The sequence below is a fragment of the Seriola dumerili genome, unplaced genomic scaffold (assembly GCF_002260705.1).
Source record: "Seriola dumerili isolate Sdu_G_001 unplaced genomic scaffold, Sdu_1.0 BDQW01000169.1, whole genome shotgun sequence".
Classification (NCBI taxonomy): domain Eukaryota; kingdom Metazoa; phylum Chordata; class Actinopteri; order Carangiformes; family Carangidae; genus Seriola; species Seriola dumerili.
This window is the reverse complement of record NW_019174424.1, coordinates 616,561-678,534: the sequence shown is the minus strand read 5'-3', so window position 1 is coordinate 678,534 and position 61,974 is coordinate 616,561. Positions and strand designations below refer to the sequence as shown.

General features: G+C 40.6%; 3 protein-coding genes across 3 annotated transcripts; all 3 read left to right on the top strand.

Annotated features, from left to right (window-relative positions):
- Nucleotides 1-2,175: 2,175 nt before the first annotated feature.
- Nucleotides 2,176-3,919, top strand: LOC111227257 (interferon-induced protein 44-like). Its single transcript, XM_022752692.1, has 4 exons — nt 2,176-2,208; nt 3,225-3,393; nt 3,507-3,607; nt 3,758-3,919. Exons 1-4 carry the CDS (start codon nt 2,176-2,178, stop codon nt 3,917-3,919), a joined length of 465 nt encoding a protein of 154 aa, XP_022608413.1.
- Nucleotides 3,920-7,102: 3,183 nt separating this feature from the next.
- On the top strand, nt 7,103-9,814 carry LOC111227165 (interferon-induced protein 44-like). The gene is made up of 8 exons (XM_022752585.1): nt 7,103-7,207; nt 7,739-7,786; nt 7,893-7,926; nt 8,185-8,383; nt 8,501-8,653; nt 8,800-8,971; nt 9,067-9,167; nt 9,279-9,814. Exons 2-8 carry the CDS (start codon nt 7,741-7,743, stop codon nt 9,438-9,440), a joined length of 867 nt encoding a protein of 288 aa, XP_022608306.1. The 5' UTR covers nt 7,103-7,207; nt 7,739-7,740; the 3' UTR covers nt 9,441-9,814.
- Nucleotides 9,815-10,548: 734 nt separating this feature from the next.
- Nucleotides 10,549-36,082, top strand: LOC111227059 (C-Jun-amino-terminal kinase-interacting protein 4-like). The gene is made up of 31 exons (XM_022752437.1): nt 10,549-11,007; nt 14,647-14,767; nt 17,084-17,154; nt 17,276-17,364; nt 17,604-17,754; nt 20,192-20,278; nt 21,540-21,675; nt 21,951-22,044; nt 22,126-22,247; nt 22,922-22,933; nt 23,741-23,798; nt 23,935-24,087; nt 24,201-24,252; nt 24,399-24,529; nt 24,641-24,697; nt 25,980-26,144; nt 26,359-26,488; nt 26,957-27,046; nt 27,164-27,271; nt 27,424-27,616; nt 27,705-27,920; nt 28,098-28,308; nt 28,796-28,912; nt 29,261-29,341; nt 29,438-29,505; nt 29,609-29,757; nt 29,997-30,168; nt 30,450-30,563; nt 32,499-32,675; nt 33,299-33,436; nt 33,602-36,082. The coding sequence occupies exons 1-31, from the start codon at nt 10,708-10,710 to the stop codon at nt 33,718-33,720; spliced, it is 3,882 nt and encodes a 1,293-aa protein (XP_022608158.1). The 5' UTR covers nt 10,549-10,707; the 3' UTR covers nt 33,721-36,082.
- The last annotated feature ends 25,892 nt before the right edge of the window (nt 36,083-61,974 follow it).

Sequence of the window (61,974 nt, the reverse complement as noted above, 5' to 3'; positions counted from 1 at the left end):
TCACCATATATCCTTTACATTGAACTCCCTGGATAGGAGTAGGGAGTAGTTGATATGAAGTGAGTGATTCGGACACAACCTATGTCTGTTAGGGAAGCCGATTGGTATATCTGGAGCACCTGTGGTGGCCAGTTAATTCCAGATCTTAAAGTTGAGGCTGAAAACTAGCTATTCTCTCTCTGCTCCTCCCCCAGGCACAGCACACCCTAACACTGCTGTCCGGAAGAGAGAGACAGCTCTAAGAAAATACTGAAACAATATGAAAGGTCCAAGGGAGAGTTAAAGTGAAAGTGAAAGAAAGAATGAGAATGACTGGCAACCCATATAGTTAAACGCAGCTAGAAATAGGAGAAGAGGAGAAGAGAGCTGAACATTCCATTATTGCTTGTAACACCACTTTGTTTTCAGAGGTGCAGCTTTGACGGTAAGAATCATTTTATGTCAGCTATACTAAAATGTTGTAGTAGTGAATTTTGGCATTGTAAAACTGAAATGTTTATTTTACTGCACTGTTAAAAGCAATAATAACAGATGAACAATGTAAGAATTTAGTAACACTTGACATGTTAGTAGTCTACTGTAGTTTATGGTTTGCCTCAATTTATTTTGCTTAAATTAAGTTTTAGTCAATTTAGTTTTGCTTTTCCAACATGGATGTAGCTGTAAGATTTTTTCTCTTCTATGCAGAAGGCATCAGGAATAGAGTGTGGTGTTTACTACTGTGCATAAATCTCAGTCTCTCCTCCCCCAGTTTAACAGATTCATTTAAGTATTCAAATTGAAGTATTCATTCACTTTGCCATAAGTACTTGCCAGTTCTCTGTTTTGAAAAATTTAATTTACTGAATATTCTACATTAATTTAATTGACTGGTGAGACAATGTGTTTTGGTTTGTTAATGAAGTCCACATATAGAGAGTGTTTTTTCTTTACATGTTACCTCAATATTGTATATGCAGCCATGGAAAAAAGCTCTTCCAAACCTGAGCCCCCCACATCTTCTCCAAGTAAGATACTTTAAGTTTACAGAACATTGTTTAAAACTAAATAACAGATAATGACACATTTTCCGATTTTGCTGATGTTTTCTTACCATGTGAAACTTTATTTGACAGCTTTTGATGAAACCATGGAGGAAAATACTATGGGGTGAGTGATGTGTTCAATATGTGGTGCTGTATTGTTTAATTTTTTTTTTGCTAAATATTTTTTAATACCAAAACTTCCCTAATTCATGTGTTGAGACTGTCTTTTGTTGTTATCTTCTTATCCATTGAATATCTCAGTGACACTGTGATTTAACATCATGGATGACACAGGCAACCAATTGTGCATGCTATGCAAAATGGTTAAAACAAATACATTTTCATCTACAACCTACTCTAAACTTTCTTTACTGAACAGCAACAAAGAGAGATATCTGCTGGAAGTGAAGAATTATCAATCCCATAACAAATGAGCTCCAACATCTGAGAATTCTTTCTTCATGGACGCAGCTGGTGCTTGGAAAGTCCAGTTTTCATTTAACTCAGTCGACAGTGTTTACAAGGCAGAGAATGTCTGCGAGCTTTGACAGACGCAACCCAAGGAGAGCTTCACAAAACAGTATGACCATTAGGTTAGCAACTATTTTGTGATGAAAAACTATGTGAGCAACATACAAACTGCCTTAGCAAGCATCATTCAGTATGGTTGGCACTGTTTTCATAAACCTGTTCTGATTTACAGTACAGAACTTACAAGATCCAAAAAGAAGAACACAGGAGCCGTCTTACCCTATTGTGTCCTTCACTGACATCATGGGCCTTAGAAGGACTCCAAACCAAAGGGGTTGGGTACAGGAACATCATACTGGCTATGAAGGACACGAAAAGATGGTTACAAAGTACAATTATTGAATTCATTTTCAACTTTGTTGTACATATTTCATGATAAAATACAGCATTTGTGTTTTCGTATATCCATTTCATTTACATACATATAAGCAACTATTACATACAAAAGTCATCTTTAATTTTACTTTTTTCAGTTATCAATCCTGTTACTCAATTATCTGAGGGACGATCAAAACTTACAACGCTCCCCCAGTCTAAGTGACAATCAAGTTCTGTTTCTGATTTGTGTGATTGCTGCTGACAAATTTAATATACTGGATGATGAAACAATTGAAAATAGATGAGGAGTCAGGACTTGCAAGCCAGTGACATGGTAAGGTTAGAGTTTGTTATTGTGTGTTTGAGTTTGAATAGTAATCTAATCTGACAACATTGTCTTCGGACTGACTTGGATTCTGCCTCTGTATCGACAGGGATTTACCCAATGGCTATTCTCACCAAAATTGATGAAAGCCTGGTCCTGAAGTCAAAAAAATTATAAGGAACGTGTATTAATGAGCAAGTACCTGAATCAACTGGTAATTTCTATGGGTTTATTTTCTAAACTTGTGATTTGCTTTTTAAAATTGGGATATAATTTAGCTTTACATATTTAATATTCTAACACAGAAATCTCCTTTGTTCAAATTCAGATGGAGAATGAATGTGAAGTTGGGTGTTTCACATGAATGCATCTTTCCTTGATCACTAAGACACGCAGCAAGGCAATCACACACTTCCGGACTCGATGACATGATGCACTGATTCTGAGTACCACTGAACAGCATGATTGAAACTATGGGGAAGACTTTTCAACAAACCTGAGATCTACAGTTGCTAAAGCAAATCTTGTTTATCCAGAAAAGAAAAATGGCATTTCTATAATTTTCAAGTCTTTCATTTCATTGTTGGGAAATGTACTTTCAAACCAGTCATGTGCATGATAATGACACAAAATTGCGGCAACATTTGTCTTTTGTTTTTCATATCACAAGATGTTAAATGAAAGTAGCCGTATTGTATCTACTACAAGTATCTAGAACCGTTACCTTGCTGAATGTAGGCAGCAAGTACCACTTTATGCATTTGAGCTTTTGCAGTATTATGTTTTTGCCCATTCTTTCTTGATTCAGGTGTTCATTTGTGATGTTGTAGTTTCCCGTATTCATGAATCAATTCTTCATTGCCAAATGTGGAAATCGTGTGCTTTTTGCAAAAAGCACTTTACTTGACGGGAACTTAAAGTTTCCTTACTTGGATATTTGTCTGTGCATTGCAGCCTGAAAATTTTCAGTGAGAGTTTGTGTTACATGTCAGTACAATATTACTGTGCAAATATCTACGCTTTAGATCTCTCTCGTCCCACTGAAAGAGGGTGACCTAGACTACAACTCATCTCCCACACTGGATGACAGAGTTCACGTTCTGGTTTGTGCTATTCCTGCCGCCTCAGTGTCTATAATAAGTGACGATGTTGTGAAGAAGATGAGAGAAGTCAGACTGGCAGCCAGTGACGCGGGTAAGAGCAGGCATCACAATAGTTGTTGCACTGTGTGGACTAATGGCGTCATATTGGATTTTATGAATCAAAAGAAAATTCTTAAAATACTGATAAGTTGTCTGTATTAACAGGGATTCCCCAACTGGTTATTATCACCAAAGTTGATGAAGCCTGTGATGAGGTCAGAAAAGATATAAAGAATGTCTATAAGAGCATATACCTGAAGGAACAGGTAGGTTTCTATTGGTGATTTTTTAGAAAAGGTTGTTTGATTTGATCTTGTTCAAATCTTGTCCAAGTTCAGTATTCCAGCATGACAATCTCCTTTGATAATCACTGTACAATTACTAATCTACAGAAATGTTGTTAATTCAAAACTTAGGTCGACAAGATCCACAATTTGCTGGGCATTCCACTGAACTCCATCTTTCTTGTGAAGAACTACTGTTCAGAAATCAATGTAAATGATGACGTTAGTGCTCTGACGCTGTGCGCGCTGAGACAGATGCTTTCCTTTGGAGAAGACTTCATCGACAACCTGTAGACCTTCAAACTGCTGAGGCAAATGTTTTTCATTGTGGAAGTCTTACGAATGTGAAAGTAATATGCACCAATTTTAATTCTGATTTTCAAGCATGCTATATTTAAAATATTCATTGTATGTGTTAAATTTGTGTCATGTCAAGATGAGAGGATTGTTCAGAATTTTAACATATCGGTGTATATCAAATCATAAATGTATCACATTATTAATCAATTAACAATATGTACTGTAAACTATTTTTGAGGTACATACTCTGGTAATGAGTTGTCTTGTTTGTCCAGTGGTGGAAGGACATGGATATGGGTAGAGTGTTGATTGCTAAGTTTTGTCTCTCCTCTTCCAGTGGAATATTTTGTTTCAACCTTTCTTACATTTTAATTTATGAAACTGGTCAATCCATTTTGTCTTTGTGGCATGGCCTTTTTCTTCAGTTTGTTGGTTTATCTTCTGAAAGAGAGTAAAAGAGAGACAATATATGGGTGAGGCTATGTCAGTTGATGGAGAAAATATGCAATGTCACCTGCAGAGTTCAGGTAGGCAATGTCCTACCATGGAACTGCAGCAGGTGAAACCAAAATAAACACCTTCTCAATGTAAAGTTGCCTCAATGTCTCCATTGCCTAGAAGTACGGAGACCTTTGGGTGAAGGCTGGATATCTTCAAAGGATTTTCCAGCATACTACGAAATTTTATAGTTGTGTGGCTTGGGCTATGAAAAGCTGTAATAAACTAGAGACCAGCATGTTGACTTTCCCGCCATGAGTTCTCAGTATTCATTACTACATTATTGTATGAGTATTCAGTGTTCATGGGTTGGATCACAGCCATCTTCAAACTCTGCCTTCACTTGAACTCAACAATTTGTGACACTATTGCATTGATCAAATCTGTCCACAGACATATAAGCACTGGCTAAACTACTCAAATCCACCCCTGATGTTGTGGCTATAAGGGTGTGACTGGGCTGAGATACAGTGTAGAGGCAAACCATTCATGCTCACATTCACACCTACAGGCCTTTTAGAGTTGCTAATTAATCATCGCTTGAACCTGATTATACCAGCAGGCTTTGTGCTGGTGGCATGTAACCTAAACTCAGCTACTGCATAGGGCTGTGTCAGATGATAGGTATAAAAAGATATGAAAAATCTGTAGAGTTCAGACATCTGATGGACATTATGCCAGCTTTGTACTGCACCAGCTACTGCAACAATTGTAAGCAAACCAAAGAGATTGCTACAAGACAGACCATCTCCTAAGCAGTTCCTTACCATTGTAGTGGGCCCGTATTGGCCAAGAACCACCAAACGTTCAGCTGGGGAGCTGGGTAGCAGAGGGATTTCCAAACATGATACGGGAATGACCATGAATTTCATTTTATTTGTGTGCTATTTGACAGTTCTGAGTTTGGACATGAGCAACCCCTACTTTTAGAAACTGTATTTTATCGCTCAGCAGTATAATTACAGAACGGAATTTAGGGTGTGGGTTGTTTTTGCGTCATATCTGACTGCAGCTTTATCTCCAGTGTCTCCTTGACCAGATTGTCATCAGTGTACAAATTATTTTAAAGAAGAAAAACATGATGGACATGAAAGTGAAAGAATCTATGTCTGAAGATGTTCTACGAGCTCAACTGTAGAGGTAAGGATTTTTTGACATCTATCCTTAAGGGTGGTTGTACAATGTGCTTGGAACTGGAGCTGATTTAATTTCAGCAATGAGTGCTTGTTAACTTTTTCTCCTTCTTTGATGCTTTACCTTTGTACATTTGTTAATTTCAATTTAATTTGATTAAAAATATTTCTGAAGAGTAATAAGTTTTCAGTTGTTGCATATTTTGTTGACAATTGTGGTGGTTTAGGTAATAAATTCAGTTTATATATGGAGTGTGTTTTTATCTTTACATGTTACCTCGATATTTTATTGTAGCCATGGGACGAATCTTGTCCAAACCTGAGCCCTGCCCACCTTCTCCTAAGAGTAAGATACTTTAAGACTACTGAACATTGAAGTATAACAGATCATGACATATTATCCATTTGTGCTCTTGTTATTTCCTTTTAATGTGACTCATATATACATCAACATGTGAACTTTACTTATCAGCTCTAGGTGAACCATGGAGGAACATACCATGGGGGTGAGTGATCCGTTCAGTATGTGATGGCTGTGTTGAAATATATTTGTTCTCCAACTAAATATTTTTAAAACCAAAACTTAACAAATTCATGTGGTGAGAATTCCTTTTTTTATCTTATTTATATTTGAGCTCTTGGTAGCCTCATGTTGGTAGCCAACATTCTGGAAAGTCTCGCCACTGTGCTGCACTGTGCTGCAACAACAAAATAAATTCTTCTTCATGGACCAGCTGGTGCGGGAAAGTCCAGTTTCATCAACTCAATCGACAGTGTTTTACAATGCAGAATGGCTGGTTGATCCATTCTGAATTCAATTCAATTCAATTCAGTTCAGTGCAATGGTGTTTTATTGGCATGACAGTTTGAGAAAAACAATATTGCCAAAGCATCAAAATACATTTTCCAAAAATACTAAATACAAAATTCAACAAACAACACCAGGATCGCTATACATGTATATAATAATTTGGTATTTACAGGTATATTATTTTGTCCAATATATAGGGAGTTTGCCATTTTTTTGTGCTGTCTGAATGTAAAGCAAGAATTATGATACCCTATATAGCAGACTCATTGTATCCCACAATGCAATCCAAATCATAAAAAGTAGTGTACAACTGATGGTCACTAACCAATATAGACCATCACCACTCAGGCTGAAAGACAGAAAAACGGTGCCAGAGTAGTGTCTCAAAGTGTTTTTCATTTTACTGATGAGCTCACCATATAATCCTTTACATTGAACTCCCTGGATAGTGAGTAGGGAGTAGTGAATGAGTGAGTGATTTCGGACACAACCTATGTCTGTTAGGGAAGCCGATTGGTATATCTGGAGCACCTGTGGTGGCCAGTATATTCCAGGATCTTAAAGTTGAGGCTGAAAACTAGCTATTCTCTCTCTGCTCCTCCCCCCAGGCACAGCACACCCTAACACTGCTGTCCGGGAAGAGAGAGACAGCTCTAAGAAAATACTGAAACAATATGAAAGGTCAAAGGGAGAGTGAAAGTGAAAGTGAAAGAAAGAATGAGAATGACTGGGCAACCCATATAGTTAAACGCAGCTAGAAATAGGAGAAGAGGAGAAGAGAGCTGAACATCACCATCATTGCTTGTAACACCACTTTGTTTTCAGAGGTGCAGCTTTGAGGTAAGAATCATTTATGTCAGCTATACTAAAATGTTGTAGTAGTGAATTTTGGCATTGTAAAACTGAAATGTTTATTTTACTGCACTGTTAAAAGCAATTAATAACAGATGAACAATGTAAGAATTTAGTAACACTTGACATGTTAGTAGTCTACTGTAGTTTATGGTTTGCCTCAATTTATTTTGCTTAAATTAAGTTTTGAGTCAATTTAGTTTTGCTTTTCAACATGGATGTAGCTGTAAGATTTTTCTCTTCTGTGCAGAAGGCATCAGGAATAGAGTGGGTGTTTTACTACTGTGCATAAATCTCAGTCTCTCCTCCCCCAGTTTAACAGATTCATTTAAGTATTCAAATTGAAGTATTCATTCACTTTGCCATAAGTACTTGCAGTCTCTGTTTTTGAAAATATTTAATTTACTGATTATTCTACATTAATTTAATTGACTGGTGACAATTGTTTTGGTTTGGTTAATGAAGTCCACATATAGAGAGTGTTTTTTCTTTACATGTTACCTCAATATTGTATTGCAGCCATGGGAAAAAGCTCGTCCAAACCTGAGCCCCCCACATCTTCTCCGAGTAAGATACTTTAAGTTTACAGAACATTGTTTAAACTAAATAACAGATAATGACACATTTTCCGATTTTGCTGATGTTTTCTTACCATGTGAACTTTACTTGTCAGCTTTTGATGAACCATGGAGGAAAATACTATGGGGGTGAGTGATGTGTTCAATATGTGGTGGCTGTATTGTTTAATTTTTTTCTTTAGCTAAATATTTTTAATACCAAAACTTCCCAAATTCATGTGTTGAGACTGTCTTTTGTTGTTATCTTTCTTATCCGTTGATATCTCAGTGACACTGTGATTTAACATCATGGATGACACAGCAACCAATTTGTGCATGCTATGCAAAATTGGTTAAAACAAATACATTTTCATCTACAACCTACTCTAAACTTTCTTTACTGAACAGCAACAAAGAGAGATATCTGCTGGAAGTGAAGAATTATCAATCCCATAACAATGAGCTCCAACATCTGAGAATTCTTCTTCATGGACCAGCTGGTGCTGGAAAGTCCAGTTTCATTAACTCAGTCGACAGTGTTTTACAAGGCAGAATGGCTGGTCGAGCTTTGACAGACGCAACCTCTAAGGAGAGCTTCACCAAAACAGTATGACCATTAGTTTAGCAACTATTTGTGATGAAACTATGTGAGCAACATACAAACTGCCTTACAAGCATCATTCAGTAGGTGGCACTGTTTTCATAAACCTGTTCTGATTTACAGTACAGAACTTACAAGATCCAAAAAGAAGAACCAGGGACCGTTTACCCTTTTGTCTTCACTGACATCATGGGCCTTGAGAAGGACTCAAACAAAGGGGTTGGAGTACAGGACATCATACTGGCTATGAAGGGACACGTAAAAGATGGTTACAAAGTACAATTATTGAATTCATTCAACTTTGTTGGACATATTTCAGTGATAAAATACAGCTTTGTGTTTTCTATATCCCATTTCATTTACATACATATAAGCAACTATTTACATACAAAAGTCATTCTTTAATTTTACTTTTTTTCCAGTTCAATCCTGTTACTCAATTATCTGAGGACGATCAAAACTACAACGGCTCCCCCAGTCTAAGTGACAAAGTTCATGTTCTGGTTTGTGTGATTGCTGCTGACACATTTAATATACTGGATGATGAAACAATGAAAAAGATGAGGGAGGTCAGACTTACAGCCAGTGACATGGGTAAGGGTTAGAGTTTGTTATTGTGTTTTTGAGTTTGAATAAAATAATCTGACAACATTGTCTTGACTGACTTGGATTCTGCTCTGTATCGACAGGGATTCCCCAAGTGGCTATTCTCACCAAAATTGATGAAGCCTGTCCTGAAGTCAAAAAAATTATAAGGAACGTGTATAAGAGCAAGTACCTGAATCAACTGGTAATTTCTATTGGTTATTTTCTAAACTTGTGATTTGCTTTTAAAATTGGAATATAATTTAGCTTTACATATTAATATTCTAACACAGAAATCTCCTTTGTTCAAATTCAGATGGAGGAATTGAATGTGAAGTTGGGTGTTCCACTGAACTGCATCTTTCCTGTGAAGAACTACCACAAGGAAATCAACATTGATGATGACATTGATGCACTGATTCTGAGTACACTGAGACAGATGATTAACTATGGGGAAGACTTTGTCAACAACCTGTAGATCTACAGTGCTAAAGCAAATCTTGTTTATCACAGAAAGAAAAATGGCATTTCATAATTTTCAAGTCGTTTCATTTCATGATTTGAAATGTACTTTCAAACAGTCATGTGCATGATAATGACACAAAATGGGCAATTTGTCCTTTTGTTTTTCATATACAAGCATGTAATGTAAAGTAGCCAGTATTGTATCTACTACAAGTTATCATAGAACCACGTTACCTTGCTGAATTAGAGCAGCAGTACCACTCTATGCATTTTGAGCTTTTGCAGTATTATGTTGTTTGCCATTCTTTCTTGATTCAGGTGGTCATTTGTGATGTTGTAGTTTCCCAGTATTCATGAATCATTTTCATTGACCAAATGTGGAAATCTTTGCTTTTTGCAAAAAGCACTTTACTTGCGGGAACTTAAAGTTTCCTTTTTGAGATATTTGTCTGTCATTGAGCCTGGAAATATTTCAGTGAGAGTTTGTGTACAATGTCAGTACAATATACTGTGCAAATAATCTTACGCTGTTAGCTTGTTGTGACGTCATCACGTGATCTGGTCAACAACTCAGCTGTTGTGATGGTGCCTTCAAAACCATCAGAAATTTTGGAATTCCAGGGCAACCTGGATCAGAAAAAGAACAGCTCAGAAGCTCTTGGTTGTTTATTACCTCCTAGCTGAGGGGATTTGCATGTCATTGTCACACTATGTATAATTATTGATATATTCCTAAATCTACAAATTACATAAATAAATTCTGTATCCATGGCATATTCTCTGCTTGATTGTGTTGGTGTAGCACTCAGAAACTAAAGTGGGCTGGACAGTCAAGACACAGCCACCAAACAAATTGTTCCGGGGACCACACTCACTAGCTTTTAAAATTTTATGAATGAATAATGAATAACACCGACGACTGTGAAACTCTCCGTATAGATGTTTTAGTGTGTGTGAACAAAATGTTATGGTGTTTATCGACGTTATTATCTTATTTTTGATTGACTACTAAACCGTGTGGTTTCGGTCAAACAGTGAAACTGGGAAGTCGAAGCTTTGAAAGAGCATTTGAAGGTAGCATGGGACAAGTAAGGAAAAAAGAGGAAGAAATCCACGTAGCCTATCTTGCATCGTAATAGTGCAGCCGTGTAATGTCTTCAATGTGTACGTACATATAAAGAAACGCTGCTCTCAATTACCCGGATAACGGTGTTCATAGTGGCGGGGTAACGCGGGATAACCCACATTGGTCCTGTTTGCTGAAAGGGAGAGGACTAAAAATGGAGCTGGAAGACGGAGTTGTGTACCAGGACGACCCGGGGACATCAGCGATGATGTCTGAGCGGGTGTCGGGCCTGGCCAACTCCATCTACCGCGAGTTCGAGAGGCTCATCGGTAAATACGACGAGGATGTGGTGAAGGAGCTAATGCCGCTGGTCGTAGCCGTGCTGGAGAACCTGGACTCGGTGTTCGCAGAGAACCAGGAGCACGAAGTGGAGCTGGAGCTGCTGAAGGAGGACAACGAGCAGCTCATCACCCAGTACGAGCGGGAGAAAGCGCTGAGGAAACATGCAGAGGAGGTGAGTTCAATTGAGCTTATTAATAAACCACACTTTGACGGCTAGTATATTTTAGTTTTAGAGGGGGAGGTGAAGGCTGCTTCAGGTGCTTTCTCCTCCCAGCATCCCTGAGCGATGTATTAACCTATACACGTGGCCGGGCAGCATCCATGGTGTTCATTGGAGATGTAAACAAGGCAGTGTCATGGCTAACGTCAGGCTGAAAGGGCCATCTCTTTGTATGAGCTGTGTGTTTCTTGCAGGACGGCCAGTGACATAACACACTGACTGCATCTCTGCTCCAAGGGTGAGAGGTCTTCACCACTGCCTCAACAAAAGGCATCTTCCTAACGAGCAAATCATCAGATATAGCTACACCTATAATCTATCAGCTGGCCTATTGCGTCAGATAGTGAAGTCACGTCTGAGCCTCTGTGAGACCCTGACTGAAGAAACAGCAGGTGAAGTGACTCAGCATTTTGAACCATCACTGTAAACTAAGTGTAAAACAAAACTGGGCAGAGAAGATGGAGACAGGCAGGCGGAAAGAGGGATGGCAGATTTGCTTGTTAAATAGCTGCTCTAGGCATAAATGTCACAAAAACATCCCACCACAGCTTTACCCAAACCATCCATTATGATGATCATATCATGTATATAGTCCACCACCGTGCACTGCCTGTTATGAGTAAAACTCATTCATTCAAATTTCTGCTTAAGTAAAAGTATTATCAAGAAAATGCGCTCAAAGTATGTAAGTATGCAAGTAAGTTGTTAGTACTGATGCACCAGTGTGTAAGCAGAATTTTACTGTTGAATCTGGTTGAGGTCAAGCTAGTTTTAACTACTGCATATACTGTTGGTTTGTTTAGTCTTTGGTCAGGCTTCCTTCTCAGTGTTACAAGTTAAATCTGAGGGGTCATGATATAATTAATGGGAGGAAGGAAAATAAAAATAAATCACACAGATCTACTTTTTTTTGTACCTTGACGTCTTTGGGCCTACAACAGTTATTTAAATGGAACCATCTGAGAACTTTAGAGGGAAGATGGCGCTTTGGTGGAACTGATAACTTGAACCACTGATTTAATCTTAATGTGTGTTGTATTTTCTAAGCTTATTGTATGTTTCATCTGAATTCTTAATCTGAAAACTAGAAACTACAGTTGTCAAATAAATGGAATAGAGTAAAGAGTGCCAGACATTGCCAAAAAAAAAAACACCCAGATGTGTGTTTGTGTGTGTCTGTGTGTATGTGTGTTTTATGGATCTTATATTTTTGGCTGGGATAATGCATAAGATGTGCTTGGTTTTTATGGGTGAATCTTCTGCCTCCTGGCCGGGAGCCTCTGTATGAAGGGCGATGTGATGTGACTCAGGCCGTCTGTCCCAGCTTGCCTTTTTGACTCAGGGCATCGGGACGCCCAATATGATGTGGACATGTAGACCCTTCCATGCACACAGTGACACTGAAGCAGAGTGACAACCAGACACACAAACACTCATGCACACAAACCCACTGACATGGTTCATCCTGCACTGTTAGAGTAGAGAAATGCACATGGTATGGTTAAACCGGATTGTCTTGACTGAGGAGGAGTGAGCAGTGGTACACTGAGTCTGTTGGAGAGGCTCAGTATTACTTCCAGGTCATGTGCTCCTTTGTCAGAAACTAGCAGAAAGAGAGCGTTCCCCAGCTTGCATTTTTTTTTTCCTTTTCTTTTTTTTTGGGGGATTTTAGTGTCAAAATTCTGGCATCTCAGACTGACCCCCCCCCCCCACATTGTATCATATGACACAAAGGGTGTCATGTTTCTGGTTGGGAGGCTGGTTCCAGATGAGATGATCAGTTCAAGCCTTCACATGTATTGACTTTTTTCTTTTAAAGACCCCCCTTTTGTTTTTTAGACCTTTTACTCCCTGGGTTGCCCATTCATATCGTTTCAGATTATAGATTTTACAGCAGGTCATTCTGTGGCTGGGTACAGGTGTAAAACCCATATTTTTACTAATAATTTGAAGACATAGGCATAAAATTAAACAGCACAAATTCCATCCATCCATTTTCTACCACTTATCCTCTAGTAGGGTCGCAGGGGGGCTGGAGCCTATCCCAGCATCCTTTCGGGCGAGAGGCAGGGTACACCCTGGACAGGTCGCCAGTCCATCGCAGGGCACACAGAGACAAACAACCATTCACTCTCACATTCATACCTATGGTCAATTTGGAGTAACCAATTAGCCTAGTCCCCATTTGCATGTCTTTGGACTGTGGGAGGAAGCCGGAGTACCCGGAGAGAACCCACACAAGCAAGGGGAGAACATGCAAACTCCACACAGAAAGACCCCGCGTCCGAGCCGGGACAAACACACGCACCCTTCTTGCTGTGAGGCGACAGGGCTAACCACTGCACCACCGTGCCGCCTAACAGCACAAATTACTTATGATATTGATGACTGTGTGGAAATCATTGATTTTGATTAAACCTGAGGCATCTAGCCAGCTGTTCAGTCCATTAAAAGTAATCTGTGTTTTTTTTCTCCAGTTTCTCTGCAAAAATGCCCATCAAAACTTCCAAGAGACCAACACTGTAAAACCCAATACCCAAAACAATACTCAGTGTTCTGTCATAAAAGACCAAGAAAACCAGAAAATATTCACTTTTAAGAAGCTGAAAGTTGTAAATCTGTGATATTTAATTTGATTTTACACAAAGTTTGATCATTTCTACACAAAAGTTGCTGATAATATAAATTTGGTAAACCTGAATGAAAACTCTGCAGTGGCCCCTTCATATCTGCAATAAACATAATTCTATAGGTGCAAAAAAGAAAAATGACTGTGATCTTGTGATCATTTGTCATTGGGTCTGGACATTTAGTGCCAGGCAGTCTGTAACGTGTTTATATGTTAAAATACAGTGGGATTCATGTGTTCAGAGGAAGCAGGGCAGCCACAATGGGGCCTTGGCTTGCTCAGCTGGACAGGATGTGGACGCTGACACACACACACACACACACACACACAAACACAAACACACATATACACATACACTCTCCCTCTTAGAGGTCTGGCTAGAAGAAAACTAGGAAGAACCGGAATTTCCATATGAATCAATAAGATTAAGATCTTGCCCCTCTTGCACTGATTCAGACATATTTATATATCCATTGTCATGGTTGTGGAAAGTTATGTTGTCACAGTGATTCATGTGGCTTATGCTATTATATTAAACATTGCCAAAAAAAGTTTTGTCCATCCAACAGCTGTTGTTAGACTAAATGTTTTAGCTCAGTGTAATATAAAATACATTATACCAATGCTGCCTGTTTCTTGAATATAAGTATAGTAAAAAAAATGTTCGGAGATGCATTAATGGTTTCATTAATTTAGTGACATCAGTAGCACACTCATGTTTAGATGCATCTTGGTGAGAGATTAGCTGCTGTAGATCAATGTTCTATTTTTTCAGTTAACAATATAAGAAAAAAAAAACTCAAATGATAGGTTATAGATTGATTGCTAAAAAGTCTGACCAAGCTCTTTGTGTGTGTGTGTGTGTGTGTGTGTGTGTGTGTGTGTGTGTGTGTGTGTGTGTGTGTGTGGTGTGTGTGTGTGTGTGTGTGTGTGTGTGTGTGTGTGTGTGTGTGTGTGAGTAGAAGTTCATTGAGTTTGAGGACACTCATGAACAGGAGAAGAAGGACCTGCAGAACCATGTGGACCGAATGGAGTCTCACTCCCGGCAACTGGAGCTCAAGATCAAGAACTACGCAGACCAGAGTAAGCACACACACACACAGACACACACTATCATTGACATAATGCGTTCCCAAGCCCCTTACCCTAACTCAACCATCGCATCTAAATGCCTAAGCTAAACCCAATTCTAACCTTAACAGCCATTTAAACTTGTGGGTCCTGCAAAGCTGTAGGGACCCAAAAGTATAGCGGGCTCCCGGTTTTTAGACCCCATGAATCTGGTAAAGCAATTAAAAAAAACAAAAAAAAAACACATACACACATGCACCCATGTAAGCAAAATTTGATAATTTATTACATCTTGTCATTCCTCTCACAGTCACTGTGTTATGGACTCATTTCTCCCTCTGCTTTTGCCATTTTTTTATTCTCGTCATGCCACCTTCCTCACTACTTTGATGTCTCTGTCATGGCTCGTTATGTGCGCACACACACACACACACACACGCACACACACACACACACACAAAACCATACACACCCACACACTCTTTTTTTCACTATTCGCGGGGGTAACAGTAATGGGATTATAGGATTTCTGTTATTCCCGTACTCCTAATGCGGCAGTGCATTACCGCCCATCGTATTGGTGGATTAAGGAATGGAGGCAAAGCAATTGGCTCAAATGCTCTGTTGTGCTGGATATAGTGGATTCACACAGTGACTGGTCCAGTATAAAAATGGCAAAGCAAGACAGCAATATCATTAATTCACACAAAACTGTGATGGGGAAGAAAACATGAAATTCTTACATATTTTAATTTTTGGCCCAGGTTTTAACAAAGCAAACAGAAGAAGCTCAATGTTTGGTTTATTCTGGAAAATCAAATGTAAATTATTTCGTGATTTTGTTCCATTGTCAGTCATAATTAACTTAAAATTTGTGTACACCCTCCGTGTTACTAGTCAGTGGGTCTAATCATCCCTCTGCCGCTCCCACTGAATGGTAAATCATTTATTCATTACTGTATGTGGCAGCACCTGAGCTGGCTGTGTCCCGAGGCCTCTAGGACAGAGTCCACAGCTACTGCAAAGTTAACAAGGCTGCAGCCAGTGGCAGCTAATAGGCGATGACGGCACATCTTAGATTTTTGAAGCTATTCTCATGGCTTTAATTTAACTTGCGTGGCACTGAATACAACAATAATCTTGTCAGTTTTACTTTATAGTTGTCTAGTTTTATTCGTCACTGTCTTGAACTCTCATTAGGGACACTTGAAACTCTCATCTGCACCATCACGCTGAGATCCAGGCTGAATTTGATGAGTGATTATGAGATACGCTGCTATTTTTATGTATTGTATTAATGTAAGGCCTCAGCCCATTGAACTTGCATTGGTCAAGCGAAAGGCATCCGACAATCTCATGAAGATTTCTCCATAGACACACATCTCACTCTCTAGGCTTCTCAGCAGAAATATGTTATGATATTAAATGGACCTCGGTGGACGATTACACTCCCACAGAGATCAGGTGAAATGACAGTGTTTTCATTTCTGTTGTGTTGTTTCTAACATCCTGTTAGAACGAATAATACAGAAAGAAAGTAATTTTATTGACCCGTGCTAACCAGATTTCCTGAGCAGTAAATTGTAAATTCAATCAGTGTTACAGCCTTAATGTTCAGCCTCACATTCCACACTCAGTGATTTGTCATTCTCGCACATCACTAATACGAACACACAGGAGCAGGAGGGATTACTTCACACTTCAACTATCTCCCCTGTGTATAGCCTGTTAGGCCTTGACTTCATTACATGTTTCTCTGAATTTGATGACTCACGATAGTAGAATGAAATCCCTCGGCAGTGTCAAAATACACACATAGGCAAGACATGCTCACACAACATGTAGAAGCTTTAGCTGCCGTAATTGATAGTATCCATGCTTTATACATCTGTCTGCCACAGCAGCTCTCGGTGTTGCTTAGGCTAAACCTGACACACTAATAGGGGATTAGGTGTTTTTGTCACTTCTTAAATTGGCCCAACATTGAAACCCATTTGAGTGAGATTACCCCCTTTGCCTGCCTGGTAGAGCAAAATTATGCACACACTTTTACATATATGACTGTGCTACAGTTTGCACCTGAACAGTCAAAAATGAAAAAAAAATTGTAATGGTGCTGTTCTTTTCTTGTCAGGTGCAATGAAGGATCTTAAAGGGTTAATAATATATGATCTATGATCTATAGCCTTTCTATGGAAGTATTGTGTTGCTGGTCACTGTATTATGGTCCAGATTCTAGTTGCAATATTTAGAATTTTTCATTTCCATTTTGTCTTGCACCTCGTAAAGTGACTGCCTTCAACTGAGCACTGTTGTCGTCTGTTTCAGTCGGCAGGTTAGAAGAACGAGAGCTGGAGCTCAAGAAGGAATACAACTCCCTCCATCAGAGACACACAGAGGTAAGTGGGCGAGGAAGGACGGAAGGAAGGAAGGAAGAAAGGAAGGAAATGTTGTGCAGTTGTAATCGTTAATGACATACATGACTGGTTTCCTCTGGGTATTTTGCTTTGACTTTTGCAGATGATCCATAATTATATGGAGCATGTAGAGAGGATCAAAATGCAGCAGATTAGTGAGACTTCAGAGTCGAGCACGGGCGGCCGAGTCAGGTAAGATCACACAGGATAAATTTGTGTTAAGAAACTAATGTGAAGAACAATATCTTTCATGGCAAAATAACACTCTTGCACCAAACTTGTGAACATGTTTATGTGAACTTGACTGATCTTTTACCTACAAATTAAACACTTAGCGGTTAACAAGGGCTCAACTGAGACAATATATTGAGATTGAGCCATTGAGAAAACATGACCAGCAATCTATTTTCTTATCGCTCTTACCAATGCAGGAGAGAGCGGCCTCTTTCTTTGGGGATTTTCCCCTCATCTGGTGGGGCGTCTCTGCTAATCCCAGACCCCCAGGCCAAAGCAGAGACACCGGGCACAGAGGGCTGGAGGTTCACCGACCCAGCACAGCCACGGTCCAACACTAGCCTCAAGGTGTGTGTGTGTGTGTGTGTCTGTGTAGATGCCATCTCCTCCATATGATCACAGCTGGTGCAAAATAAAGACTTATTCCAGTGTGATATTTCCTTTCTGCAGAGAATGAACTCAGGTCAGGGTCAGACTACATGATATCAGCTTGATGACTCTTATGGGGAGTTTGGAAATCAGCGTCAGTTAGTGCAGCATAGTGAAAGACAAACAACGCTATGTTTGTGACTCAAAGACCGACATGCAAGAATATTTTTGGATTTTTATGACTGTGTCCTCCTCTTCATTATTTCCTCATTATATTTGGTCCAGAGTCTCAGTTGTGCGTCTTATTTTGCGACGTGTAAGATGCTGATTGTTCGATCTGAATTCTGATGATCATAAAATGATGAAAAAACATTTTTTAGTCTGATCCGATTATTACTCGGTTCAATAAACTGTTAAGAGCAAGTCGTCAAAATGACAACACTTGTTTCAAATGGTGATTTTAAAAATAGGTGTCGATAGTTAACAAACATAAAATATGATCACCGTTAATCACATTTCCTACTGCTAGAGGACTTTTGCACTTTTGGCTTCGGGTCCATTTAAAAATAGAGGGCCTTTGATAGGGCTGGGGCGTGCTTAAGCGTATTTTAGTAGGCATCTGACAAGGCGATCTCTGTTTTCCGACATCCTCCTTAACCTCCTCTTTAGCCACTGATGAATATGCAAACTTCCCCTAGTGCAGCAGTCAGAGGAGGTCATTAGATATATCTCATGAATATTCATAAGTGCAACAATCTCCTTTTTGATGCAGGCACAAATTATGATATTTAGCTTTGTCATGTGATGTGTATTTGCAGTGATTTCAGCTCATGTTAAACTCAGTCCTCTCGCACATTATAATGGTTGTGCTCTGTCAGCTGCAGTTAAGCTGTTCTCTATGCAAAACAATAATTTGCATTCTCCAAAACAGTTTTGCACTGTGGACTATGTTTGTATCTGTGGCAGTTAGGACCTGGAGGGTGACAGTGTTATTTCATCCCACTGCTGCGTTTTTTTGTTTAAACTGGGACATCAGCTCTGCGGCGCGGTGCATGATGGGAGTGATGCCGCTGTATGGCTCGCAGCCAGTCGCTGAGGGAGAAAAAGGCTAGCTGGAATGTGATTGGTTCTTATGTAATCGGTGCTACAGGACGGTTATTGTTGAGCCATGGCCTTTTGAACGTGAGTGGCTTTGATATGCAGAAAGGCTCTGAGAGTTGAAGAGAAACGTCATATTTATTTATGGGAGCGGTAGGTGTTACCTTGGCGAGTGAAAAGGAACGACAGGTTAATGACATGCACATGCCCGCATGCTAGCCATGATCTAATCTCCATCCACAATATGATCATAAAAGCAAAACCATCCCATTGCCTTTTAAAAATGGCAAAATTATATTTAGTATTTTAATAACATTACATTTAGTTTCATTTGAAGGGACCTTAACAAGACAGTGCCACATAAAGGATGAGTTCACATTTTTCAAAAAATATTTTTAAACCAGTACTGACATGCCCATGTGCACTGTCTGTATAAAATGCTTTCTAAAGTTAGACTGAAGCTTGAGGCTTCAGCCTGAGTCAGTCAAATCAAGTGGAGAGCTACCAAAGTTACAATCTGTTTAGTACCAGATTCCCTCTTGGTGTTTCTGTCCCTCTGCCATATTTCAGCAGGAAAACACTATCTCAACAAAAAGAAAGAGGACTGTGGATTTTATTACCCATCATTTTCACTGAAGTAATAGTTTTACTTATTTATGAAGTGAAAACATCCAATATTTGTTTGTCATGCAAAAACCTGCTTGGATTTCTCCATTTCATATCAGTATGCAAATTGCAAAGTATTTTGGCTGTAGGTTAGATGAAAGAAGCAATTTGGTTTGGGCGGGAAGTGAACTACTGATTACTATCAGGAAAATAGTGATAAATTTCTTCCAGCACAAGATGACGTCAATTAATGTCTTGTTTCGTCTGGCCAACAGTCCAAAATCCAAACATGGTCACTTTACTATCACATAAGCCAAAAAGCAACAAATATTCACAACTGAGAAGCTGGAACTGGGGAGTTTTTTTTCTTAATAATAATAGCAGATTATTTTCTTTCGATTGACAAATCAATCAATTAACTAATTGTTTCAGCTCTACAGTTGGTAGCATTAGTCAGATTTAGATTCAGATTTATTATTTTCTAGATATAGTAAGATGAGTAACGAAAACGATTAATTAATGTGATTTAAAGAAGTATCTATTGCTTGTAGTGTGGACCAGACAGTTGACACTCACGCGCAGCTGTAAATTTTGCCACACACAGTAGTACTTTTCCATTCACTTCACAGACATGCACATTTGGAGGTGTATGCATTTCTCCTAATCTGCTTCTGCACATATGAGCTTCATTCTTACTCTCCCCCCCAAGCAGTTGGACTTTGCTGACCCCCCAAAGGAAAGGGAGGGTAAGAGTGCGCAGGACTCTACTTGGGGGAATTCACTGGCAGACGACTGCAAGGTAGTTGGATGAGTGGCGGCTAGCGGAAGTGCCAGCAGCAGCAGCACGCCTGCATTGGCTGTGGACAGCACAGTGTTTGTGTGTGTGTGTGTGTGTGTGTGTGTGTGTGCGTGCGAGCTTCAGTAGTCTCCTCCACTCTGCTGTTTCATCTTTTCAAAACCGTCGCCTCTCGCTTTGTGCATTTATAGACCCTCACTTCACAGACCACCTGTGCTAGATTGAGCTACATGCAACCATATCCTGTCTGTAGGCTACACTGGGGTCTTTCAAAATAAGTGCACGCACCAATCAGCTGTGTCACAGATGGGATCGGTTAATTATTAATCTGTCATATTCAATAACAGTGTGGTTGCATCTGGCCTCTGATTTGCTTTTCATTTCAGTAAAAAATGCATGAGTTTTATATTTCACGTTTTTTTTGTATTTTTGCTTCATTCATGTTCTTTACTGATCACTCATCGTAAAACAACATAACATTATACATTTAAACAGTATGCTGTCTCTTATTGCTGTAGTTGTGTAACATTAGTTTTAGTCCAGTAGATTTATCATTTTAGTCTAAACCGTTTTTTGTTTTTGAGCCCTGTGTCAGTTGTGTTGTGTATTAGAGGTAGAATGGCAGCTCTCATTGTGCCCTCATAATATATGTTCAGTTGATTGTGTGTGAACCCTCCCACCCCGCTGCAGCCTGTGTAGCTCTCTGTGAACTTTGTGTCTGTGTTTATGTTGCTCATGTATCCCTCTGTGCATCTGAAAGACATACAGCTTCTTTAGTGTTTCAAGGTTCTTTCTTTTTTGTGTTCAATAACAGTATTTCTATCACGTGTCCTGATGTTTTCTTGAGTTCCAGTTTTAGTATTTAGTATTTCAGATTTCTGTGTTTAAGGAATTTTTTTCCTTCTTTCTTTCTTTCTTTTTTTCTTTTTTTTTTGACGGAGAGCTAAAAATAAAGTTTTAGTTTTAGAAGAAATCATTACGTACGGTGCTCTTGCTCTCCACAATCTAAGAGCTGAGGAAAATTAGACTCTTGTGTCTTCTGTTGTACTGCATGTAGTGAATCCCCAACGTTTGTGATTAGCACCTTGTCTGTCCCTACAGCTTTCCACGTTGACCTGTGTTGTTATGTTGTTGTTTTGTTTGTGGTCAGAATATGTCCAATAGGTTTTTATTCCTTCATTTTGAAACGATTCATTTCGTCTTGGCCCTTGACTCTAAGCAGCTCTCTGTAATCGTTGCCATAAACTAGTCCCTGTGTTTACAGGATGAGTTGTCAGACTTCAACGGCTCCAAGTCGGCCACGCCGATGTCCACCACTGCCTCCGACATGGAGAGGGAAGACGGGAACAGTAAGAGCACTGAGGTGCAGGCTGCACCAGGGACCAGATCCATATCAGTGGGTAGGATCAAACATCATGAAACTGTTATCTACGGATTCACAATCATTAGTCATCCGTTAGTTTTGGTGGCTTTCATGCATTTCTCTCTTTTGTCATTTACCATATATGACACAAATGTTTTGACAGACTGTGTTTATGCTTCACAGGTGTCACAGAAGAATCTTTTTGTGTTACTTTAGTCTAAAAATACCACAAATAAAGACACTCTTTGCAGATTTTCAGTCACGCATTCATTGTTCTCTTTGGTAATTTGGTGTGTTTTATGTCTCCTGAAGGTTTGCCAGAGAATGAGGACAGCTCAGATGTGCAGGACATTATTGAGTCCACTCCTGAGCTGGACATGGATCTGGGTGGATACAAGATCTGCAGGTAGTACAAAAAAACTTGCTGTTGGTCCAGTTTTAAACAGGGTAGCGAAACATCACCTCCTGTTGTTTATTGCTCTTTCAGTACCCCAACCAAAGGTATTGAGAACATGGCATTTGACCGCAATACGGACTCTCTGTTTGAGGAGCTGTCGTCTGCAGGCACTGGCCTCATAGGGGATGTGGATGAAGGGGCCGACCTGCTGGGTGAGTAAGAGCTCTATCTTCATTGGACCAATGTAGCACTGAAATGGAATAATGTGGCAGAAATCCTGTCGGATCCTCTGGATTAATTTCATCTGGGTTGTTGTAACTTTCTGTAATGAAACTGAAATGTCTAGAAATACTTTGATTTTAGGGTAAATAATCTTAAGAAAATAAATAGATATGAAATGAGATGCAATACTTTTTACAATCTGACTTTGATTTAGTACTGATGGTTCCCTGCTGATTACATTTAAGGGTTACATTTAAAGATGGATGCCAGTATTTATGAAGCCTGTTTTTTATTTTGTAAGTGGCCGTGGTATAGTAATAATACAGGTAAACATACACTTTGAGGTGTCCTGATTCAGAAAACAATAGACTGTGTGGAGCAAACTTGAGTCCACTTCAGGTTGCATTGTTCTTTTAATGAAAAGATTTTGTGACATCAGAGAAGTTTTGGCTGTTTTACTGAAGCTTATGCTGCTACGTTTGGCTAATAGCTGTCGTCCTACTGATAGCACTAGTTCCAAACTCACTGTTACTCCAACTCCTGCTGTTTGCTCTGAAGCTACACCACCTGCTGTTATATTACGCTGTGTTAGCCATCTACCCATGCTAACATCACCTCTCTCTCTCCCCGTGTCTCATCCTCTGGCTTTTATCCATAATCCCAGTGGAGTACTCTGGTGTGTATGACCTCAAGCCTTTCCTTAGCTTAACATTCTTCTGCAATGTCCCTTTGACCCATACTCATTAGTCACTTTCTGCCATATCCGCCATTGTTACAGCTCACAGCTTCTTCTTCATAATGTTTGATAACAGTTTCAGTAGGTTCACTAATGCACAGTTAACTGCATTTCAGCTGCCTACTTTTGACTTTTGACTACTTTTGACAAAGTTTGGTGCATGGATGAAGGAGTTTAATGCTTCCTTTGTTGGCCTAACTGTTCTTTTTACAGCTTGAAATATTTTTTTTGCCTTCGTATTTTCCTCTTTTCCTTCTCTCTACTGCTGTGATTGTTGTATGTAACTAGCCTTAGATATTTGGCAGCATCTCTTCCTGTTTGCTTGTGGAGTCAACAGCTACATGTTCAGCTCTGGCTCCTTCATCATTTTGGTCATTCCACTGGCTCAAACTATTTCGGCATTTCTCTCTCTTTCTCTCTCTTCCTTACTCTTTCCGCCTGACTTGGATTGCATGGTTTTCTCAGACCTTAGTTTGATTGGTAAGACCTCACCCACTCTATCCATCCTTCTCCTGTCAGTGATGTGACGTGTGCTGTGAGTTTGTGTGTTTGTGGTCGTTTTGTGTGCTGTGAAACTTACAGTAACAAATATCTCACTAGGAGATATTTCACATCTTATGTAGTGTATTGTTGGATTCTCTTAGTATGGATACAGTGGTTCATTTTAATATGTAATGCATCTGTAGTCACTGCTCCAGATTGTTTTTCATGTGATAAAAGTCTAACATCATTAACACTTCTGTTCAGGTATGGGCCGGGAAGTTGAAAATCTCATTCAGGAGAATTCACAACTGCTTGAGACAAAGTAAGTGCAAAGCTTAATGTTTTCTTTAATGACTTTTACATTTGATATTCCTTAACTGGACTATCAATGTACATTGGCCCCAGAGGAAATATAAATAGAAAAAATACTGAATAATTATTGTTCCCTGTCCCCCCAGGAATGCCCTGAACGTAGTGAATAAAGACTTGATATTGAAAGTGGATGAGTTGACCTGTGAGAAGGAGATGTTGCAAGGAGAGATGGAGGCCGTGCTGCAGGCCAAGACCAAGCTGGAGGACAAGACCAGAGAGCTGGAGGAGGAGCTCAAGAAGTAAGACACAGTAGCAACTTGGCAATTCATTACTACAGTGCTTGTGAACTGCGAAATAACGACAGAACTTGTACTATGTATCTCGCATATATAAAATAAATGGTCTTTTTCAGAGTGCGACTGGAGGTGGAGGACATGAAACAGAAAACTAAAGATGAAGAAGATGTGAGTCTTCCGCAACTGAACTATTCGCAGCTTTTCTATGCATATATAACATGTTTGTTCTGTTTCTGTCAAGATGTAGCTCATTCCTAAAATACGAAATGTATTTCTGTGTGGTCACATGTGGGTTTAATTGTGTGCTGCCACAGAGTGATGTGCCTACGGCCCAGAGGAAGCGTTTCACCAGAGTGGAAATGGCCAGGGTGCTGATGGAGAGAAACCAGTACAAAGAGAGACTGATGGAGCTTCAGGAAGCTGTGCGGTGGACGGAGATGATCAGGTACAGAACACGGGGCTGCAAAGTTACACATGTACATAATCCCCGTTTTTGTGCCTGTACTTGTGTGTGTCCTAAAATGACAGTTAACATGACCTTCATCATCTTCTTTAGGGCCTCAAGGGAAAATCCAACACTGACAGAAAAAAAGAAATCCAGCATCTGGCAGTTGTGAGTCCTCTCTGTTTTTGAAAAAAACTACAATATTTATCCACCTTTCGTCAGGGCTTTAGTTTTGACAGTCTCCCAAGTTAACTCTTGTGACATTTTCTCCCAAGTTATTCAAATATTTTTTTTTTCCTTATCTCTTCCGTGATGTTCTGTTGAATTGGCAGCATTAGGTAAAGATGGTTTAATAAACCTTCTCCCTGCCAAACCTCGCTCTTGCCCTCCATTGACCAAAACTACTCCTCCATCACAAATGAATCCAACTTTGATGTGTCTCTATCCATAATCTTTGCTCTCCGTGCAGTGCATCAGTCGTTGTTATCACAAACTGCTCAGACATGACTCTCCCTGTGCCCCCCGGGCTTTCCTGTCTCCTGCCTGCTGTGTGCCTTTTTGATGTTTTTCCACTCTGTCTGCTCAAAGGCGCTAAAGAGGGACAGAGTTCCCCCAGCAGCCTAAATACATGTTCAGGTTCTGTCTTAAGTCCTATGCAGATCAATTTTTTTTTAATTGTAAGAAATATCAAACAGATTGAAGTGGTTGTCTTAAAAATTAAGCAGCAAGCTAGAACCTCATATGTTGTTTGATTTCACTTAACCACAGATGGTCCTGGGTGGGAAATAACAACGTATTAGTCACTGCATCAGTTTTCAGTCTGATATTTTTTTAATGAAATATGTTAACGTATTGTGCCCATTTCTCCCCCATTTTTTCTGCTTATCAGTTTCCAATGTATAGTTAATATGGAAACTATGAATTGTACAGGACAGCATGACTGAACATCATTCTGAAACAATGAATTAGACAGATGTTGGAAGATATTCTTTTTTTTTTTGAACTGTGATTTTTTTTAATTTTTTTATCTGTTTATTCAAACTGGCAACACTTTGATCTACACGTGCTAAATTATGTATAATTTATACATGGATATATGCTGCTTTTCACAGAGACTTTGCCCTGGGTATTGTATTTATTTTTTTTAAACTCTGGTGCCAATGACATCGACAGTAAGTCTCACTACCCCTGTGCAAGACTACCTTATAAAAGTGTGAAACTATCTAGTTAGATACCATTGATACTTGGTGGTAAAGACACAAATAGGAGTTAATAGGAAGTGCTCAGCTATACCACAACTCCCAGCATGCTTTATGTCACTGTACAGTAAATGTTGGTGGTTGTTCCTCGGTTGTCTGGTTGGTTGGTGACCCCCACTACCTTGCTTTTTCCCCGCACTCCTGTCGGCTCTTGTTTCCCTCTTGGCTTTCTGTAACTTCACCACCTGCAGCTTCAGCAGACTGTTTAGCTCCTCCTCCAGTTCCCCGGCTATAAAGAAGGTGGACTCCCAGTCCAACGTGAAATACAACGCCCCGGGCGGCATGGTAAAGAGGAGTAGCACCTTCTCCCAGTTCCCCACGGAGAAGTCCAAGACCTTCGACTTCCTCAATGAAGAGTGAGTAATGGAGTCATGTGACTGAGTTTGGGGCATTTTATCAAGGCGAACATGTTTAGAAAAATTCTGAAAAGGGCACAGAAAGTGAAACTTATGATTCACTCCTATAATATTTGTTGGAATATTTTCACTTAATGCCCTGTGATAATGGACGTGTTTATAATGTACCATACGTTAGCTGATGACATGTTCTCTGTCTTCGCTCTACTTTTAGAAAGGACCAGTGCAGTTCGCCATCGCGTAAAGAGCAGAAAAGGGCCCAGTACAGACAGGTGAAGGCCCACATGCAGAAGGAGGATGGACGAGTCACTGCGCACGGCTGGAGCCTGCCCAGCAAATACAAGGTAGGAAGTGAAGGTTTGAATAGGAATTAAGTAGAAGAAAATATTAGATCAGTGATATTGATCAAGACTGTCGATAGTAATTTGGTTCAGTTAACTCTGCTACTCTCGACTGAAGAATATTTTGCTTTTATTTCATTTACTTATGAATGTAGCTGATATTTCTTTCAGCCATGCTTAAATGGACACCATGTTTAGGGTACAGTGGGAAAATGTAATTTACTTCCTGCTGCATTACTGCATCTCTTCACAACAGACAAACACACCAAAATCAAGCATTATCGCAGTAGTTTCACTCCATATTTTGCTGATTCAAATGATTATCGACCATTCAAAGAAACTTCACTACATTCCCAAATTGTTTTCTAAGGTTTCTGGCTTTAAGCAGTGTTGAATATGTCGCCTTTTTGTTAAAACTTCTGTGAAAATCTTTTCTAAAAGCCTTTACATTCGCTGCATTTACCCTCACAGGTGGCAAATGGTGGACAGGTGGAGAACAAAATGAACTTACCTGTACCAGTATACTTGAGACCTCTGGATCAGAAAGATGCTTCTATGAAGGTACTTCATTTTAAAAAAAACTTTAATGCACAAAACATTCTATGTGGCTTTTTGTGCATTTTGTTGAATTGTGAAGAAAGTGAGATATTCATTATGTATTCCCTCTGTTTCTCCCAGCTGTGGTGTGCTGCAGGGGTCAACCTGTGTGGGGGGAGGATATCAGAGCTTACTAAGCAGACGAAAGGCTCTCAGAGTAGCCTGGACGAGCTGGAGCAAGAGAGTAAGGTGAGAGGAAGTTTAAGGAAGAGGCTGCTCTCATTCTGAGGTGTTTTTGTATTATTATGATGTTTGAACTGGAGCTACACTGTGTGTCCGATGAGTTCTTCAAACTTTATGTTCTGTTGAGGCTGTTGGCTGATTTTTGTTTTGTCCACAAGGATCAGGACAAAGTGGAGCAGGAGAAGGAGAAAGAGCTGATACTTCAGGATGAGGTGTCCAGTAGGGTGTGGGTGTGCACCAGCACCCACTCCTCTACCAAGGTTATGGTGCTGGATGCCAGTCAGCCCTCTGACCTACTTGACAGCTTCTACGCCTGCAACACCCACGTCGTCTGCATTGCCAGTGTGCCAGGTAGGTTGATTTTCATTCATCATCTGTAACTGCTTCATTCCTTTCTGATTCAGTCTGCTCTGAATTTTGACTGTTTTTTTTTCTTCAGGGGTGTTGGAGACTGATTATCCGGCAGGTGAGGAGGTACCCCAGGACCCGGAGGCTAGCCAAGGTGACGGGGTGTCACTGGCCGGCAGCGTAGCCAGTGTGGGCTCTACAGGCAGCGATGGTGCCATGGCCGCTGAGGGAACCACTGCCATCCCCCAGACGGCCAGCGCAGGTGTCACAGACCAGCCTGCTGAGCATATCGTCACCTCTGGCTCAGGTAGTTATCTGCTGTCCTGTTATCCATGTTTGCCAGTGATAAGGCCAATGAAGCCACATTCACTCCTCCCCACCCAAGAATATATGACCATCTACCTTTTTCATTGTTTGTTTGAATCCCCACCCAAAACCTTTACTTTATCATTCATTCTCCCTGTTGTCTGCACATCGCCCACAGTCGAGCTGTCCAGAGAGACCAGTCCAGCAGAGGACGGGGTTCCTACGGCGGAAGAGGCAACGGAAGCAACGGAGGCTAACGCTGGTGTAGGCGAAGACGGAGAGGAGGACCAGGGAGGGGATCAAAACCAGCCAGGAATCTACACAGAACATGTGTTCACCGACCCACTGGGGGTGGGACCCACTGACTCTTCTCCTACTAACACACAGAGGTGAGGAATGATTTAAGTTTTCAAGGTGCAAATCACAATAGCAAATTTGTAGGAGAAAAATTTTATTAAAAAGAGGCGACAAACTCCACAGAGTTCTTGCACTCCAGAAAGTCCTATGGTCAGGTGAGTCAGATCATAAACTGACTGTGAAAGAACCAAAAAACCCAGAACAATGTTTAGGTCCTCAGATCTTAATTAGGTAAAATTACTCTGTTTTCTACCCAGATGATGATAAAATGTTTAGTAAGCCTGATTAAGGTTTGAGGACCAACACTTGGTCAATACAAGAGATGAACTGTATGTGGGTTTTTTTTGGTTCTTTTCACATTAAAAGGAGGCAACAAAACTCCCATTTTGATTTGAAAATTTTAGCACTTTAGTACTCGTATTTCTCCCCCTGGTAGTCCCAATAAAATAAAAGCAACATAATGTAGCCATGTATCTGAAAGACTGCTGCCTGGTGAAACGTCTGTCTTCTGTGATCTAGGGGCTCCGGGCAAGATGGAGTGGCCTCCTTGCCAGAAGACTCAGACCCGTCAGAGGGGGAAGTCCTGAGGATGAGCAGCGCCCTCCCCACCATGTGGCTGGGAGCTCAGAATGGCTGGTGAGCAGGACAATGGCCACTAGAGGGAGCTATTGGTGCAGGAAAAAAATAAGGGTTGGCCTCGACAGAGTGAATACTGCACAGTTATAACTTCATTGAGAAAGTAGGCTTCGTGGACTTAATGTGCTTTTCAATATGAGGCCTAAATGACTGATAAGTGGTGACCAAAATTCATTATGAGACATTATGTTTTAACCTAATAGTGTTTCTGTTGTTGAGCAAATCCTTTCACTCACACTTTCACCTGCTTTATTTTTCTCATTTATTTTGAAATCCACTCCTCATAAGCCAGTATTGCGCTGCACTCTGTTCAGCCATTCCTTACCTCCCTGTCTCCTCATTTTCAAGTCTGTATGTCCACTCATCCGTGGCGCGATGGAGGAAGTGTCTCCACGCCATCAAGCTGAAAGACGCCATCCTCAGCATAGTGTGAGTACAAAGTCGGTTGTGTAGTTACTGAACACACCGTTTTACCTTCAAGGTAAAAAAAAATGTCTGAAACGGTGTCTTCCTCATGTGTTACAGACATGTCAAAGGGAGAGTCCTCGTGGCGTTGGCCGATGGGACATTAGCAATTTTCCACCGAAGCATTGGTAAGTCTGTAGCATAGCACTCCTCGTAGTAAGACGCACATCTGAGACCCATTTCATGCCACAAAAACCTCAGTTCTCAAGTCTATTCGTTTCTCGCCAGCAGACGGTCAATGGGACCTAACCAATTACCACCTGCTGGATCTGGGCCGGCCCCACCACTCTATCCGCTGTATGACTGTTGTCCATGACAAGGTGTGGTGTGGTTACAGGAACAAGATCTACGTCATCCAGCCCAAGGCCATGAGGATAGAGGTACAGCAGTCACGACAGTCAATTAACAGTCATTGTAGTTTTCTTTTCTAGTCTGCCTCAACTTATTAAACTTTACTGAGGGTAAAGGGGAAAGGGTAATCCTGTTTTTCAGCAAAGCTCAAAACAACAAAATACTGTGTAAACTTGCCTTTATCTAAAACACGTCACATTTACAACTTTCACATTGAACATTTCCACAATGTCCTGACATTGCATCTCGACCTGCCGTGCATGAGCAGAAGTCATTTGACGCTCATCCGCGCAAGGAGAGCCAGGTGCGGCAGCTGGCCTGGGTTGGAGACGGTATCTGGGTTTCCATCCGACTGGATTCAACCCTACGCTTGTTTCATGCCCACACCTACCAGCACCTCCAGGATGTGGACATCGAGCCCTACGTCAGCAAGATGCTCGGTATATATTAATCATTGGCTAAAGTTATTTGAGTTAGTAAAGTAAAGAATAAAGTTAGATCTTCTGAATCTGAAGTTATTTAGTGGGATTTGTTTTCATTTTGACGTTGCAGGAGTAAGAAATTAAAAAAGCTTCTTGTGAGTCAAAGTGTCACAAGTACAGTTCAGTATATAAAGATGTGAAAGCAGCACCTGTATATCGTTGGCAAAAATTCTACCTTTTGATCGTGGGATTGACACAGTGAACAAATGTGCGCTCTGTCTGCTCTGTGTGTGGTGCAGGTACGGGTAAACTGGGCTTCTCGTTCGTGAGAATCACAGCTCTCGTGGTGTCCTGCAGCCGTCTCTGGGTGGGGACAGGAAACGGCGTCATCATCTCCATCCCGCTGTCTGAAGGTATCGCACTCGTGCACCGCATCAACAGGCCACTCAGATGTGCTCTAGCTTACTCCATTTACTTTAACTGTGTGTATTTATTGAAAAGCTCTGTATTAATAATAACTTTGTTTCTTTATTTATATTTTCTTAACAAAGTGCTTCACAGAAAAATAAAACCAGATAAAAGAGAAGGTCAAACAGCCTTAGCATAGCAAAAAGCTTAAATAAAAACATATATCAAACATTATGCTAAAGGATCTGAAAGTAAGTGAAGAGAGGCAATAAAATATGTTAGAACAATAATTAGGGATAAAACATTTTAAAACATTTATCAAACATTACCAAAGGCTAAGACAAAAAAATGTGTTCCTGAGTGTGGGGGCTCTAATAGCAAAAGCTCGGTCACTGTTAGTCACAAACCTTGACCTTGGGGCGACCAGCAGGCCTCCATCCGCAGATCTCAGTTCACAGGTGGGGCACATACCCTGTCAATAAATCTGAGATGTAATTGAGGGGAAGGCCATTTAAGGCCTTAAAAGTCAGCAATAAAATTTTAAAATCAATCCAAAATCTAACAGGGAGCAAATGAAGGGAGGCGGGCACCGGAGTAATGTGATTGTACCTGTTTGTCGCTGTAATAAAACAAGCAGCGGCATTTTTTATTCGCTGAAGACGGTGCATGGAGGCCTGGCTGATACCCAAATAAAGTACATTACAATAATCAAGCTGGGAATAGATAAATACATGCACAATGTTTCATAGGTCAGCGACTGATAGTAAAGTTAAGTAAGTTTAGAGTATTACTCACATACAGTATATTTTTTGAATGCTTTATGTGCGTTGCTGTGAAAGTCTTGAGTTCATTATCAGTGTGTGTGGTTTAAAATGAATGCTCACTCTGGCGTATGCTTGAACTGAAGCACAGTGGAACTGAAGTAGTGGAGACAAGTTGCTTGCTCTTATCAAACTCATATCCCCCTCTGCTGTCCTCTTCGACTCCCGCCTCCACTTACTCTTTCATATTCCACCTCCGCTTCAGGAAGCCACAGACCCTCAGCGTGGACGCTCTGCGGTGCCTCAGGGATGATTCAACATCAGACTGTAGACGGCCTCACAGCCTCACCTCTTCTCTCTGTGGCTTTTTAACCTCTCCCTAAATCCTGGCTGCCCTACATCCACTCTGTCTCTTCTCACTGTGCGTCTGCGTCCCTACATTTCTTTGCAGGCTGCGAAACCCAGGCGCTACTTGTTGAATAAAAGACGACTGGGTTGCCATGGATACAGGTCTCACAGTCACTGCGTAGCTCACACGAAATCCGTTTGGCAGGTTTATGCTGCACAGCTCTGCTGTCAGTGGAAACGGAGGAGAGCTTAGGTCCCCTTTTGTCCAACCTGTAGATTCTCTCCTACTGTACTCCTCTACTCCTTTGGCATGGGCGTCTCACTTTGTCTATGCTTTCAGAAACAATGAGTTCAAACAGGCTCCTCTGCTGACATGAACCACAGACCGCTTTGCTGTCTGTCTGACAGACGCTGTGCTCGGGCGCTGCTCATAATCCTGCTTTGTCTTAATTTTCTGGATGGGGAATCAGTTCCACACTCTGTTGTGTAAATGTGTGTTTGTGTGTGTGTGTGTGTGTGTGTGTGTGTGTGTGTGTGTGTGTGTGTGTCAGTGAGCGATCAACACTGATCTTTCTTGATACATTTCCCTCTCTCAATGTGAGATTTGATCGTCTCACCAGTGCTCTTACAGTTTGTCTTTTGTCCCCTTTTTCACATAAGACCTGTTTTGAAGTCTCTGCCTTCACTGCTTTAATACACCACCAGAAAATATTCAAACAAACAACATGCAACCCAACCCTTTTTTTTTTTTTTTTTTTGCACAAAATCACCATAACATTTGCCTTTTGACAACAGCAACTTTTATTTATTTATTTCTCTCTTTTCCTGCAGCCAACAAGACAACAGGAATCGTGCCAAATCGGCCCGGCAGTGCTATACGGGTTTACGGTGATGACGGTTCAGACTGTGCCATGCCAGGCAGCTTCGTGCCATACTGCTCCATGGCCCACGCCCAGCTGTGTTTCCATGGACATCGAGATGCAGTCAAGTTTTTTGTTACCGTGCCAGGTAAGCAACCAGTGCAGGCCAGAAACCGGAACAGACAAATGCTGCAGAATGAATAGATATTAATCAGTGAGAATCACCAGCCATGTGTATGAGTCGTATTTTGTATCTGATAAAATATAAACAGGCAGGGGCACCATTTATATGTTATGCTTAGGTTGAGCTGCACCGATGAATCAGCTGGTCGATTGAAAAATTAAAAGTAATCTGCAACTACTTTGAAATGTTGGTTGAAGCTTCTCAGATGTCACATTTTGCTGCTTTTCTATGTTTTATATCATTTTAAAATGAATATCTTTGGGTTTTGTAGAAACTGGGAGTGGGTATTATTATTCTTTTTTTTTTTGCTACTTTTCGAAGTTTCATATACTAAATGATCAGTTGATAAAATAATCAGAAGATTAAATAATGAATTTTAATGTGAACAATTTAAATAATAGTTGAAAGTAAACTCATGAAATCTTTGACAACCAGGTCATTTCTTGTTGATTATTGAAAAATAATGGCAGCAGCTTCCTGATTACAGCTTTTCAAAAGCTTTTTTGTTTTGCTCTGCTTCTCATTGCTGTAAACTGAAAATGTTTTTTTTTTTTTTTTTTTTTTCTTTACTCCTTGGTTGGTCACAGGACAGGCAATGCCTCCTCCAGGTAGTGCAGACTCAGGCTCTGATGACCCTCCATCTGAATCCTCTGACACAGCAACTTCTGAGCCCAAAACATACCTGGTCATGAGTGGAGGCGAAGGCTACATTGACTTCAGAATGGGTGAGTGCACCATGTGTCCCCTACAAAATATTTAAGGTTGCATTTGAAAAGTAACGTAGCCGATTCTACACTGTGTGACTATTAAAAATGCTGCAAAAACAACCAATATCTCCGCTGCGACCCAGCTGGTCGGCTGTTTGTTTGACTCGTCATCTTCCTCCTCAGGCGATGAGGGCGGTGAGTTGGACGGTTTATCAGAGCCAACAGCTAGCCAGCAGTCAGCACCCACCAAGGCCGAGCGGAGCCACCTCATCGTCTGGCAGGTCACAACTTCTCATGATTGAAAAAAAAAAAAAAAATTAAAAAAATCACAGACTGTTGTGTCAATGCCAGGGCCACCCTCCAACCCCCGCATGCCCTCCTCTAAGTTTTTAATTTGATATTACTGATTGTTCTTAATGCCTGAGTAGTTGAATACTTTGTAAAAACAAAAAACAATTATTTTTAGTCCATGTTTTGTACAGTTTATTCTTTATGAATTTAAAATAGGTAAGGTGAGGTTTATGTTAACTTAAAGAAAACGTCCACAGTCCAAGTGTTCCCCTCTGCTGGGTTGCATGTTGGAAAAGCAGGTGCACACAGGAAAAAGGCCAAGTCAGCTTATCTAGAGCTGTGGGCAAAGTTTGATCAGGTAATGTACACACATTGTTTGTCTCCCAAAGGTTAAAAATGGTTTAGATGTGACAAGACAAAAGGGAAAAGCACTTGAAGGATTTCATTAAAAAAGGGAGCAGGAAGTTTTGATTTGAAGTAAAGAATATTTTCTATTACTCAAGTAAGACTTTTACATTTGTAAACCACATGTCTGTGTATGTGCGAGCATCCGGTGTGTGAATGCATTCACTGATTTTTTTTTTTTTTCCTGTGTTTAGCATTTTTATTATCTTTACCGTTAGGGCTGGGTGTCAAAATAAGGTACCCGCAAGTCAAAATGCAAACAGAATATCAAAAGGATCAATTGTGTTTTCTGAGGCTGATTACTCTACTGTACCATCTGATTATTAGAAAAGCAGCTTGCACGTACAAGTGGTCCACAAAAAAAACAAAAAAACATTTACTCATAATTAAATGTGCTTTTATTGAGCAAAAGTTGTAGGATAAAACATTATCGGAGAGGTTGTATTAATATGGAATGACACCGAAACCTATTTGCCACAGGATTATGTTTTGTGATCTGAATAATGTCTAAGCAGTCTGGGTACTTTAGGGTTACCTGTGAGTAGAAGACCCAGCTTACTGTACTGTAGGTTAGCATTAGCCTGCATGGGGAAATCCTGTATCCTCATCAAAGTGTGTGTGTGTGTGTGTGTGTGTGTGTGTGTGTGTGTGTGTGCGATTGCTCGGCCGTTTCAAAGCTAAACCCTCGTCCGTCGTGTGAGGAGACTCTGCCTGTGCCACCAGCTTGGTGCTTCCTATCTGCTTCAGCTCATTGGCACTTTAAAATGTTAGATGTTAGTCGCTTGAGGTTTGGAAAAACACCCATGGTAATGTACACCACACTCCCGTGTGTGCTAATTGTGTGAAGGGAACAAAATATACACATATTTGTAGCGAGGTGGCACCCCAATAACCAAAGGATGAAAGAAGAAGCACCGTGAAACTGACTATTTCATTTTTTTCCCCCCAACTTTAAAAGTCGTATGAGTCTAATAATTTGAAGGTTATACATTTATATCTTATTGGGAATAAACTTGAATAAGGGAATCTGACTAAAAATAACATTTTTGTGTGGCACCTTCTAATGAACATGCACACAGCACTAAAGAGAGTCTCTCATGACTGCCTCATCATTCCTTGTGTTGTTGTTACAGATACATTTGGAGGCCTGGAAGGCAAATATTGTCATTATTTTTTGTTGCTTTGGGCATTGTGCGTGTTTTGTATTCATCCATGAGACACTTTTATTAAGTAATGAGTATTTTCTTGACTGTAACATGATGAAGGATACCAATAGGTGTTTTAATTTGTTTTTATATCTGAAAAGTTGGGCCAAGATTGGTCTTCAGTCCATTTCAAAATAACTTTATATTGTGTTTTTGCCATTCCAGTATTTATTTCCTTTGTTATCGAGCCTATCTTGGTTCAGAATGTAACTTTCTACATGAGCAAAATATAATAGGAGGCTATTGTAAACAAAATAGTCAAATGAGTTTACATGATTGTTAATAATGGTTAAATAAAAGAAATCAATGTCATCATGTTGGAAATTTCTGACCAACCCTAAGATCAAAGTGTGCAAACAGTAACTCGGTGGTTTTCAAACAACACATTCATGTACTAAGCTATGCATGTTTTTTTTAAGAGAACACTGCTATGTTATCAGCTAAATCTCTGTTTATTGCCACCGTTTTGGGTGGGATGGATGTCTATAGTGTGTGTGTGTGTGTGTGTGTGTGTGTGTGTGCGTGTGTGTGTGTGTACAGTACATGTGTGTGCACATATAGAGTTTCAACCCAAGACACAGTGTGTCATAGTGTGTTTGATTTTGCAAATGTGCGGTGTATGTGTGCTCACTGTATGTCCATCTGTAAAACCCAGAGACTGGTCACATTTACCCGTTGTACTGCCATGATGGTGGTTCCTCTGGTCAGTGTTTGCTAAAACAGCATCATAGCCTTATTTTTAACAATCTATTAAATCAGTTTCATGGAGAAGTTCCTGTTATCATGTGTCTCATTGTTGTTAAATTCATTTGTGTAATTCTTTCCCAATTGAAAAGTGTGGCTACGTATGTCTAAGTCACTCAAAACTTTATTACTTAATCAGCCTCTCACTATGAGGAATGGGTTTTGACATGAACACACTATTTTATGCCAAAATTGAAACCATTTTGGTTATGGTACATTCGAGATTTTGTATGATGTCACATATTTCTGCGCACCAATCAGGATTCAGCAACATTTGAATCTGAATCTCATGACAGTTGTTGGGTTGTTGTTCTTCTCACAGTCAATCAAGTCTGATAAAAACCACAGCCACACAGTCCTGATGAAGTAGATTATAACTATGTTTTTTTTTTTAGTTGTGATATTAAATATCAAGATATTGTAGAGAAATACTTTTAAGTGACAAATGCCATAATCCACTGATGACATGAAATCACAATTATAACTATTAACATACAAACACTGTCGTATGCTTAAGAACCAAAACTTGCACCATTTTTTTCCTTTATTCACTGCATCCTCTGTGAACTATAACTGATGCATATATCACTTTACGTCCCACGTGCTTGTCTACACAAATGTTGGCATGATGCAAGAAGTAAAATCCATACCATTGCATACAATATTTAACAAATCAAATGACAAATACCATTTATATTTGATGATATTCAAGTTTTATTACGTAATAAGCAACACATAAAACAACTGACTCCTTCAAATTAACTGAGCCACATTACCACCAGATGGTGCCGCATGTCTATTTAAAAAAAAACAAAAAAAAAACAAAAAAAAAAAAAACTGAATCATCCTCTTAGCTCCACAGCGACATATTCAAAAATGATTTGTATCTGTAGTTTCAAAAGACATGAAGCCTCTTGCATAACACATCTGCACTACATGTCACCATAACTGAATATTGACACTTAATTAAAGACCAAGCTATTTTAAACCTTTACTTTCTCCTATCGACTTGTCTACAGCTGATGCAAACACAGCTGGTACCTTTTTAGGTTGCAGAAAAACCAAAGCATAATTATAATGAAAATATATTCATATATATTCAGGCCACAGTATGGCTCCAGTATGGCATATAATAGTGTCAGTACCTGCATTTCCTCAAAGAACCAAGGCTTGTTGTTGCGCAAGATGAGGAAACGCAGCTGCTAAATGTGAGGTGTCAACATAAAGATCATATTTTTACAGTCAGACACTTGGCAGTGAGGCAATGAGTTCATGTGGTCTTTTCCTTGGCCAGTAGGAGGCTGTGCTGTTCAAAAGCTTCTGTAGGATGCAGCATCACCACACATAACAATTTCCATGAAATTACATCACAGTGTAAAGCCCACCTCCCACCTCTCTGCCTTTCTCCGTCTCTTCCTCCATCCCAGCTCATCCACCCCTCCTCCTCCTCCTAAGCCGTGCGGGGGCAGACAGCGAGGCCTGCACACACATACAAAGAGGTTTCTGACGTCACAGAGTGTGATGTAGCCCAGACGGGGGATTCTGAGACTGTAACATGCCAGGTCTGATGTGCTGCATTACAGCTGGGATTCTGCAAAAAGAGAAGTGATCCCATTTATCCTACAGATGGGGGTTGGGGCAAAAATTGCTTTCAACGAGTTACAGGTTCTGAGAAAAGAATAGATGAGGGGCATATGTATGTGAAACTGCACCTGCAATTCAAAGTGTGCTCGACTCTGCTCATTGTTTATTATGGAGCTTGACTTGGTCATTTAAGACGGTAAAATAAACCCAGTAGGCCCCAGTATGTGGATGCACAATTCATCTGTTATGTAACATCCCCAGCTGCCTTCTCTGTGCCTCTCTCTGTCCTTCTCTGCCTTGTGAAAGTCAACCCGCCGTCAAAAGTCAAACATTTTGATGCGCTTTGTTCTCTGTTAGTTATCGATGATCCCAGAAAATCCATTCTTCAGTAAAAGCTAGAAGCCCCCTTATTGTGTTCTTCCTTAGTTTTTTTTCTGTTTTGGATGCAGTTTGATGTGAACGTCGACACCTGTGCTTGTCTAAGACATGCGATGCAGGCTGCGAAATCAATGGTGTGATCACGCTGCGAGATTAAGCCCATAAGAACTTCAGCTAATGACCTTCAGAGTGGGAAGAAAAGGATAAAAAGGCCAATGTCACTGCTTTTATAACGGCTTCACCACACATTGTAGCCTCATGAAAGCTTTCATCAGGTGAAATGCATAGATGTGATAGCTGCAAGACTATGAAGGATGCCTGTGGTATGTCAACACAGCGGTGGAGCAGTGTGTTGATTTATTTAGGAGACATTTCAGAATTAGTCATTCTTGGCTAGTGTTGAAGTGGGCCGGATGAAAGCAAAGAGAGGAAGGTGAGAAATCCAAGAAGTCTAGAAAAACAGAGGGGGTGGGTGGCTGGGAGAGAGAGAGGGAGAGAGAGAACAGAGAGAGAGGAAAGAGGAGAGGCTCCCCAGATGACAGTGGTGTGAAACATGTGGCAGTGGTGAGGAGAGAGAGGAAGAGATCTGCTACATACTATCAGGACTCCCCCCCACTTCCAGCTTTCAGTTCCACTGAAACAAGATGAGAGGTGTCTGTTTGTGTGTTTTCCCTCAAACTTGCAATCCCCAAGAATGTGGTTCGGCTCCCCTGGACGGAGAGAGAAGATACAGTATGAATACTCAAATAGCTGATCTGAGGCAGTCAAGTCTTTGAGGTTCAAACATTAGATCTCCTTGAACACCATTGTGACATTGTGTTGTTGTGTGTGCTGGTACTGCTGCTCATTTTTTATTTTTTTTTTGTCTGTTTAAACCATCATGATTCATTTGTCATTTGAACTGCAGAATCTTCTTCTCTTCATTTCAAACAGCACCTGATGCTGCTGCATGCCAGAGTTTAACAAATCAATTACTTGCTCTGTGCCAAACAATTCCTCTGTGGAGGAATGGTGGTGACAAAAGATTCGAGGTGCACAAAACAAATCCTGAGCGCCACTCAGTCTACAAAGTCAACATTTGAAGAGTGCCCTCGTTTCTGTGTTCTGCTCTCTTAATTTTCTCCAGCTTCTTTGGCAGCCTCCAAGCAAAGAGGTCGCTTGTCAATCATTTTTGACTTGCAGGCTGCAACAGGACACACCCACATCCAAAGTTAAAGTTCGCACAAGGAAAAAAAACAGCTTCTGAATATATTGCTCCTCTGTAAGCAGCGAATGGTGAGCACATGAATATTTAAGACAATATGTACACACTTAATGTCTATATGCCTTATCCTGTAGTCTACAATTTAAAGGGATAGTTCAGGTTATTTTACATGGGGTTGTATGGGGTAGTCATGCATAGTCAGAGCGAAAAGTGCTGTTTGGATGGGAGGATAAATCGCTGAAAATATTCTTCACAAAGTGTACATTTAAACAGATATTGGATTGTTTCGTTGGGTGTTTTTAAAAGTGTCTAAAGCACGTATTTTCTGCTGGCCCTGTGCACAGCAACACCTAGCTCTGCTGGTGTGCCGGTGCTCCCAGTCGGCTCTCTCAACTGGCAGCGCGCTAATCTGAATCTAGTGCAGGTAACACTCTGACTATGCATGAGTACCTCATACAACCAAACATAAAATAATCCAAACTACTCCTTTAAATTATTGTAGGCGTGTTGATCTGCACAGCTCAGCCAAACTCTGTTGATTCAACTGATCCCCCTCACTGTTGCCTAATTTATTCATACCGATATTTTGGATTTGCATGCCTATTACGAAAATGCTGTCAGAGTGTAGCCACAGCCAATAATACTTTTTATTTATCCATTCTATTTTTTTGAACCATTCCCCTCATGAATCTCACATGGAGTCGGATCAGAGTACAGTAAACCCAACCGCCCCATAACAGGGTCCTTGGATTTCTGTGGGCAGCTTTCTGCTCAGAAGTGGCAGTGGGGCTCATTACTCTACCAAGGTGTTTATGTTTTCACTCGTGTCTGTTTATTTGTCAGCAGGATTACGCAAAAAGTACAGAACTGATTTGCACCAGACTTGGTGGAGGGACAGGACATAGGTCAGGTAAGAACTCTGGATCCTGGTATATATTGTTTGACACTGGCCTTGGTGGAGGTCTGCACTCTCTGGGTGTCTGTGTTCATACATGTTTGTCTTAGAAGGAAAGAAAAAATAAGCCCTAGACAGAAGTAAACAAAGCTAACACAGCCACCATAACATATATCTGGTAACTACATTTAAATGAACGTGACTCTCAAAATGAGTCTGCCATAATGGCTTAAAAAGAAGTTAATTTACCAAAAAATGTCATGAAATATGATAATTCAGGCATCAAAAACAGCTCTTTGTCTCCATCTGGTTGGAAGAACATGAACACTCTTTATCTCCAGACAACATGACGTGGAGACAAAGAGTGTTTGTGTTCTTCCAAAATTTCATGGGATAGTTAAAAACCGTGGGAAGATTTCCACAAAAATTAGTTTTAGATGCTACTACTAAATACAAATAAAATTCCTAATTGATGTGCACATGAAAACAAATACGTACGCACGCACGCACGCACGCACGCACGCACACACACACACACACACCTACACACACACAATGCTACACACAGTGAGTCCCACACATACCTGTAGTCTAAACCGTCATACACACACTGTTTGGCCAGAGTAGTGGCTTTTACTTCTGTGTGTACATTCAGATGCAGCCATCTGCTGTTTATAGCAGCTGCAGCAGTTTCACCACACCATCACATTACATTTCCACAAACAGAAAGATGCTTTTTAATTCAGAACCTTGTATCTGACAATAAAAAATCTTCAGTTTGAGGGGAGAAAATGAGCAGAAGGGAAGTTCCAGAAATGAATCATACAAAGGCTAATGCAGTTTCACACACACGATATTAATCTATAAATTCAGTGTGTCCCCCTGACTGAAGGGTTGTGTAAATACAGCACGTGCTTCCCGTCGCCCCTGTCCGCTTGCGCTCTGTGTGCGCGTGTCTGTCTGATTGCATGTGTGCAACTGTGATCAAAAGTGATTTAAAAGCCCTCCTCTGTCCTGGTGAGAGTGCCCTTGGCCTCCCGTGGAGCTACGCAGTATTTCACTGTGATGGGCTGGGCTAAGCATTTTCTGAGCCATTAAAGCAAAGCAACACAGCATTGGTCGGGAGCACACCATGAACAAAACACAAGCCTGCAGGTGAAGCCTCAAAACCGCTGAAACCTCTTCAAGTGAAGAAAATAAAAGTAGATAGACAATATGAATTAGTGGCTGTGGTGTTTGTGTCTGTGTGTATGCCTATTTATAGCAGATGACTAAAGTGCTGAGGGGGCTGAACTGGGGTTGAAAGCAGGGACACAGTTTAGTGTGACACCATGTGCTGCCTGGCAGTGAGGCAGAGGTTATATATGGGTGCAAACCAGGCAGCTCCTCATCCTCTTTCTCTCTCTCCTCCTCTCGTGCTATATTTAGGGAGAGCTTTTGAAGTACACAAGTGTGTGGTTTAACCTTGTTTGTGGAATAGGAGGAGACCTGAATCCTTACCTATCCACCATGCTGTCCTCTGTCTCATTCTGCATGTGCTGAAGTGAGGCTCTAAATGTCAGAAAAAGGTTTTTGTTCATAGACAAGTGGATGACAGCGCAGCCAAAGATGCAGAAGAAGAAGAAAAACGTGGAGCAGAGCAAGAGTTTATCTTAGGATATCTAGTGTATATGAAAGGCAGTTAGTGGCAGACTCTGCACTGACAGTGTACTATGAATTATTGACCGGATAGATATTGATGAGGAATCATGTGTTTGTGTGTCTATGTATTAATATATATGCGGTGCATTTAATAATTAAGCATCTGCAGTGTGTGTGTTTGTGTATGTTGGTGAGGGGCAGGGTGAGCCAGCCTCTCTGCAGTCTGAGTGACATCACTGCACAGCAGAGCATGACAGGCAGCAAGGCCACAAGCACCAGGGAGATGTGGGTAATATTACCCACGCTCCTCGCGCCTTTATTTATCCTCTCTGCCCCATGGGTCTGGTTACTCTTTCATCAATGACGTAGGCATGCTGCTGCTATTGCTCTCCTCTCTCCTCTTTCTCTCTGTCTTTTTTCACCGTTGTGTGTGTTGCACACAGGCAGCAACTGGATGATTTTAGTCTTATGAGTCACTCTCTTTTCTCCCTTTTGAATTTTATGATTCATGGGGCTGGCAGTGGTTTTCTCTCTGAAGAGGCACTTAAGGCTTTCAGGCGCTCTGTACTCTCTCTGACAATCATTCTACTGCTTCATAACTTCTGTAATCACGGACACATGTAAACAAGAGAGCCTAGCAGCTGCTAGTGAGAAAATCTTGTCTACAGTGCATCGTGAATCAAAAATGTTTTAGGGATTTTCATTCCTAAATGCTACATAGGCTATAGTAGGCTTAAAAAAATTACCTTGCACAGCCGTTTACTTACCAGAGCTTCAGCTGTTGCTGCATTACAAGACAAGAGGTTATAATACGCCGTCTGAGCAACACTAACTCTTCAGGGCAGATTGGATGCAAGAGTGACTCCATATCGGAAAGTGACGAAACAGCCCGAATGGGCCGGGGATAGAGGTGATAGAAATAGAGGCAAAACAAGAGGGTTGCTTTCCATTGCTGGAGACAGCTCTTGGTGACTGAAGGAATGAAGTTTGATGCTGAAATTGCAACATTTCTTCTAGACTAGTAAGTAAACAGCTGTTAATGCTAACATTAGCTATGGCATAGCTTAACTTAAAAATAGCTCCTTTAAGGATTCACTGTATGGCTTTATCTGATATAGAGTGCTGAAGTTACTGACGTACAATCTTGCTGACAAAATACATTTTCAATTTGCCTTTTTTGTTCAATGAAAGTGAAGCTAGTCTGTGATTAAAACCTGGAGCACATGCTCTGTTTCTTCCCCTGTTTTTCAGCATCTTGTTTTACAGCCATGTCTTTCCCATATCGAAACTGTCAACATCAAACAAACACACAATTGTCTAATTTCTTTCCTTATTTACTCTCGCCACCTCGGACTACATGTCCACTGACACCCCTCACCCTTTTCATTCCCGAAGTCTGATCAGCTGTCACAGTCTGATTGTGTCTGTGTGTGAGTTACTGTGCACACGTAGGTGCAGCTTCATTAGCTACAAGCATGTGTGTCTCTGCTTTGGATGTAGTGGTGTGACAGTTGAGTCCACACCCTTCAGAGTTAATTTCACACTTGCACTAGTTTAGACAGCCTCACTGAGGCTGCATCAGTTCTGTTTACTGGACACAATTATCTAATCAGCACTTGTCAACTCCAAATAAAGTTCACTGAAAAATCGAAACACATTAAACCAAGAGAATTTGCTGTGAAATGGAAATAGGGAACATAGGTTATGATTTTGTTTCACCTTATGTCAAACACAATTTGCCGAAAGAGGAAAAGAGGAGATCTGTAAAGGTTGCATGGGCCACAATAATGAAGGTGCTGACTTACAGGTGACTCACATTGCATATCCACCCATCTCCTTCTCTTCCCTTTCAACCTCTCCTACCACGCCACTCGCTTTTTTGTTTTCTCCTTGTTGTCTCTCCTCGTCCTCCATCTCCTCTACCTCTCCAGGCTAAGTCCTCCTTGACGCCCCCTCTGCAAAGTTATACTGGTTGGCAACATCCTAGCTTTTGATCCCTCAGTGTTGGATCTGTTGTGGCCCCTCCGGGGCTCTGAGCTGTGCTGACCTTTCCCAGGGGCCTGCCCATGTCACATTCATCTGAAAACCCCTGGAGAGAGGCTGGCGGAAATATTGACTTTTTCCATCATCAAAAACGGCAACAAGCTGACATCTGTGTGCAGTGTGTGTGTGTGTGTGTGTGTGTGTGTGTGTGTGTGTGTGTGTCTTTGTCCTGCCATTTTATTTTGGTTCAGATTTTTTTGAAGTCACACATGGCTGATTAATACTGATTACTCTAGAAGGCTTTGAACTCTGGAGGCTTCATCATCTCTCTGAGAGGGCACATAATTAATATGACTAACCTATGTAGGGCTAAAATGTCTTAATTGGCTCAATAAAATGTACTATTAATATTTTTCTGGTTAATTATTGGTATATGAGCCTCAGCTCGCTAACTCACAAACATGCAAAGTCAGTTGCTATACACAGGACTGCAGAAGAATCAACAAGCGAGTGCAAAAAGCAACAAGAAGCAAATGCATTTCTTGTTCTCCAATAAGCAGTGAGTTAAAATCTAGTGTAAAAACTGCACAAAAATTATTCACACATTTTCTCAGCCAAGTACCTGCAATTATGTTTGTGATTCAAAACATATTAATGGAGACGGAGACAGCCCTAAAGTGTATGTATGAAGGCTGGGATTTATAGGTCAGCAGTGAACATAAGCAGATTTAAAAAATGGCACACTCTTACTGAATATAATGAAGTGCTGCTCATTTAACCATCTTTTACAATTACCCCACTCACAAGTGTTTCTGAGGGCCACATGAGAAATGCAACATGATAGATGTCTATATTCTTCCACAAGAACTGTTTCATGAGTCACAGTTATGAGATGGCCCATTAAAATGCAAATTTGTTCATTTATAAGAACTAATATAATGTCTGTCTTTGAATGTGACTTCTGTCATTGATCCTTTCATGTCCATAGCTTTTTTCGCTGCTGTTTTATTTTTTAAAATGTATGTATGAGCAGACCATTGAGCTGCTGTGTATCATGCTAAGCTGCAGTTTCAGTAATAACAATTGAGATTTTGTTGATTCTGGTTTACAGAACTGTCCTTTGCTTTTCACCGCTCAGTGGTATGTTTATTCAATCAAAAGGGGTCATGTTGATGTCTGAGCGAAGGAGAGAACGGTCAATCATCTTGTGCTCGGCCCTCTGCAAATCATGTGTGTCCCCAGAAAATTTATCCATGTCCTTGCCAGACCACAGAGAGATAAGTGAACCTGCAGACTGATGTTGCAAGGTTAGTTGTTACTATGATGTCAAGGTAACTTAAAGGCATAAAAAGATAAATGCGTGCTTGTGAATTATGAGGAGACCAGTACCATATATATTTTAAACTGTCTGTTTCCATGATAAAAAGTTTATTGGTATTATATTGTGATTGGACTTTATTTTTTCAGGGGTTGTCGTGTGCTAAGATGTTTTCTTTTTGTGTGAACACAAAGTGAAATGTTTTTAGATTTCCCATTGAGTAATGTGCCTTGTATAATAAGTTCAGCTTAGCATAAAGACTGGAGTGACTCTGTCCAAAGATAACACAATCAGCCTATCAGTGCTCTTTATAGTTTGTTTAATCTGTGTAAAACAAAAAAACAAACAAACAATTTGCCATTTTACGAGGGGTTATATTCTGGGCTTAGTCCTTGGCAGGTATCTTCCTGGAGTCTCCCCGGGTTGCCTGGTAACTGGTCTTGTTTTGTGTCACGGACCTAGAGTACAGCCAGGGTGTTCATTATCACTGGAAAAGTTATTCACATGAATGTGTGTTTAGAAGTTGGAAAGCCTTTGCCTTGCACCATGATTAATACAGGCCACTTAACATTTGCTAATACACATTATTGTGGTGTTCTGTCAGAAGTCTCCACGTGATGCTGTGTAGAAATTAGAATTTTGTGTCGCAGCACATTGTATCATTTCTCTGGGTTCTACCTTCCTCCAGCCTCTCACAGCTCTCTATACTCTCACACATACCAATACACTGTGTTTCCCCCACTGTCTCTCTCTCTTTATATTTCTGGCATCCTCCTGTATATTGTGGTATGTCTTTACCTGAAGGCCGCAGGCATAGATACGCTGATCTACAGATGCTAGTGTGCATGAACTCTGGGATAGCTGAGAAAACTAGATTATAACAGTGTGTGTGCGTCAGACGCCTCGGGACCAAATGGAATAAAAAGCAGAAGAAAAAACATAGTGTAAAGAAATCCACACCTCATTGTATCCTATATTGCACTTCTATAAAACTGCCTGAACATTGCTGACTACATGTTTTATAGAAAAGAAAAATGAAGAGGTTCATATTTCACTGAAAAAGCAATTCAACACACTGTATGTGCTGTAAAAAGATAATGAAGTGAGACTAGAAAAATAACTTGCCATAGGTAGCTCCATTATACCTACTCCTGGTTTACATAAATAACACATGGAATTGGAAATGAAGGTGTGCTTATCCTCTTCCATGTAAACTGGGATGTGGATGGAAATGTATATTTACATTGCTCACACACACACACGCATATACATAAACACAGCACACATGCATATGCAAATGTTTCGCTGTCTTGCACCATGATGTGATTACTGAGCATCTTTGGGTGCAGTGGCAGGCGTGTGGTGAGACAGAGTCATAAATCTCTGACAGGGAGACAGACAGAGAGAGAGAGAGAACCAGACAGATCGGAGCAGGGAGACTAGTCTGCCATTCGTTTACTGTAAGAGCACCACATGTCTTTGGTGGTGGGACGATTTGTCTTTTTCACTTAGCTATGCAAGCTTAGCTAAGTCGATCTTTGTAATTACAACAACCTGGAGGTCATTTTCCATTCACTTTTCAAATGGCTCCGGAGATTTTTGGTTTGACAAAATGTTTAGGGATTTTGAGTTGGAGCATTAGCATTTTGAGTACTTTGTCAGTGTTAAGGGAAATGTGCTTATTTGCTTTCTGGTTAGATGAGAAGACTGATACCGCTGACTGATATCCAATAAATGCAAAGCTACCACATGCACAGTTAGCTTATCTTAGCATAAAGACCAGGGACAGCAGGAGACAGCTAGCCTGTCCAAAGGTAACAAAATCTAGCTACCAGCACCTCTAAAGCTCATTAGTTACTGTATATCTTGTTTGTTTAATTTGCACAAAAACCAAAGTAGGACATCAGTGTAACAACAGAAGCTGGTCCCAGCTAACAAGTAAGTGAAAAAAAATAGAAAAAAACCCAAAACATTTGGTTAATTTTGGACAGAGCCAGAGTAGTTGTCTCCCTGTTTCCAGTCAGAGTGTCATTTGAAATGTGCATACATTAAATGAAAATGTTTCTTTTATCTTCTGAAATCAGGTAAATCAAAACTCTGTAGGCTACAGAATCTTGATGCAGTCACCTGCCTGCACTGATGGCTCCTGATGAGCCTCGCTGCCCTATTACACTCAGTTTGCACTGCTTGCACTTCCTCAGCCTTCTGAATGAGTGTCATTGCTGCGAGTGAGTTGAGAAAACTGTCAAAGATGTGTTCCCATGACAACCTCCATCCAGCATTAGCAACATGAGGTGTCAGGGAGTATCTAAGTGTGTAAGATGTGTGTATGTTTGTGTGTGTGTGTTTTTTTGTAGAGTGAGAGTGAGAGAAATAGACAGTTGATGTGGGTGGAAGCAATTTCAAGTGAAGCAATTTGAAACTTGGACATAAATGTGAAGTACATGTGTGGGTGAAAGGTGACCACTGATATGGATATGGCCAGTGTAGTTGCTTTTTTTTTTTTTTTTTTTTACATCCAGTTAGTGAACTGAAAAATACACAAACTCACATTAATGTGCGTTCATATGTATTTTCTTAACAACACTGCCCCAACCAACTTTTGTCTAACCTTTGCAAACGCCCCACCTTTAGATGCATTTACATTTATGGAAACTTGCATGCAAAAACACCCATGCTCACACACCCATTGTAGCAGGCTGAGATCCCAGCAGACAGACTGCGCTGAATGTGTTTGTTGTTGTTGTTGTTGTGTCGTTTATGTCATGTCCAATTCAGCCTTGAAGGACTTCTACGAGTGTTGTTATGTCGCATGAATGCTTGAAACTATTATCAGAAGTCATAATGGTGAATAAAATTGACATTTTACACAAGTTTTTACACAACTGACTACTAACATAACCGTTAGCATCATTGGGTTTATCTTGAGTTCAAACAATTATGAAAACAGCTGGAAAATGGGTCATGGTTGGTGATAATGTGTCTTCTTGTGAAATAAATCGTGTTGTGACATGTCTCTGGCACCTGTCAGCTCATGGCCTGAAGAAGTCCCTCACAATGTACTCCTTCACTTCCCAACGATCTTCCTATCTTTTTTTTTTGTCATTTTCTCCTTTACTGTGGGTGTTGCTTTCAATCTCACTCTTCACTTTCCCTTTCTCTCTATCTTTTAACTCTCTCATGCATTCTTCTCTTGCTGTTCCTCCCTGTCCTCACATTTAAGTTACATGGAAGAGCAGAATCTTTTTCCATATGTGTTGTTGATATTCTTTGACATTCAGCCCACAAAAACACCTTGAAAGTATTCTAAGTTTTTTTTTTTTTTACACACAACTCTTGCAAGACCAAGCACATCTTCAGAGTTGCAATTTTGAGATACAATCTTGCCGAAACTCCAATTTAAAAACCTTCCCTTCAGGGATGTGAACCTGTATTTCATACATGTCAAACTTAATGAATATCTGTGCTCTCTTTCTTCATCCGCGCCTACCTCTTTTTCTCCCCGACACATATGAAATACAGCAGCATTTTGGCGTTTACTGGACGCGACACACATGCACACAACTGCACAACTAAAAGACATACAGCAGGGCAGAGGGGAAATTAAGTTTTCTAATTTATCTGCCAAGGTTGGGTGGCAGTGGTGGCTGTCTGACCTCTGGGATGCCTCACAGGAGCATCAGTCTCCTGCATGACAAGTTGAGGTGAAGAACTAGTACATCTTAGCCGAAGGGGAGAATAGCATTTCTGAGTGTGCAAGCACCCCCCCCCCCCCCCTTTTTTTTTATGTGACAAAGGAACAGATTGATGATAGATTGGAAATCAGTACAGCATAGTGTCAGAACCGGTTGTTAGGGTGTTTGAATAGTCTGATTCAGTTTCATGTGGTGTGATTTTAAGAAAAAAAATTGAAACTTAGAAATTAGATTATGTTAGAAATGTGATAGACTGATACATGTTTAATATTTGATCCTGGGAACATTAAATATTTGTGTGTAAAATCATGCCAAACTGTCTGGGCTCACGCTCAGGAAATTGGAGGTTATCGCTTTTTCATAACCATATTATGAATCTTCCATAGCCAACACAGACTCCTTGTACACGACTGTATTATTTTGCGGTGGAGACATCACAGTAGTTTGTCCCTCCTGTCTCTCTGTAGGGGCTTGAGTGTTTGCCCATTCCTCCTGTGTCCTGCTAGCATATTGCACAATGTCCTTTTAGTGGAGGAGAGCTGCCTGGGTGTGAAAATGGCAATGTTTGTGAAACGTCTTGTGCACTGAGGTGTAGGGAACACTTCCAAGCCTGAGGGGCAGTTTACCTTTTTAGGAATGTGGGCACTATTCTCACTTCTAACCCTGAGCTTCGAATGTGACCGCTCTTCACAATGCTGAAGCAGTGATTTTAGCTTTCTGACTGCATCCTTTCTCTTGTTCTTCACAGGAAAGGCTCCAGTCAGTTTGTGCAGAGCAGTGCTTCAGTATCCTGCTCCTGTCTCAATGAATGCCGCCTTGACTGAGCACCAGTGTGATGATATCAAAGCCAGTATCGCATTATCAATCAAAAGACGAGGCGTGACCTTTATATTTGGGGTGTGTGCTGTGTTGAAACGTGTGTGTTTGTGTGTGCTTGGATCTGTTTCTAGGCAATCGCTGCAGGGTCATTATGTCACCGTGCTTGTCCTCCCACAGCTGTATGCCTTATCACTATCTGGTTGTGTAAACTTGATTTGATTTGGAGCAAAGCTTCCCTGTGAACCTAGATTTTTTTTTTAAAAACTAACTTGTTTTATTTTTGGCTATGGTGCATTTTAGGTCCTAATCCAAATGGCTGACAACTCTTTTCTCAAGCCTCACAATCAACAATGTCCCCAGCAGTGATGGAAATACTCAGATCCAATAACAATCAATAAGTATAAAAAAATGTATAAGAGTCCTGAGAGTCCAAAAGTAAAAATACAGAAATATTAACTGCAAAATGTACTTAGTGTATTTGTACAAAGTATAAAAGGTAAAACAACCAAAAACGCCTCCATGTGATATGACTCTTTATTTTTGATGTAATATTGATTCAACAATATGGAAGTAAGTGGCATTTTACTGTTGTAGATGGTTGAGGTGGAGCTAGTTTAACTTTCTATAGACACAGTTAGGTGCAGTGTAGTGATTCCCAACCTATGGCTTGGTTACCTATGGTTTTAATGTACAAAATTGGTCTGAAAAATAACTTGTAACTACAACTGTCAGATCAAAACTTTCAATGCAGTGGAGTAAATAGGACAATATTTACCTCTGAAATGAAGTGGAGTAGAAGTATGAAGTGGCATAAAATGGAGTTACTTAAGTAAAGTGGAACTGTGCTTAAATACAGAGTGAATGTACTTTGGTCTCCTGTATACATAGCTCATTACATGCAGTGAGCTGTTGTCAACACAGGTTTTCGAGGTCCCTTTTTCTATCTCTGATCATCTGCTGAAGAACAGGACCTTTTGCTTTGTTCATTGTTCATTCCCTGCAGAAATTTTTATTTGTTTCTCTCCTCCCCGTCCATTTACAACTCTCTCCATCTTTTTCTAACTGTGTATATCCTCACATATTTCCACATTCTAGTTCTAGTCCACACCTCTTCTTTCACAGCCATAGTCTTCCTGCTCTGTATGTTTTAAAGGGACTCTAGTCTAGATTTAGACTGTCTTAATTAATTCCCATGGTAAAAGATTGTTTTCAACTGTTCAGACTCAGACGTGGCTGCTGTGAAGTATCAGGCAGGGGGGGTTCAGCTATCTGAAATTTAAATGCCAGATCTGTGGGTGGCAGAAGCTGGAGAGAAACACCTCACTCACTGTGAAGGTGTAGCAGTCACAGGGATGCGGCTGAAAGTCAAAGTGTGATGTTAGTTTGGAGCAGAACCGGGTTATCGGCTGGCTTTATTTACTCTTTGTGTGTGTGTTGAGTGTGTGTTGTGTGGCCACTGATTCTTGACTCTCATTAGCTTGTTCATGGTTTGTGCACATGCATAGGGATACACACTCACTCACATACAAACAGTTGTCTGACAGAAGCGTGCTAATCAGCCGCTTAGCTAAGGTAGATTTGCAGTCCAGAGTATTTGACCAGTCACATCCTTGAGAAGAGCAGCTGAGGAGACTGAGAGTTTGAGAGAGTAGCTTTGCTTGGGTATGAATAGCAAGGCTAATCGCCCCAGGCCATGGGAACCAGCTAGCTGCAGGGCTAAGAATATGCCGGATTGCTGCTTCGTGTGACAGCCAGAGAGCCGCTCTGCCGGGCAAGACGGTGACCCACACTGGGAGCGGATTGAGGTCAGCTTGACACTTTCTGCCTCCAAAGCTAGCTCAAGCTTATACAAGAGGAATAAGGAGCATTGGAGGTTATTTTAGTGTATGTACCAGGCAGATGGGTAAAAGAAAGGGAGAGAGAGTTATTCAAGTAGCCTTTTGTGAGTTTATAGAAAGAGAACTTTATATAGCCTAATGGCTAAGTCCACACTGTGGACTAGGAACAGCGCTTAAACATCGATTGGATTAGTATTAACAACACTGCCTTGCTGAAATTGTTTCCAATACCTCTGCATTCAGAAACACACAGCAGTATATTAATAATGCATATGCTGTGTTTAGGATACGGTATTTCATATTAATGACAGTATCCAGTGCTAGTGAGTTAGATTTCGAATTGCTTCAGTCTCTCACGGTGAGCATCATGTCTTGTGACTCTGGTTGGCTGTTGTATCAAAAAGGATGCATTTTAAGATAAAAACCTGCACAAAATATGATCCTCGTAGAGCCACAAAGTGAATAGTGTCCCTCTTGATGAACCACTACTGAATATCAGTACCCGCAGTAAGAAAATCATTACACAGCGGGGCTCAGTTCCTTCAGGATCGAAGAAATCCTAACAGCCTCTGACCTTCAATGATCACCTCCCAACTTGAGAAACATGTTGGCTCTAATTGAATCCTGTCATTCTGCACCTGATATGAAGGCGCTGCATCTCAACCCTTCTACCCAGTCACTGTCCATAAATTTTTCATTCTGTATTGACTCTCCCTGTCAATATTTCTGATACGTAAAGGGGCTGTTAAAATTCATGAAGGGTACGGGTGTGTAGTAGGTCATAGAGAAGCCGAAATGAGCACCAGTCTCATGAAGCTTGCAGAAATTCTTTAAAATCAGAGGTGATTTTTTTTTTTTTTTTTTTTGGCAGCATATCGACCCAGCCTACACAATATTAGGCAACTAGAGCTTCATCAATTTATGTTCAGCAAATTTTGTGAAACATGAAATGTTGCTGAAGTATTAATGAGAGACACCTCTTGGCAAAAAAAAATCTGGCTACTGCTTCTTCTTCTTCTTCTGAGGTTGTGCATGGATCTGAGAAATGACCTGAATTGAAATGACAGAGAGTGGAGGAGAAAAAAAAAAAAAACAAGCGAAAAAGAAGCCAAGTTTACAGTGGAAAGAAGAAGCCCTCCTGCTAGTTTTTCTCCGCTCTGCCACTAACTCATTTGCTTTCTACGTTTCATATGCAGCCAATGCAGCCTGTGCAAAAAAAAAAAAAAAGGAAATAAAAATTACTTCCGGCTCTGCTGTAGAAGATTGCCGATCACGCTTGTTTGCAAAACAATGAAACATTATTGCTCACATAATAAGAAATCACTGGTTACTTTGTGAGGAGAGCGATGCTGGTTGTTGGCCGAAGGTTTGACCTGTGAATGTGCCGGGTCACTACACACTCGTGGGCGTCAGCAGAGCTATTAACGACTAACTAAGCTCCTCCGTTTAGCAGTGTGCTAGGGTGCTTGTGAAATAATCAACAGCAGGGAGGAGTGGTGGCTTTCTCTCTGACAGCTGCATTATATTTATTTCTCTCTTTCTCCGTCTTCTCTTGGCTTCTATCTTCCTTTCTCCCTTCTCCTAATCCTCTCTCACTCTCTCCTCTCTCCAGCATCTTACCTTCCTCTATTTCTCTTTCACATATCCTCCATTTTATTTTCAGCTTTATGTCAAAATCGCTGTTACTGTTTCCTTTTTTTCTCTGTGTGTCTCTTCATACGCTTCTCATTTCCTTTTCAGACACTATAAACCTTTTAAGGGAAAGCTGCAGGCTGCCCCGGCTCTCAAAAAAGCCAATCCTCACCTCATGGAAGTGAACTTGAGGAATGCAGAGGAGAACGGGACACAGTTTGACTGGGAAACACTCTCTCTTGTTCTCTCTTTCCCCTCTTTATCACAGTTGTGCTTACTGTAAGGACATCTTTTACTACTTCACCGCCAGCAGTTCTGTGAGGTGACAGGAAAATAAGTGGGAATGTGAGGATAATTTTATCAGCCATGAGCAAACTTGTAAAACACCATACAAGCATGAAATACAAATGCTGCAAAGCCATAACCATCCATCTAGACTGTACTGTACACATTTGACGTTTTCAGTAAAATGCCTGTTGATTAATCACCATAAAGAACATTTGTTTCTGCAGCACTGTGTACTTATTTTCTTTCCTGCAGATAGTTGGCAGTTGCGTGCAGTGTTGACAAGGTAAACACAAGAGGGGAGGCTATAGCTACCGCATCAGTAAATGGCGCGACCAAGTTGCCCTCTTGATTCTGTCCACATTAGCTGTGATTATGCCTGCACTGATCCAAAATAAGCCTGAATCTTTCAGCCTGTGAGTAACTTCATGCCCAAAATACAATGGTATAAAGGGGGGTGGAAAAACATGAGGTATTTTTAAAGGTGCCGTTTGTAAGTTTTGCTATTGCTACATAGCCAGTGTTAGCATTAATAGCTGTTTACCTACCAAGAAACGTTGCGAATTCTGCATCAAACTTCATTCCTTTACTCGCCAAGAGGTGTCTCCAGTGTTGGAAAGCAACTCTCTTGTTATGCTTCTATTTCTATCACCTCTCTTCTTCTACTGAAGTTAGCATGCTAACCAGCTAGCCCCAGCCAATCACTTTCCGATACTGAATCACTATAGGATCCAGTCTGCCCTGGAGAAGTAGTGCTGTTCAGCGAGCATATTATAACCTCTTATATTGTAAATGCAATGATGGCTATCTTGTCAAGACTGGTAAGTAAACAGCTGTTCATGCAATGGCAAAACTTAAAAATAGCCCCTTTAAAATGATTTGACTGAATGACTTTGGGAAATTAGAGTACAGTATGTGGCTTGGTGCCTACAAACATCTGTGCATTATTGATATTCAGCAGCAAAGAAGTATTTTTTTTTAAATCTTTTAACACATAGAGACACATAGGAAGGCTATAGCCTTGACATGTCAAGAACACAGCCATTTATTTTTTAAAGAGAATATTTAATAGAGGGCTTCACCACTTTGCTGACTCCGTCACTCCTAATCTGAACATGGATTGATATATTTACTCTGAGTGACACTGGGCACAGTGCTAACATTAGAAATATGAATTAAAATTTGACTGACTTTACTGGGTAAACATTGGAAGATATCTTGATAGAGGAAGTAGGTCCTATCGAACACTCGAACACAGAGAAATGGCTTCTTTCACATTAACTGCTGGCCAAAGCTGGAGATACACAAGCAGTGTCTCACTTAAAGGGGGCACATTCAAAATAGTGTATACTATCATGCAATGATTTGCACATGGAGGTGTGCTAAGATATAATAAAATTAAAAGAGGTATCCAAAGGGGCTGAGTTCATTAGTTTTGGGTCCATTATCAAATTTTTGTGATATACTACAACGTGGTTTTAACTGAATTTAAATTGATTGTAAATTTCTGTGCACGTAGATGTGATAACGTAAGGGGGTGAAGCTTGCATGAAACAGAACATAAACATACACACTCTGCTCAGTGTACAGTCAGTCATCTTTAGATCACCATAACTCTGGCCCCTACACATTGCACCCTGAGGTGTCAGAGCGCTGTGTGCTTTATGACAGTCTTAGGGGAGACTGAAAGATTGGATGAACACGCCCTTATACCTTGAAGGTCACCATGTTGGCTTTGTGTCATTGTAAAACAGGCATTAGACTCTACTTGAATATACTCTGTATCTATAGAAAAATATAATTCAGATTGAATAGTGCCTGAATCTTTGGCCATCGTATGTAGCACAAGAAAGAAACAGCAAAACCAAGCCTGCTTTCAGTTCAAGTGGATTCTGTTTGAGTGAGCAGCGTTTTTTTTTTTTTTTTTCATCTGCTCTGTACTGTGGGATTTATGCCACCCCTGTCAAAAAGTGCCCTTGCCCTGTGCTTTATGGCACTAATACAAATCAGAGTTGGAGTGCAGAGAGCATAGGGAGTGTAATATGTGTCCACTAGTTCACCTCCAGCAAGCCCATCACTCTGCCTCTACGGGAGGTTCCAGTTTACAGTTTAGTGTGTATTGTGTATGGTAAAAATGTAAAGACTGAACATATAGTGACTTAAGCTTAATGATTTTAAACTGCATAGAATTATAATATAATCTATGGAATTAATCATGTTTAAATGGTATGCTGCTGGTATGCTGGTATGGTATCCATGCTGCATTTTCAGTTTGAGTTTGTTCGATGAACATTTATTAAATTTTCAGACTTTGAGCCCTTATGTATGCAATGTATTTCTAGAGTCCAGGGATATTCTCTGACATGGACTCCAGGAATGCAGCAAATAAAACAGAATAACAAGCTTAATCTAATTTAGAAGGAATGAGGAGAAAGATGTGCAATTCCAGTTATTTTTCCATGTTCTGTCTTTTTTGCCCAGACTCTAATGTTGAAAACATTCACAATTCCAAAAAAACGTAAAGTAAAATAATGTAAAATGTTAGTTTGAGAATATATTTAAGCCATTTGTGTCTCCCATATTTTGTTTATGGGTTTATACAAAATTACCATGTGTGTGATGCATATCTTTATTATACAAGTGCCTTCTTTTAAGCAGTTGGTGATAATGTATTGTGTCACTGTAACAGTCACTTTTATGCTACACAAAAGTCACTGTGAATTAATATAAATCACTTGCCTCTCATCCGGCACCTGTATGTAAATGCTTTGACAGCTGCGTTCTCTGTGCTCTGTGCCAAAGAACCGCCACGTCTCCGGTGTCCACCGACCGTGAGTCACCACCTGGATCAATCGTGTTGAGGGTAATTCAGGAAAGGGAAACAGGAAACTGTCCAATACTTGTCCAGCATCCAATCAGACTGACTGTCTGGTGCTTACTGACTGTGAAATGACCTAAAACAGGCCCCTGTTGTTGGTAGATTTGATGGATGATGAAAACTCTATTTGATCCAGAAATGACCTCCTGGTTTTTCTCTGCTTTGTCTGACCCCTGCTGCATCCCCTCTGATGCTCCTAATCCAGCTGAAGGAGCAGATAGTTTGCTCAGGTTGAATGAAATAGTCACTCTACTTGAGTACTAGTTATTAGTTCTCTTCTTCTTGTCTGCAATAGAGCAGCCAAACTCTATGAAAGTAGTTTCCCAACTCATCCGTTTGCAGCTCAATCAGATGAGCCGTGTTAAACCCTTCATCTGCACGACGCTCTATGTTGCAGTTGCTCTTATGAAGGGATGATAAACTGGGTAAATAGGGTCATTTAACACTATTAATTATATAAAAGTGGACATTGTTCCACTATTTTTTTCATATAATTGAATTGTCAGTGTGGGTTGATTTGCACCTCTTCTACCACGTTTTGCAACCTCTAGCTGGATGTTTCAACCATTTCTTTAGTTTTCTATTTTAATTAGTTTTAGCCAACTATCATCTGTTCATTACTTTTACCGTTTTCCAATATCTTTGGCTAACTATTTAAACCATTTAGTTTTTATTCCACTCTAGGTGTTAGCTGTTTACTTTTAGCAAATTGTCTCAACTGTTCCTCAGTTTTAGGTATACAATTTCTGTTTTGAGTTTCCACATACCCCCTGGCAGCTGCAGATTTACCCCCTGATGTACAAGTAACCCTGGTTAGGAATTAATGCACTACACCAAAATAATGTAATTATTAGTTGAGGTAAGATTTTGTTTTAGGTAGAAATAATGTTGCTGGATATATTTGTACTGTGCAGGTGTTACTTTATTTTGTAGTGCTTTCACTGTTCCATTATTTATTGTGGTCTTTCCAGTCTCAGTAAAGCAGTGCATGCTGTTTGTTTGGGGAGCTGCTGTCAGTCCCGTGAATCAAAACAACACTGCGGTAACACTGTTGCCAAGTGATCACTGGGAAGCGCTGTCCAGAACACTGCATGCGATGACCACATATCACCATGGATGTCACAAAACTAAAACAAGCAAATAACACAACACACACACACACACACACACACACACACACACACACACACACACACACACACACACACACACAGAGTTATTCAAATATTACAAAACCTTTGCACATAACTTTGTAAGTTGTGAATTTCTCCACCATCTATGGACCATGACAATAACCATAGTTGTCTCCTGACACATGTTCTTATTACAAAGTTGCACAAACACATCTGGCCCTGCAAAACCATGAAGGGAAAAATTGACTGAAGATGCTTTGCAAAGTTAAACCTTGAACATCGAAGAGACTCTGGCATGCAGATCTTGAGGCTTTGATGGGAAAATATGAGAAACACCTGAATTGTACCCAGTGCATGAGTGTCCTCAGCAGTGAGCTTATGTTTTACTTTCAATGGCCTGACCTGGTCTCTTCCCTCTGCACTCAATTAAAGTGCTATGTTACCACAGGGGGTTGCATAGGAGACGCCAAACAAGCTGCTCTAAATGAATTCATTATGCAAAAACAAAGTTCGAAAGCCCCTTTTCCTCCACGGATCTTGTTATCTTTTGATCATACCACAAACGTGGCAAATTGAACCTCTGACAGTCCATTCAAAGCCTGCGTATGTATTTACACCTAAGCTGATTTACATCTCTATGGCTGCTGGGACATATGAAAGTGAAGGGCGACAGACCAGCACAGTGTTCCTGCACAGATCACTTGAGCTGCACATATTAATTGAGACATTAAACTGCCAGGTTGTGTCTCTGACATCAGAGACAGGCAACAACCCTCTAACTCTCATTCTGCCTGGCAGTGACAAACACACACACACACACACACACACACGGTCTGTGTTGACATTCACTGAGTGATTATGGTAAACACTTGTCAGTACATGTTGTGCCCTTCAAACGTGTTGTTACTTCAGCCCCATGTACTCCACCACACATTACCCATTCATCAAGCAAACATCAATTAAGCACCATATGCCTGACAACGTAATACAAATGCACAAAAACACACATTGATCGTTTGCTTTATGATCAATTTCTATATAATTTCCAGTTATACCAACGCAGTCCCATCCGCATGCTCTGTCAAGGCCATGAGCCGCACAGGCACAAACATGCTGGTCAAGACCTCGGCATTTTCAAATGAAAAGCCACTTCCTTAGATTGAATCGTAAAAAAAAATGACAGATGGACGTCCGATAGGAAAGGCGCTTTAATCTGGATCAATAAGAAAAGCCACAGGCAGTCAATATGTTGGTGAGCTGTGTGTGTTCTCTTGACATTTCTCAAGTATGCAGCAGATAGGACTTCTCTAATAATAATGGTTAACTGGTATTCAGGTCAGTCTCATTTGGACATAAAGAGTGGTGCTGTTGAAATACAAATGTCAGACCTTCCTTTTAAACAGGACTTCACATGATTATTTTTCCCCTCCCTCAGCGAAAAACAGGAGTTAATAATTGCTGATTTTTATCACGTGTGCTATCGCGTAGTGCTCTGGTTCTCTGTTAATCTAAAGCTGATAAAAGATAGTCAGCTGCTTTCATTGCTGACCTGGCTGTTTACTTTTCCTTCTCCGATTTTTCCAACCCCTTCGTCCACCCGTCTGTCCCTCAGTGTTTCCTCAGCTCGAGAATAAGAGCAGATGGAAGGGGAGCGTGCTGCCTGATGCCAGGTGGTCAAGCAATAGACACAGAATGGGGGGTGGGGGGGTGAACGGAGGGAGAGAGAGAGAGAGAGAGAGAGAGAGGAGAAACCGTAGTGTGCTCCTGCGGTCACGGCACAGCGGTGCAGTCTGCTCTGACCTGTGATAAGACAGCGGTGACCCTTCCCTGAGCTGCCCTGGAAAATGATGTGGATTTTTCCAGATCTTTGACCTTGCTTGCAGTGGATCACCTGATGTTTTGCTGCGCTTTTCCTCTTTTTTCTCATCACACTCTTAATTTTTTATTCTTTCATAAGCTACCATTAAAAGAAAAAGGGAAGCTGTTTCTCACAGTGCTAAAATGAAAAAGTTTCTTTTTCAAAACTCTCCCTTGTCTCATCTTATAAAGCAACAGCATTCACCATGATGAATAAAACATGAGAGGGATGTCATAGCTAATTCTGACTGCTGGCTTTATCTCTCTGTGATCCAAAGATCAAATGCTTTACTCTGCATTACACTGCTCAATGTAATGCATTGCTTTTCCATTAAACATGACAGTGTTTCGTCCAGACTCCTACCTCTGTCTATACTGACAATGTAAGAGGAAAATTTTCCACTGCCCACCTCCCCTGCCTGCTCCTCCCCCTGCCCTCCTCCTCTGCTCTTTTTTAGGATCAACGGATGTCTCTAGAAGGACATCAGATAGCCAGGCAGACAGCTTGAGCACACAAATACAAACACACAATATCTGTCAAAACCCAGTCCTGTTTGCATCATTAAACCTTTCTTGCTCAAGCTCTCTTCCAGGTTACAGTGGCTGCTTTGCTCAACTTAGTATAAAGGCTTAAAGTGTACACTTTGTGTGAATAAAAGGTCATCTTCCTGGGGAGTTTATTTACCCTGTTCTCGTGCAGGGAGGTGAGGAAGGAGTCAGGTGGATAACATGGTTCCAGAGGCTGCCAATTGTGCGCAACCTGGCGATGCAGCTCCTCCTTCTTTCGTACTTTCAACCCTCGCTTCAGGCTTTGGCAGCCTTTTTCTGTGTGTGTGTGTGTGTGTGTGTGTGTGTGTGTGTGTGTGTGTGAGTGTGTGTGTGGGTGTGTGTGTGTGTGCGCGAGAGAGTGAGTGAGTGTGAGGGAGAAAGAGAGTGTACGCAAGTGTCTGTATGGGTGTGTATGTTAGTTTAGGGGGAAGACCAAGCCGGTGCCAGGTCGAGCAATGCAGTGCCCTTTGGAAGCAGACAGAACATGTATCAGCAGGAAGCAGTTTCCACTTGCGTACATGGACTTGTTTTGCCAACTGGGCCACTTTCTGGTATTTACCTAAAGGCAGTTTGAATATGAGCATGTTTATCTGTGTGAAAATTGTGAATGGAAACATATGATATTGTGATATTATAGGTCTGGCATTTGTTTATGATTAAAAAGTATTACAGCCTGACACAATCAGCTGAGTCTGAGCACTGTCAGTTCCCCATTTTAAAGACTCATCACAAACAACATGTGCACATGCCACTGTATAAAATATGACTAATGTTTTTTTTTTTTTAAATTCATGCTTTGTGACATTTGTTCCAAACAGCCTCTCCCTATGTGTTCGACAAATCAGGCATCCCTCCCAGCATTTCAAATGTTTGATTTTCAGATTCAGTATTTGCAGAGCTGTTGCTCTGTTATGGCTGATGAAGTTAACATGCACAATGTCACTGTTTTCATAGACCTTTGTAACATTTTGTCAATACATGAGTCAAATACATATAACAACTATATCAGATTTGCCTTTAAATACCTGTTGAAGATGAAGAGGTGGTCTTTTTGAAAGAATACCAGAGAGTATGTGGGACCTGTGTCTGTGTCTCCTGATACAAACGCTCCTTGAGGACAAACAAAAGAAGCACTGTCACTTTTCATTCAGCGTTTCTCTTGCTTCCAGACATGTAGTCAAAAGTCATGTTCTCTGCCCACCTGAGCCAGCATGTTTAAAACAAAGTAAACAACAATGCAACAAAACTGTCTGCATCCTGGAGGGAAATTCAGACAGGAAAGTAAATGTGAAAAAGCAAAAAAGCATTAGGAGGTTAGCCAACTAATAAAGCGTTTGTTCCCAAATTTATTTTGATTACACTTGTTTATGAGAATAGTTTTTTACATGGAAGGGAAAAATTGAGTTGCATCCATTTACCGCATGATGTAACGTGATTATCAGTCGTTTGAATCAACACTGCCCTGATTTTAAGAGATTAGTATTCAGCACAACATCAACATACAGCGTCCATTTTAGTCTGTGATACAGCACAGATTGCTGGGATACTCATGCCAACTAATTAGAGATTGAGAACGAGGGATTAGGATAAAAGAAAGAGTATTTGAGGTGAAATGGGTGGTTGCAGTTATCGTGATGGAGGTGCAGATGGCATAAGGTGGGAGTAGGACAAGATTTACAACAGGAACATCCCTCTTTCACAGAAATGAGTCTCTCTGGAAGTCCTGTACATACAGCCGGAGTAGCTGCAGTTTGAGGGAGGATTACATTATGTAATCTCACACCCGGGTGCACCCCAGTTCAAGCGGGCTTGTACTTATGATGCTGAACATCAGAGCAGTTGGGTAGAAAAGTAGCAGATAGCCACCCACATCTCTGATTTCGTCCAGTAATACATCTTTTGAGCTGTCAAACATTGGTGTAACTAATACCATTAATAATGACTGCATCCCAATTAGCTGTTCTAGCGCTGGAGCCCTGTTGTGCATGCTGGGTAATGGGGGAACTTACTTATTTAAAGTCCTGATGTTTCTCCATTGAGTGATTCAGTTTATCATAATATTAAAATGGCATAAACATAGGGCCACATTTTAATAGTTTGGTTTTTTAACCAGTAATAACCAGTAATTTTTGGCTACTTGAGGGCAAATGAAACAAGCTTTGAACACAAAACTGACATATTAACACAGCAATAATTTGAATTCACTTTAAATTTTAATGGAG

Excerpts from the sequence above, each read along its gene's own strand:
- LOC111227257 (XM_022752692.1), top strand. The coding sequence starts at position 2,176 with ATGAGGAGTCAGGACTTGCAAGCCAGTGACATG. Across the intron at positions 2,209-3,224 it reads ACTTGCAAGCCAGTGACATG|ATCTCTCTCGTCCCACTGAA; the intron begins GTAAGGTTAGAG and ends TCTACGCTTTAG. Across the intron at positions 3,608-3,757 it reads GCATATACCTGAAGGAACAG|GTCGACAAGATCCACAATTT; the intron begins GTAGGTTTCTAT and ends TTCAAAACTTAG.
- LOC111227165 (XM_022752585.1), top strand. The coding sequence starts at position 7,741 with ATGGGAAAAAGCTCGTCCAAACCTGAGCCCCCCACATCTTCTCCGA. Across the intron at positions 7,787-7,892 it reads GCCCCCCACATCTTCTCCGA|CTTTTGATGAACCATGGAGG; the intron begins GTAAGATACTTT and ends TTTACTTGTCAG. Across the intron at positions 8,384-8,500 it reads AGGAGAGCTTCACCAAAACA|TACAGAACTTACAAGATCCA; the intron begins GTATGACCATTA and ends TCTGATTTACAG.
- LOC111227059 (XM_022752437.1), top strand. The coding sequence starts at position 10,708 with ATGGAGCTGGAAGACGGAGTTGTGTACCAGGACGACCCGGGGACATCA. Across the intron at positions 14,768-17,083 it reads CAAGAACTACGCAGACCAGA|TCGGCAGGTTAGAAGAACGA; the intron begins GTAAGCACACAC and ends CGTCTGTTTCAG. Across the intron at positions 27,272-27,423 it reads AGCTGGAGCAAGAGAGTAAG|GATCAGGACAAAGTGGAGCA; the intron begins GTGAGAGGAAGT and ends TTTGTCCACAAG.